The sequence below is a fragment of the Bidens hawaiensis genome, unplaced genomic scaffold, assembly GCF_021521415.1.
Source record: "Bidens hawaiensis isolate Kalapana, Puna unplaced genomic scaffold, B.hawaiensis_p1.1 tig00025007_1, whole genome shotgun sequence".
NCBI lineage: Eukaryota > Viridiplantae > Streptophyta > Magnoliopsida > Asterales > Asteraceae > Bidens > Bidens hawaiensis.
The window spans coordinates 13103-85191 of NW_027493973.1; the positions used below are offsets into that span (position 1 = coordinate 13103).

At 37.4% G+C, this 72089-nt stretch overlaps 4 protein-coding genes and 4 pseudogenes across 5 annotated transcripts; 4 read left to right on the forward strand and 4 right to left on the reverse strand.

Moving 5' to 3' along the window:
- Positions 1–3310: 3310 nt before the first annotated feature.
- LOC143570543 (large ribosomal subunit protein uL24z pseudogene) lies at positions 3311–3871 on the forward strand (annotated as a pseudogene).
- Positions 3872–5902: 2031 nt separating this feature from the next.
- On the reverse strand, positions 5903–8752 carry LOC143570556 (2-hydroxyacyl-CoA lyase-like). Its single transcript, XM_077056183.1, has 2 exons — positions 7362–8752; positions 5903–6252 (listed from the first exon to the last, which is right to left on the reverse strand). The coding sequence occupies exons 1-2, from the start codon at positions 8742–8744 to the stop codon at positions 5938–5940; spliced, it is 1698 nt and encodes a 565-aa protein (XP_076912298.1). The 5' UTR covers positions 8745–8752; the 3' UTR covers positions 5903–5937.
- A 4447-nt stretch (positions 8753–13199) lies between these two features.
- LOC143570544 (uncharacterized) lies at positions 13200–13490 on the reverse strand. Its single transcript, XM_077056172.1, has one exon. It carries the CDS (start codon positions 13451–13453, stop codon positions 13226–13228), a length of 228 nt encoding a protein of 75 aa, XP_076912287.1. The 5' UTR covers positions 13454–13490; the 3' UTR covers positions 13200–13225.
- A 4735-nt stretch (positions 13491–18225) lies between these two features.
- Positions 18226–24149, forward strand: LOC143570557 (disease resistance protein RGA2-like; annotated as a pseudogene). The gene is made up of 3 exons (XR_013141951.1): positions 18226–18430; positions 20461–23160; positions 23897–24149. The product of XR_013141951.1 is annotated as a disease resistance protein RGA2-like (transcript).
- Positions 24150–24844: 695 nt separating this feature from the next.
- On the reverse strand, positions 24845–36134 carry LOC143570558 (protease Do-like 7). The gene is made up of 22 exons (XM_077056184.1): positions 35922–36134; positions 35214–35284; positions 32826–32960; positions 32240–32298; positions 31506–31542; positions 31110–31235; positions 30936–31025; positions 30759–30824; positions 30607–30663; positions 30446–30511; positions 30259–30366; positions 29480–29560; positions 29362–29411; positions 29116–29281; positions 27868–28383; positions 27686–27791; positions 27380–27550; positions 27220–27299; positions 25873–26316; positions 25635–25792; positions 25108–25219; positions 24845–25027 (listed from the first exon to the last, which is right to left on the reverse strand). The coding sequence occupies exons 1-22, from the start codon at positions 36130–36132 to the stop codon at positions 24866–24868; spliced, it is 3072 nt and encodes a 1023-aa protein (XP_076912299.1). The 5' UTR covers positions 36133–36134; the 3' UTR covers positions 24845–24865.
- A 1692-nt stretch (positions 36135–37826) lies between these two features.
- Positions 37827–40835, forward strand: LOC143570560 (putative aquaporin NIP4-2). The gene is made up of 6 exons (XM_077056185.1): positions 37827–37922; positions 38237–38461; positions 38656–38702; positions 39862–40012; positions 40213–40274; positions 40637–40835. The coding sequence occupies exons 1-6, from the start codon at positions 37827–37829 to the stop codon at positions 40833–40835; spliced, it is 780 nt and encodes a 259-aa protein (XP_076912300.1).
- Positions 40836–43429: 2594 nt separating this feature from the next.
- On the reverse strand, positions 43430–45004 carry LOC143570545 (anthocyanidin 3-O-glucosyltransferase 5-like; annotated as a pseudogene).
- Positions 45005–67128: 22124 nt separating this feature from the next.
- On the forward strand, positions 67129–68643 carry LOC143570546 (anthocyanidin 3-O-glucosyltransferase 5-like; annotated as a pseudogene).
- The last annotated feature ends 3446 nt before the right edge of the window (positions 68644–72089 follow it).

A 72089-nucleotide genomic window follows, 5' to 3' on the forward strand; every position in this document is an offset into this window, starting at 1 on the left:
ATTCAAAAAAGATTCAAAAGTAAGCGGGAAAACACCCCTTACCTTGGCAAACAAATAACCGTCAGACGGATGCGGGTACAGTGTTAAGGCAAAACCCTTCACATACCTAGCACCCGCAGGGAATTGAAGCCAAGAATACCTTGGCAACCAAGTAACCATAAGCCGGGTGCGGGTACAGTGTTAAGGCAAAACCCTTCACAAACCTAGCACCCGCAGGGAATTGAAGCCAAGAATACCTTGGCAACCAAGTAACCATAAGCCGGGTGCGGGTACAGTGTTAAGGCAAAACCCTTCACAAACCTAGCACCCGCAGGGAATTGAAGCCAAGAATACCTTGGCAACCAAGTAACCATAAGCCGGGTGCGGGTACAGTGTAAAGGCAAAACCCTTCACAAACCTAGCACCCGCAGGGAATTGAAGCCAAGAATACCTTGGAAGTAAAGTAACCGTAAGACGAGCGCGGGTAGTGTTAAGGCAAAACCCTTCACATACCTAGCGCCCCGCAGAAAATTGAAACCAAGAAGGATCTTCTGGGCAATGCTTGCGGATAGAGGAGTAACATCCCCGCATAATGGGAACGTCGAGAATTATGTTGTTTGAAACTCCGTGATGGAATTGGTGGTCTTAGCATAATTGATCACTATGTTGAAAACCACCAAGACCCCATGGAGACTATATACAAGTAAGACTCAACGCTCCTGACTCGCGAGAAGGTTACATACCTACCCGTATCATACCCAAAGATCAAGCAAAAAAATCGGGAATTTTTGCAAGTGACATTAGGAAACCCGCGGGAAGAATCCCCACGGAGAACCTTAAAACTAAAGACCTTTTCAAAACCCCTTGCTTAAAGTCCAAAAGTTCACATCACTTTATTGAACATTCATGAGAAGAACATTGGACTGGGGGGACTTGAAGAGGTAGGTCCCAGCAGAGCCCAGTTGGTCCCGCAAGACTCACCTGGAACAGGGACGTCTGCGCAAAGGCCATCTGCTCCCGCAGGACCCACCATGCTCAGAGAACCTTACGCGCAGTACGCAAGCTGTACAAGCAGGGAAAGCCTCCCAATGGTGAAGTACCCCGCCTGTTCCCGCAGTTGCGGATACAAGCCATCAGGGAAGGCTACCCGCAGACAGCATGGCTACACGCACAAGACAATAGACACTTCAGTAGTCACATGAAGGAATGAGCAAGGCGGGAACAATCCCGCCAAAGTGAGCCAGTCCGTATGATTCTGAAAGATCTGTACTATACCTACCAAGGTATGGATAGGACAGACAATCTGACCAGAACAGCCCATGAGCCAATCACAGGGTGACAGCTCACCGACAACAGTACGAGGAGGAGCACCCTCTAGTACTGTTTGTCACTATTAGCCGCTGCCTACTCACCAACCCTTACTGCGGGGCGTGCGCAGCCTACAGTTGGTGGAATAGTGTTACTGTTTGCCGTAACCTATTCACCAACCAGCATGGCCGGCGTATAATCCACAGTAGGTGGGACGTGCATGATCTACAGTTGATGGAATAGTGCAGCCGACTTTGTTACTGTTGGCCGCAACCTATCCACCAACCAGTATGGCCTGTGCACAGTCCACTGTTGGTAGAACAGGAATACTATTCAGCCGGCTGTACCTTCTAGGAAACCTACCTTCGGCTATAAATACTCCAACATCTTGGAATGGTAAGATCATCTGCTATCCAGTTATCTAGCAATCTCTTAATATACACTTATATTCAGAGCAATCTAGTCTGATTCTCATGCCGGAGGGTGGTCACAAGGAGGAACCCCCCCTTCTCAGTGACGAGCTTACGGTGTTTGTTTTGCAGGTCTCCTGAAGAACAGCCTTCTCAGTTAGATCTCATCCGTGGGAAACATTACTTAACCCCCAGATTATCTATAATCTGTCCAGGGTTCACTTAGTGTTTCTTCACGGTCTTATAGGTGTATATATATATTTTTTTCAATATAAGGTCTTGCGAGTTATGAATAACATAAACTGTGCATTCTGTCTTGTAGGTATCACTATGGCAGTATTCTGCTACTTGCAGTTTTTTGCACCACCATATCATTCAGAAGGTTGGGGGCCGTATGCGTTTTTTCGGGCTTTAGAGCCGTCGTGTGCAACCGCTCAAGGATCTGGGGCTCCCCCGACTCGTGAAAGTGTGGGTGGAATTGAGATTCAGCAACGTGGGACTGGAAGGGATGGCGAGTTGGCGATTGTGCGTTCGTATGAGGGTTCGGATATGTTGCTTGATGATATTGAAACGGGCAAGCGGTAGTCGTGTTAGAAGACTAGGTTGATCTGTTTATATTTTGGTGTATGAACATTACTTTTCGGATGTAAACTTGTAATCTGTATGTATGTAGATTGATTCTACCTATTAAGAATTGTATTTGTATTACTAAGTCGTGGTGTTAAATCCGCGGGTTGTGGAGGGCCGGAATACGGTCGGTTTTGGTGCGTTGGGTATTGGGTATACCAATCGAAAGAAAACTTAAAATATAAAGTTGTGATATGCCCAAACGAATATTATCACATCTGTTATTTTACTTTTAATAAATACAAAGAAATAATTGTTAACTCATTTTTCTTAATGAGTTAACGTTTAATTGTCTTTTCAAAAAAGCATTTAATTGTCTTTTCCAAACTCTGATAAAAAGAAAATTTTAATAACGAATTCTTGGCGTTTTAACTATTCTTTGAAAACATACCGATAAAAAAGAAATAAAATTTTAATAAATGATTAGAGGTACACGAAGTTACTCCTTTGTTAGGCGGAATGACGGATAGAATAAATGTGGCAAGGGTTAGGAACACAAAAATAGATGTTTGATGCCTTCAGTACAAGTGAAAACCGCAACCCCATTATAATTATAATCTTATATATTGAAGAAAGATGCAACGTGGATATTCTCTTGAAATGAAGGGGACACGAAGAATGAGTTGGATGAAGAAAGATGCAAAAGTAGGGCTAGAAGTGGTGGCATCCACCTTGTCCAATTTCAGTACCAATGGGTTGAGCGGGTTCTAGTTTGTGCGCCTTTAAATTTGAATTGTAATTCACGGAAAAAAAGTAAATTGAAGCGGGAAATGAAAGTGTAAAATATAGATACGAGGAATCGAGGATATGAAATCCATGGTTTGGTTCGGTTTTGGTTAAAATCAGTTAATCGTATTCACTTAACCATAACTGTCAGTATCGCCCGATTAACACGGGCTTTAAAGAAAAAACCAAAAGCCCATTTCCGTCAATTCACGCCAAACCCTAATCACTCTCATTCATTACCTATATAAAACCTTCATCATCTTCCTCATCGCCGTTCTCCAAACCCTAACAACCACCATGAAGTACAATCCACGAGTCACAAGCTCACGCCGCAAATGCCGTAAAGCACACTTCACCGCGCCGTCAAGCGTCCGTCGTGTACTGATGTCCGCGCCGCTCTCAACCGAGCTCCGTACCAAACACAACGTCCGGTCAGTACCCGTCCGTAAAGACGACGAGATACAGGTCGTCCGTGGGACCTACAAAGGCCGTGAAGGTAAAGTTGTCCAGGTGTACCGTCGGAAATGGGTGATTCATGTTGAACGGATCACTCGTGAGAAAGTCAACGGCCAGACGGTCAACGTTGGAATCAATCCGTCAAAGGTCGTTATCACCAAGCTGAAATTGGATAAGGATCGGAAGTCTTTGCTTGAACGGAAAGCTAACGGCCGTGCCGAAGATAAGTCCAAGGGTAAGTTTACGGAAGGTGACGTGGCAGCCGGTGCTGCTTCTCTACAGGAGATTGATTAGGTTTTGGTTTTCTGATAATTATTATTATTATTATTATTATTATTATTATTATTATTATTATTATTATTATTATTATTATGTTATGTTATTTGTTTTTGGGACTTACTGTTATGGATATTATAGATTTTTGTTTGCTTATTGCGATTAACTATAATTTATTTGTGAAATTTTGGTGATTAATTGTAGCTTGTTCAATATAGCTTTCACAACCATAATTTTGACCCCAGTTTATGGGTTTGTAAACGAGCCAAGCTCGCTCGTTATGATTTATGAGAGATCTAGCTTGGCTCGTTTCGTGTTATTTTTCTAAGGTTAGTTCGGCTCGTTTAGTATTTAATAATTAATTACTTAAGCTTTTAATTATTTTATTAACTTTAGAAAAAATCTTTTACATGGCCCAAGCTTGGTTTGAGGTGTAAACCAGCCAAAGCTTGGCGAAAAAACGAGTTGGGCTTGATAGCTAAACAAGCTTTATTTGAAGTTCTGGCTCGGCTAGAGATTGGAAAAGCTTGATCGTTCCGAGCTTGAGTAGCTCGTGAGCAGGTCAACTTGTTCGCCCTGTAGTCTGGATTCAAGAGCAGAATCTGTTTAGGCTTTTGAGTTTTAATTTTGGTCTAATTTGTTTGTAATGTTTGTTTTTAGAATCTGTTATGAAGGTTTGTTAAATTTTGCATTGTGTATACCCATTTTTAACGTTGGTTTTGATTCGAATCTGTTTTTTTTTCAGTTTGAATAACTTTTGAACACTTTACAAACTTTACAAGCGGCAATTATTTGGATGGTTACATTAAAGTAACCTAGACGAATGTATGTTGACGTATACACTAAGTCAATCTTTATTCAAGCTCCGTTTGTTAACAAACCGAGCTAGAGCATTGGTTGGTGTATGCATGTAACATAGTAGTAACATACATGTGTGTAGGTTTCTTTAAAGTAATTGTTTAAATGGTTGCCAGTTTGTGCAGTCTTTGAAAGTTGGCCAAATTTAAAAACTGATTCAAATTAGAACCACTAATAAGTGTATCATGTGAAAAGGAGTTCTAGGTACAATGATCAAAGCAAGTTGACCCGAGGTATACAATGAGTCGTCTAAATTTTCCTTTCGGTTTTTGCACGGTTTGGTTTGCGTAGTAACCAAGTGTGGATTTAAATGTATTGCTCATTATGAGTTTTTAGCTGGTTTGTTTAGTTTCGAGTTGAGATTGGTTTAGCTCGGTTTCCTTGAAGCTAACACAACTAATATATTATGATATTGTTGCGTTATTATACAGTTGACAAATTCTAAGATACAACTGCTGATTAGGCAAACTCTCTCTCACACATGCTCTAAAATCTACATTTAACATAATGGGGCATGAATCCTCATCATTTGGATGATACACCATTGGGGAATTTGCAGGTGTTGAGATTGGCCAGGTTACTTGATACTTATTGTCAAGTCTATATACAACTTCATCTCAATCCGTTTAAAACATGTCATCTCATTAAGATACTTAACCGTTGTTTCGCTTAGAAAAGTTGGTCAAATGCGTTATTAAACTCGTCATGATATCAAGTATCAACTTGACACTACTCATGTTTCCTTAGAATACAATTGCTGAAATGTCTTGTATGCATGGTATAATCATTGTTTATTGTTCGTTGGTGAGTTACACCGCCATGACACTACCATAACAATCCATTAACTCCAACCCGGTTTTGCAAGGCTTGGTTGTGTTTTTCTCATAAACTAAAATGATGAGTAAATGCAGAATCAAATTCAATGGTTATAAATTATTGAAAATTCAATGGTTAGAAATTAACATGTGACTGTAACTGATCTAAAATAATCAGAAATCTTGAATTTAAAGCTTTGTAATGCCAAATGCAACGATAAGGAGTATTTGAGTTAATCCCAACAGTTAAAATAAGATAATCAACCCATAAAACTTACCGATAACAAATTAAGTTTATCACTTTAATAAGCTATTCAACACTTTAACACAACTTCTTCAACATACACGTATTCATTCGGTCTAATACAAGAATCTGCTCTCTATAAAACTTCAAACTCACAATATTACAAGATCTCCCATCAACAGTTCCGACTTTTTTTTTATATATATAAAAACACATTATGATGTCTAAGCCACATACCTTAATTCTTGTGTTGCATCCGACCGCTTTCTGCACCAGCAAACGGATCAATTGTGACATTAATAACAGCAGGCTTTCTTGCAGAAAAAGATTCGGTTAGAGCGGATTTGAGCTCATCAGGAGTCCCGACAAGATAACCTTTTCCACCAAAAGCTTCAATTAGAAGATGATATGCTGCACCGGGGACAAATGAAGTCGGTGCTGGATCATCTTTGTAGGGCCCCGTGATGTCTTCGGGGTTTCTTCTGTCAGCACCGTATACACCACCATTGTTGAACACTATCACCACCACGGGCAACTGATAACGAACCAATGTCTGCAAATGTATGAAATTTCTACAGATTTAGTTACAAATGGATCAATGTATGCTATAGATTCTGCTTAACGCCACCTAAATCGTTTTATTTAAAATAATAATAATAATAATAATAACAAAAAAACTATTAGTGGATGGTCCCCCTGCGGTATCGCCATATTGCAACTTTAGTCCCCAAGTTTAAAAATTACTAAGTTTAGACTAACTTTTGGCCAAAACATAATGCCAACGGTCCTTGAAATGGATAAAGGTTAACATTTTTAGTTAAGTACGTGTGAGTAACCGATATACCCTTAACGTTAAAAAAATATACTAGTTTGCTAAATTTTAAACGGATTTAATTATTCAAAAGTTATCAAAAAACCATATGGATTACTTCGTTGCAAGATTAGATCTCTTAACTTCTAAAACACAACAATGAAGACCTGATTTTATTTTATTTTTTAAGAAAGTCTTTATTTTATTAAATCCTTTTAACTTTATAAAAACGAAAATGAAAGGTCCCTTCTTTTGAATATATGATCAAGTTGAAACTTTATACAACGTACTAATTTGCTAAATTTTAAAAGGATTCAGTCATCCAAAAACAAATTCTAAGGATTTATATGTGATCTCAGCTAAAGTCCCTATGGTTTTTTCAACTTGCCCCGTTTCTGATAATAGGGTTCCGAGGTCGAGCTCGAACGATCAAGTAAAATTGTTTTAACGAGTTGAAAAGCCAAGCTCGAGCTCATACCTACTTAACTTTACCTATTTAAATCGTTTTATGCATATTGATATATAAAAGACAAATAACATACACATAATACAAAACTTAGAAAGTATAGAATTCATAACATTATATGAATCAATATTATTATATTTTTTATGAGATTGAGAGGCAGAATCAAAATGTTATATGCATTATTTTTATTTATTTTCAGTATTTTTATATGTTATTATTATTATTATTGCTATTATATTAAAGTTCAGCCCGCTAGTTGTAACTAAATGGTTACAGGTCAACACATGTACACAACCCGTGCTTAAAACAGCATGTTTCAACCCGCCCATTTTGACACCTCCACAAAACATTTATGATTACTTAAAAAGAAATAATGAAAACCAACCTCGACTTCCATGGCGCTAAACCCAAACCCAGAGTCACCTTCAACCGCAACCACAAGCCGATCAGGTGAAGCCACAGCCACAGCAATACAATAACCCAACCCAACCCCCATCGTCCCCCACGTCCCTGCATCCAACCGAGTCCTGGGCTCGGTTTGAACCAAAACCGACCGACACACATCCATAGTATTAGCCCCTTCCGACACCAGTATCGGTGCCGGACTACCCAACCCAATAATCGCATCCCTAATAATCCTCATCGGTGTCAAGAAATTAAAAGGCACAACATCCTTCGCCAACTGAGCCTCCATTCTCGACACATTCTCCTTCACCTTACTCGTTATCGCCTCGATCCACGGATGCGACCGCCCCAAACAAAACGGGTCGTCCTTAATCTCCTTATTCAACACGTTAACAACCCTTTTCACATCCCCAACTAACCCTACATACGGCTTCCGAAGCTCAATCTCACCTTCATCAATATCAATTATCACAAACTTCACGTCTTTCGACCACTTCGGTGGCTCCCCAAAATGCAGCAGCCAGTTCAACCGCGCACCAATAACTACCGCAACGTCACATTTCCCAATCGCGAGCGACCTCGCCGCAGTCGCCGCCAGCTCATGCGTATCCGGCAACAACCCCTTCCCCATCGGCGTCGGCAAAAACGGGATCCCAGTCCTTTCCACCAACATTTTAATCTCATCCTCCGCCCGAGCTAACCCCGCCCCTTTCCCAAACACAATCAACGGCCTCTCGGCTTTCCTAATAACCGATATTGCCTTAGCTATCTCATCATTTGTCACATTCTTAACTGTTTCTAATTTTCTATTACTTTCGGCTTCGTTTAACAACCTATTCGCTTCGGATTCGGGTAACGACTGATGAAGCACATCCGCGGGTATATCTAAATAACACCCGCCGGGCCGACCCGACCCGGCGAGATCAACAACACCAAAAACCGAACTGGGTATTTCTCTAATATCCTTAACCTTAACCGAGAACTTAACGAAAGGCTTTACCGCAGCGATTTGATCGAGTTCTTGGAAATCGCCTCGACCGGCATCGAACTGGTTGCAGGAGCCGGAGATCATGACTAAGGGCCAGGCGTTGGCGGAGGCGTTGGAGAGACCGGCGAGGCCGTGGACGGCGCCGGGGCCGGAGACGGTGAGTAGGACGGCGGGACGGGAGGTGAGGTAGCCGAAGGCGGAGGCGGCGTAACCGGCGGATTGTTCGTTGTGGAAGGCGATGAAGCGGACGCCTGAGGCGACGGAGCAGGTGGCTAAGGAGGTGACGGGGATGCCGACGACGCCGAACATGTGGGTAACGCCGGCGAGGGTTAGGGCTTTGGCGACAAGGAGGTTGCAGTCGATTTGTTCAGCCATGAGTGTGTGTGTGTAGTGATTTGGGTTGAATATGACAATATTAGCAATAGAGGATTTGAGTTTGGTCATACGAGTTTGTCAGTTCGAATTCCGAGTCTATCTGGGTTTTAGTTCCATCGTGTGTTATTGTGACACAATGACTGTCAAGTGCACCGGCATGGTTTCCTGGTAAACACCCAAGCCAAACTTTGAAGCCAACGTAGGCCCGGTTATGACAACATAGTCTGATCAAAGTTGGACAACAGAACTTTTCAAATAGAAGAGTGCGATGGCATAACACACAAGAAAGCAAAAAAGTTAAATACAACATACTCTCGAAAGTTCCAAAGTTTACATGCATGTTAATTCACTTCTAACTCGCTTACACTATTTACTATAATTCTCATAATTTATTTATCATCGAAGAACCTCTCACTGATTCTTACATCAAAGACTAAATGCATGGAGCGCTCCCATGCGACGAGACTAACATTATTTTGCTCTTAGCCTATTGCATACCAACCAAGTCCAGTTGAACTGAAGATCCTCCAAAGTATCATAATTTGTCTTAGTCGTAGTTTATGTTCATTTTGTGACATTTGTTTATGTTAGTAAACCTTTCGTTAATAATTTCAACGAACAAATATACATGCACAAGTTCGCTTTCTTAACTAATAAACATTAACAAAATACTCCATTCGTTTAAGTGTTCGTGTTTGTTCATTTGTTAAGATGAAGTTAAAACAAATGAACAAACACGAACAAGTGCTAACTCATTCTAGAGACCGGAATCAGAATAAAGCCAGGATCAAAAGAGGTATGATTCGTCTTGCTTGTCCTCAAAGCGTGTTATGCATACTATCCCTATTACTAAATGAACTTTAATTTATTAAAAATCTAAATTCTCTTTCGACTACACAACCCCTAAACTCATTTTTCCACGCACATTAACCACCCAAACATAACAATTTTTTTTATCTTAAATAAATATATTGATTTTTTATTCTACAAAAGTTACTATATATATATATATATATATATATATATTATAGGAAACCTAACTGCTAAACTTCAACCTTTTGTATTTTTAGCCCTTCAACTTTTAAGTTATATTAAATTAGCTCTCTTAAAGTTATAAACTTTTTTAATTTGTTTCTCAATTGTTTAACTTTGTTTAATCTTGCCCCCCCCCCCCCCCCCACCCCTAAAGTATTAAAGTTTTAATATATTTTTTTAATTTGTTATTATATATGTATATTTAAGTTATTGATCTTTTTTGATGACCATCATACGAAGTTTTTATTAGATATGTTAGTATATCGTTATGACATGTTTATTTCATCAATGCCGCGCCATAAAAACGAAGATATTTCACAATATTGTATATAAGTTTCGTTGAAAACGAAATTGTGTTCGGAATATAATTTTTTTTTATAGTAAGCTATATAGTAAGTGTAGTTCTACGCTGATATTGTAATGAGCCGACTGATACAAACCATTTTTTTCATACTTAAATAAATATTTTTTTTCGAAGTGAGTGATTATGATATGTTTGTATATTTGCATTTAAAAACTCGATCCTGTTACCGAGTTCCTCGTGCAACGCGCGAAGAGAACGCACTAGTAAATATTATAAGTAAAAGGTTTATATCAAAGCTAATAAATTACTTATTTTAATCATAAAAAATTATGTACTTTAATAAAAATGTGTAAAGAACAAGAAACACCCCTAATCCTCTAGTTTATCCGAAAACTTTGGATGGAGCTTAATGTAATAAATGAAAATAGCAAAATGACCAAACCACGTTATTAGAGATTGATATTTTGTGTGTTTGTTTATTCTTATTATTTTTGGTTTTCTAATAGCATATTAAGTTTGTTTTAACACGTGCATGTATTTATTTCAAGTAAAATGCAAACACAAACATGTATGATAAATCATACTCACAAATCTCCATTAGTTATCATAAAAGAACAAAGAACAAAGCTTGATAACCAGACATGTCACTGTTGCAAAACAAAAACAAAAGCAAACCAAGAAATTTGTAAAAGTTTCTTGGTGTAAAAACGTACTTTTTATTTAATCATCGGTTGTACATTTACTTGTTAGTGATACAAGACAAGATCCTTAAATAGGAACAAGGTTTCATACACGCGCGTTGCTGCGAGCGGCGTTTGTTTGTGGTACAATGCGGCCGTTTGTTTTTGTGTGCAGGCAGTCGTTAATTAAAAGCGGTCAAACTACAAAATGTGAATAGTGTTTGACGATAAACAAACGGATGAAGGTGACGAACTAACCTATGCGAGGTCAATAACCGAAGCATGTATACACATAGAATTGTGAAGTTACCTATGCATTGCAGACCTCTTCCTTTGTATATTGCCCAACAAATAAATCAAATCACAAAACAAACTTTTAGTAGAACACCTAAATGTATAAAATGAAAAAGAAAAGGATGTTTGTCAAAAACCAAAAGATAAGATTGTATAAATAGCAAAAAACACCATGGCATACTCTATAGCCTAATGCTAAAGATGACAGTTGACTTGATGCTATACATGTTATGAAGTCTAGTGCTGCTACATGCAAAACTTAAAAAATGGAAATTGATCACACAAAACACACATTTAAACACCCTCTGTCTCTATTTTCAAAGCTTGACTTATAAGTTAGAGTCAACTCCACTACATTTTAACTACAAAATTGATATGAAAGGAGTGTAAACTTGCTGTTTTGAAATAAAGGTCAATGCTAACTTGGTAAATATACCTGGAGAAATATGGCGATCATATTCAGTTATGACAGCCTATTTAAGGCTTTGCAAATACAAAGAGTTGAACAATACAAAGCTTTGACAATACACATCTTAGATGAGAGTTCCCCATCATCATCGATTAATCTACCAGAAAACTTCTAAACGATTAACACGAAACCGTAGGTAAACAACATATAAAAATCTTTGCTCGTAACGGTCTCAAATTAGCCATCATTGACAACATATAACGAAAATAAGCAGAAGCCATTGCCCTAAACAAATCCATAACTATCGTAAGCGTCGTCAAATGACCGCCGGCAACAGAAAACCTCCGCTGCCAGAAAACAAATCAGGTCTAGCCCAGCCGCTACCATATGTATTGCCCTACGATCGCCGGCAGTGGCACCGGAAAACACTAACATACAGATACGAAAGACATCACAACCACAGGTAACAACCAGCGATGACATCAAACGGTGGTTATGGAAAGCGATGGTAGTTTGGGTAGAGGTGGTGCGATAATCAAACGTTTGACACCTTTTCTAGTGTCAACCAACTCAAATGAAGGTGAAAGGTGGAGTTGTAAACACGTGTGTAACAAATCAGTGCAGTAACATATTGGACTATAGGCATAAAGTTTGATACGTTGATGAATAGTAGAAACTGAGTGTGAAGGAGAAAATGATTTTTAATATATATATATATATAATGGCTCTTAAATAGGAATGTAGACCACAAACGCCCTCTTAGGTTTAGGGTTCGAGTTAATTTGAGTTTTGGTTAAAACAACCCTTAAACGCCCTCTTAGGTTTAGGGTTTCGAGTTAATTTGAGTTTTGGTTAAAACAACCCTTATCCTAGCAAGGAACTAGAAGGTAGACCATTAAGTTAAATGTGTATTGAAACAATCGGTTCCTTTTATTACCAATATTGTATGCTTTTAACTCTTAAATGGCCTATTCAAAACTCAATAGGCTTTGTTTTTGGTTGCTTTGATACTTTAAAAGGCCACTCATCGTAATACTAGTTTTATCTGGGAAAGCTTAATATTATAACATTAACGACAAAAACCCGTTGGTGATTTAAAAGACGGAACATTAAATATATATATGAATCAAGAAGCTCTCATGTCTATGGCCGACGCTAGGATTTATATAAATGGAATTCTTAGTTTACCTAAGTTTATTAAGGGCGCTGAACAAATTTGGTTTAAATCAAACTTCCATGATAATTCCAACTCTTAGAAGTTGGGTTTTTATTAGAAGTTAGTATGTTTTAAGAGTCTAATATGAAAGGTAGAGATTTTTTGTTTGCTTTTAAAAATAAATTAATAGAGCAAATTATTATCATTATTTGAACCAATTAGTTTTGATATTTTTTGACATGACTTGTCATGATCGGTCTATTTTTCACTCCCACTAAAAGAAAATTATTGGTTCCACCACAGCTGATAATAATAATAATATTTTGCAACATAATTAGATAAGTACAAAAAAGAACAAAGAACAAAGGAAATTAAGATGCATAGCAATCATCATGATGACCATACTCACGAATCTCCATTAGTTATCACAAACAACAAAGATATAACCATACAACAACATGCATGCCACTAGTTTGTAAAATAAAATAAACAAAAACAAAGCAAACCAAGAAATTTGTATAAAAGTTTCTTGGTGTACGTAACAACTTTTATTTAAAGTTTAAACATCGGTTAATTATACATTTAAGTTTTGAGACAAGATCCTTAAATAGGAATGGCTCTATTAACCTTGGGGTAGACGACAGTGGCCGGGTGAGCCATAATACGTCGGCCTTTCATATGCCGAAAACAATACACCAACGCTCCCACCGGCCACTCCACCACCGCAGCCGCGGCAAAGGCCAAGAAGCCCACCGTTGGGCCCACCACCTTGCACCGGCATGGGTTGCTCTTTGTTCCACACTGTATACATATTGGGAATCCAATTGCCATCTTGTTGATCAGTTTGTTTGTTTGTAGAATATGATGAGTTTGGTGGTAGGTTTAACTGTTTAAGGTTCTTATAGGGTTGTTTTTGTAATTTTAAAATGGCTTAGTATGGCAAGTGAGTGCCACGTGGTGTGGTGACGGGCGTGGGTGTGTATACGTGGCGGAAGGTTAGTGACGGTGTTGCGGGATTCGTGGATGTGTGATTAATTCGAATGTGGTGCTTCTTTACTAGTCGGTGTTACATTTTTTTAACAAGAAAAACGAATAAAACCTAACAAAATTCAATCTCATACGTTTGTGATCACAATCAACGGTTAGTTACGTAATGTTACGGATCAAGTATTTGAAGACCTCGTGCTTAATTTGTGTTGAAACTTGAAACGTTTGAGTTTGTTGGCTCGTCCCGGACTTCGTCGGCCACAGCCTCGGCGGGAAAGGAGGCATACATGCCTAGTCGTGCTTACACAACAAACGTATCGCTAGCCGCGAGCTGTTGACGCTCGCCTGATGAGTCCAAGGTTGGATGAAACCATCAGACCCTGATCATAAGCGGACCGATTGTCGATCCTTCAGGCGCCACAGGGAGTCTGAGGAGTAATTATGTTGTCCAAAAGCTTATTGTGATAAAACCAGATTGAAATTAGATTCCAGCGTGAGACTTTTCACGCACCATCCCAGATTTTCATTTCTCTTCAATATTAGTTAAGCTAAATCTCATTACTGCTAGTTGGTGTTTGATGGAGGCGAGGGTTGTTTTGGCACTTATTTGATCCTTTTACTATTTTTAGTTTTTCTATATTTTTTAATTAAGTAAACTCACTTAAGTTCTAATTTAACTACTCATAAATCTATACAAATTTATACATGATTGGTCATACATAAATGTCTATAATTCTATGATTTCAAAACTTATAATATTAGTAAATGATATCCAACGGGAATATATTGCGAAGGAAGTTGAATGTTTACTTTAGAGCTTATTAAGACACTTGAAAGGCTGTAATCACACTAAATATCATTTATTTATTGTCTTAAAATAATGACAAAATGGTAAAAGACGTCATTTATGTTTGTACGGTTTTTCAATAGTCGTCCTTTAGCAAACTTAATAACAGAAAACATCCTTTATGTATAAAAAACGTTGCACAATTCGTCCTTTTCACTAACGAGGGTTAGTTTTTCTCGTTAAATCCAGTCATTTGCATCTCATGTGGGGGCAATTTAGTCTTTTTACCCTTTCAAGGGTTATTTGTGTAATTTACTTAAAAGTTTGGTCTTTAAATAAATAAAAGTTTTTATCTTTTTAACCCTTATCTTCTTCCCCAAATAATCATAACCCACCATTAACATCACAACCAAACACCACCACCCATCATCATCATCCCTTATAAAGTTTGGTCCTTTATAAGGAGTGGTGGTTGGATGGGATGATGATCACCATTGGTGGTGATGTTTGGTTGTGGTGTTAATGGTGGGTTATGATTATTTGGGGAAGAAGATGAGGGTTAAAAAGATAAAAACTTTTATTTATTTAAAGACCAAACTTTTAAGTAAATTACACAAATAACCCTTGAAAGGGTAAAAAGACTAAATTGCCCCCACATGAGATGCACATGACTGGATTTAACGAGAAAAACTAACCCTCGTAGTGAAAAGGACGAACTGTGGAACGTTTTTTGTACATAAAGGATGTTTTCTGTTATTAAGTTTGCTAAATGACGACTATTGAAAAACCGTGCAAACATAAAGGACGTCTTTTCCATTTTGTCTAAAATAATTTATGATGCTAAGACTATGTGTAGTGGAGAGACTATAAAATGGGGTGTTTTTGACACGTGATAAAAATGGACGATATGTAGCCCTAGGAGGCGGTGTTGTAGCCCCAAAACCGCCACTCCCATCAATAATTGATAGCCACGTCGTCATCTCTCTTCACCAAGCAGGCGAGATATACTACCCCTCCCCCCCCCCCATATCGCCCATTTTGTCGCCCGGGGGCGGTGTTCGCGCCTCTTTTCGCCTCTTATCGCCCAAATTTGTAGCCCACTACACATGATCTAAGGTGTTGACATATTTGGAAACTAAGCCAGTTCTAACCCAAGCCTAGACCCAGAAGAACGAAGTTTTGATCTCAAGCTAGCTCATGGCTAGTCATTTCGGTTTATTTCAATTAAAATTAATATTTACCGGTTAATACTATGGTGGCCTTAAGTAAACTCATGAAACTTATTATATGCTTTTTTTAAATGGTATTGTCATATTGGATTAACCTTATATGAATAACTTACAAATATTAAAATTTGGTGTGATTTTCAAAGTCAAAAGAGAAATATTATGTTATGTTTGTTTTTGCTTATATTGTCATAAGCTCTTAAAAACTGTTTGTTTTTTTTTTAATTATGAAAACTGCTTTTATGGTTTTAAAAAATAAGTTTTTTTCACTATCTTCACACTTCTTAACATCATACCAAGTACCAACACTTAATGTCCAACACCACTACCACCCACCGTCCGCCACCACCACCACCATCCACCGTCCGCCGCCACCACCACCACTCATCGTTTGCCGCCACCACCACCCACCGTCCGCCACCACCACCGTCAACCACTCACCACCACCACCGTTAACCACCCACCACCGCCCATCACCACCACCACCCCCGTCAGCCACAACCACTGTCCATCACCATCACCACCCCCGTCTGCCACAACCACCGTCCATCACCACCACCACCCCTGTCGGCCACAACCACCGTCCACCACCACCCCCGTCGGCCACAACCACCGTCCACCACCACCCCCGTCGGCCACAACCACCGTCCACCACCACCACCCGCCACAACCATCCACCACCACCATAGTCCACCACCCACCACCACCGTTCATCACCACCACCACCCATTGTCGGCCACCATCACCGTCCACCACCCACCACCACAACCGTCCATCACCACCACCCACCGTTCTCCGCCTACCACAATCGTCTACCACCACCCATTTCCATATCCATAGTTCGTACACCACTACCATTTATTTTAGTAGTCTACAAATGTTAAATGACTTTTGTCAACTGTAATATATATGATAGATAACTAATATTCAGCTTATGCAGACGATATCCAGTTTATAAAACAACAGTATTATATTTTCAGATTGCAGACTTTCAGACCACATCTTCAGTTGCAAACATTAAATCAGATGAAATCAGATTGCAGACAATTTTTGTCTTCAAAAACAACAACACTTTACATTGACTAGGAAAACAAGTTGCATCAGATCGGATCAACTCCTTTAGACAATGCGATATACATTATATTACTTAATTTCACGTTGCATCACGCTATCTATTTTATCCAGTTTCACTTCTCCACTTCGCCTCACCCTAAAGAAATTATTTTACCCCCTCCTCTTTACCTCTATATATTTAATATAAAATTGATTCTTAAGTTATTATGACTTGTGAGTTTGTGTGGAGAATTTTAAAACCCAATATCATTTTAACACACATTGTATCTAACGCCTCTTAAACTATCCACTATCACCAATGTTTTCAGACCCGACCCGGATGTCGATTCGGACGCCTTACCGGGTCAAAGGTTGGACCGGTGTTTGACCCGGATGACGTTATAAATAATTTAAATATATATTTACATATATATAATTCTTATACAAATATATAAAAATAATAATAACAAATAATAATAATAATAATAATAATAGCAAACTTTAATGTTTATCTATGTTTTATAAATTGTTTTTCAAATATATATAATATATGTTTGATCAATGGAGACATCAACGAAGCTTGGTTGGTTGGCTCATGGGTAATTATTAAAGTTTCTATCTCCGAAATGTCCCAAGTTCGATACCCGGCATGCACATTTCATTTTGAATTTAATGGAAAAATTGGTTTTACCGGTCCGGGCCGACCGTCCACTCGCAAAACCGGCTAGGTTTTCAAAACGGCTCAAATACACTGACCCGACCCGGTATAGGGATCGGTCCGACCGACCGGGTTTCAAAACACCGACTATCACAGCCTAACAATTTAATAAAAAAATAATTTTTCTCTCTTTCATATACACTACCTGACCCAATCCTGATTTTCACTCACATTCTTAGCAGCTCAACCTAACTTTTTTATTAAATAAAAATGCTTCATTTTTATAAAGTTTATATCAAAATGTTCAAAGCCTTTTTTATAGTTAAAAGTTATAGTTTATACGAAAAAAATCAAGTTGTATATAATAGTTTAGTTGCAAACTTAGGTTGCCGGAACAATCTAGGTCGAAATCGGTTATGGATAAAAAAGAATTTCTAATTTTTTTTAATTTAAAATTTTTGTTTTTGTTTTTTAACTTTTTATGTCACCTTACAACCAGTTGTAATGATAGTGAGTGGTGTTAACCCGTAAAGATAATGGTATGTAATTCGCTAACCATTGACAATTCAATTTTATCGACTATGATGTATATCATTATTGAAACAGGCTTTAAGGAAATGAGGGACCACAAACCTTTTTTTATAGATTATAATAACTTAAATAAGTGTATGACTACATTTCCAGGAACCGTCAATCCATCTGGCAAACCGACCAAGCCGGTAACCAGTACCCACTTCCCAAACACAAAACTCAATTGCTAGCTAGCTGTACCTCAAACTCAAACTCAAACTCAAACTCAAACTCAAACAAACACTTTCTTTCTTTCTTTCTTTCTTTCTTTCCATGTTCCATCCAAACTCAACTGAAAGTCAACAATAATAATAATAATAATAATAATAATAATAAGCATGGGAGATCCAATCGTGTCTTCTGTAATAAACCTGGTGATGGAATGATCCACTTCTTTAGCCGGACAAGACTTCGCTGTCCTGTGGGGCCTCAAGTCAGACCTTCGTTCACTCCGCACCATCTTCTCTCAGATCCAGTCCGTACTCGCGGACGCCGAAGTCAAACAACGCAACAACACTGCCTTACAGGTACATCTGCCTCCCTGTTTTCCTCTTCATAACATTTTATTACTAGATTCACAATAAACATATAAAACCCAACACTTCAAACAAACAAACAAACAAAACCAAACCTGGGAAATATCGGATGTGTTTTTTGGGCTAAAACCCAACTGAAAACCAAAGTTTCGGTTTTGGGTTTTTGGTTTTCTTGTTTAATTCGGTTTTTTCGTTTTGCTAATCTAGCTAGTAGTTTTCGGTCAACAGAAATTTGACACATGATATTTTAGAATTGGGGCTAATTTTTTATTTTTTTTAAATACTGTAATAATTAATAATTATACTTTTTTCTTTCAACTAATTAATTAAAAAAATTTAACAAACAAAAATTTTAAACTTTGAACTTTGGATAAGTGTCGGTTTTACATGTTTTATTTGTCGGTTAAACTATTTTTTTAACTTTGTTTTCGTATTTCTTATAGTTGGTTTTACAATGATCGAAAATTTTATCATGATTTAAAAATATCCGGTCATCACATGTTTTTATATCCATGTTTCGACGTTTGCACCTTTAAAATATGTTTTTTTCTTACAAATTCATTCTTACGAATTTATGTTTGTGCCACCGATACTAACAATATTTGCACTGGTTCACAACTACAACGTTCCGGTTTTTTGGTTTCATATATGATAATTTGTTGTATTTTGGCATTGAAGGGTTTATTTATTTTCTTTAGTTTCAATGTTGTAACCTGATACAATATGAATTCGCGTCAACTCGCAACGCGTTCGTGGTTTAACATTTTTATGTATGTTCTTTTCGGTTCAATGGTCCCGTCGTGAAGCACGGGCCTAAATCCTAGCTGTACATTTAGTGGGTGCCAAAAAAGGTTAACCTAGAATGGGTCTGGTCAAACTAAAACAAGTCAACCCAATATAGGTCGGGTCAAACCAAAATGGGTGGGTAAAAGGTTACATTATTAAATAAACCATGTATAGAAATTTAAGCAACAAATTTCATTAAACATAATAAACAAAATACATATTACACTTGACCTTTATGTAATTTTATCATTTGAAAACAGTCAATTGTAGCCTCATTCATAACACAAAGTGCCTTTTTTTTTCATCATTTAAATAGTGTAGAATTATTAAAAATTAAAAATGATACTTTGAATAAATTTGTATTTCGGTCTAATTATTATAATAGTCATGTTATACACTAAATTAGCTAAAATTTTTAGAAACCTAGAACCCAAATCATTGTTCTTCAAATGACAACAAAAGTTCCATGCCTTTTGAATCTCGAATAACACGTAAACAATCAAATCAAAACGAAACTAACATAAATCAAAATAAAAAAATGTAAGCAATTGATGAGCGTATCTCGTATTTCAAAATAAAAGCAAGAAACCAAAATCACAAAAAAAATCTGAACGGCATATGCCTGATCGGATGTGAAAACCCATTCATCTCTCGCTACCGTATAACTTGCAGATTCCAAAATTTTAATTTATGATGTAGTTAGACAATTAAGCAATTTGGGTGGGTGCCTACGCTCCCCCTAGCCCAACACTGGATCCACCCCTGATTTTGACATAGAATCATTGAATATTAAGAGATAATAAAAGATAAATTTAAAATGATTTAATCTCATTAAAATTGACAAAACATAACCGATTGACGTTGAAAATAAAACAAATATCTAAGTTTATATAACATAAACAATTCAACGGAAAAGTAATTCAACAAAACACATAACCAAATCAAACCAATATTTCAATTTTTATAAAAATCAAAACTGAACCATCGGTTTTTTTGGTTCGGTTTTTTCACAAAAACACAGAACCAAACCAAAACCTATATTTCGGTTTTTTATAAAATCAAAACTGAACCATTGGTTTCTAATTTGGTTTGGTTTTCTCAGTTTCAAGTCAGTTTTTTCGGTTTCGTGCACACCCTACCTCGAATTAAACATATATAAACAAGAATTCGGATCTGTTTATTTCGGTTTCAGTTTCCGTTCGGATTTTGGTTTTTCTAAACACCCCTGGTTACAGGATTGGCTGAGGAAGCTCCGAGCTGCATCGTTCGAAGTCGAGAACGTTCTCGAAGAAGTCTCAACGGAAGCGTTACTCCGACGCCTTCACGTCGAACGCGGCATAAAAAACAATGTAAGTACGTTCTTCGCCGCTAGTAATCCGCTTCAGTTTCGTGTGCGTATGGTTCGGAAAGTTAAACAGATTAAGGAATTATTAGATGCTATTGCTTCGGAGAGGATTCATTTCGAATTAGAAGAACGTAGTGTTAGTGATTACGAAGCCGTTAACGAAATCGAACCTTGAACAGGTAGGTTGTTAACCGGTTCGAATCGAGGTTTTGAGATTGTAGGAAGAGATTATGAGAAGGATTTGATAATTGAACAGATTTGTAGTCCACATGAATTTGTGAATGTGTATGTTGTATATGGTGTTGGAGGATTAGGTAAAACTACATTATGTGAATCGGTTTACAAGGATTCGAGAGTAGATAAGATGTTCGAGTTGAAGATTTGGTTACACGTGTCGAGTCGGTTTAGCGTAGTGAGTCTGCTTAGGGAAATTTTGAACTCGATTGACGGCGATGAAAGTTTTGAGCACGTGGAAGTCGAACGGTTGCGAGAATTGGTGCGGGAGAGGTTAGAAAGAAAGAGGTTTCTTTTGGTTTTGGATGGTGTTGACGGTGAGAGTACGAGTGAATGGAGTGGATTTTTGAAAGGGTTGAAGTGCGAGAGAGGCGGTGTTGTTATTGTCACGACTCGAAGTGTGGAGGTTGCTGATGTTATGGCTACACGTCGTGAATATGTGCATTCGTTGAGTAGGTTGTCGGAGCATGATTCGTGTGTGTTATTCGATCGGTATGCGTTTGATGTACGAAAGGAGGGGGGTAGCGTAGAGTTTGAGACGATTGGGAAGGAGATCATGAGGAAATGTGACGGTTTGCCTTTATCGGTGAAGGTGATAGGGGGCTTAATGTGTCAAAAAAGTTGCGGAAGCGAGTGGTTATCAGTTTTGCAAAGTGAAGTTTGGGAGTTGACTAATGAAGGAAGTCAAATCCTACCATCTTTAAAGTTAAGTTATGATAACTTACCTGCACACATGCGACAATGTTTTGCTTTATATTCCATATTCCCGAAAGGCCATGAAATGGATAAACAGTTGTTGATAGAGCTTTGGGTGGCTTACGGTTTTGTTCCATCACGAGGCGATGCTGACCTGTACGATTTAGGCGAAGAGATTTTTAATTCTTTGGTTTGGAGGTCGTTTTTGCAAGATGTTAAAGAATGCATGTTTAACGGTTTGACCACGTGTAAAATGCACGATGAAATGCACGCGCTCGCACAGTCGGTTATGAAATACGAATGTTCAAGTATAATGTCAGGTGAGATCCTTAAATTCCCAGAAGAGGTTCTTCATTTATCTTCTAACGACATATTATATTTCTCAAACGAGGTTATGTCGAAAGCGAAATCGTTACGGTCGTTAATAACTTTCGGAGGGTTTTCAGGAGTCGCCACACCGGATCACATATTTGAGCAGAGGTATCTTAGAGTTTTGCATTTGGGATCAAGTTCCGATATGCTAACCGATTTACCAGAATCGGTTGGAAATTTAAAGTTTCTTCGGTATCTTAACGTCTCACGGTCGAAAATAGCTGCATTACCTAACTCCATCGTTCAACTCCAAAATCTACAAACGTTGAAACTCTCCTTTTGTGAGAATCTTTGTGAGTTACCCAAGGGTATAAGGTACATGAGAAACCTTCGACATTTGAATATACACGGGTGTTGTTCTCTTGATCGTATGCCACCTGGCATGGGACAGCTACGTCACCTACGCAGACTCAGCACGTTTCTCGTGGGCCCGGGGCAGGGGGTCCAGATAAGCGAGCTGCAAGAACTGAATCTTTTAGGAGGCGAGTTTAGCATAAAGGGACTTAAAAATGTAACCAAATCGTCTCAAGCCGAAGGTGCTAATCTAAATATGAAACCGAACATAAATTGTTTAAATCTATCATTTGGCTGTAACAATAACAACAAAGACGAGTTACCAGATGCCGACTCAGCAGAGGTTTTGGAGGCTCTTCAACCTCACACAAACTTAAAAACGCTAACAATAACCGACTACCAAGGCTCGCGTTTCCCAAAATGGATCGCGAGTTTGGTTAATCTTGTTAGTATAACATTTGAAAATTGCAAAAAATGTGAAAATTTGCATTCGGTTGGTAAACTACCCTTGCTTAAGGTTCTTGAACTTAAACGAATGGGCGGTCTTAAACATATAGACGAAGACTTATTTCCTTGTTTAGAGAAGCTAGTAGTTAACGACTGCCCGAATTTGATTAAACTGCCCTATTTTCCAAAACTGAAGTCGTTAAGTGTTATAGGCGGTAACGAGAAGGTTTTTAGATCAATGAGGAAGCTTACAAGTATTAGTGTTTTGGAAATTAAGGGTTTTAAAGAGATTAAGTGTCTTCCGGATGACACGATTAGCAATCTGACAGTTTTGGAGGAGTTGTGTATCCGGGGTTGCCCGAATCTGCGGTGGTTACCAGACGGGTTAAAAGGTCTTGCAGCGTTAAAGTCTCTGGTTATTGAGGATTGTGAGTTGGTGAAGGCGAGTTGTGAGAAAGAGGTTGGTGTGGATTGGTTAAACATTGCTCATATTGCTTATATTAAGATTGATGATGAAGTGGTGCAGCTTTTGGATACATGAATTCAGGTACTTGTTTAATAATATTTTGTTGAAAATTGAAATTAATATGTATTACATATTTATATTTCAATTTTCAAGCTAACAATTTTAATAGGTAGAGTACTTGGTTTTGACTTTTTAAGTCTTAGTTGTAGAGGCTCAAAAATTTCTAGTTTTTGTCATATGTTTGATTTTGTAATTCAACAATATATATGAACGGTTTCTAACATACATACATATATATATCTATGGTTTAGATCAAATACAAATGAAATTAACGTGCTAAACGTGAGAATCAAGTAGAGTAATTTTTACTCGACTTTATATATAATTACTCTACTTGATTCTCACGTTTAGCACGTTAATTTCATTTGTACGTTAACTTTCCCTTATATATATATGTGTGTGTGTGTTCAATTCCATTTATCGTTCTACTAAAGTAACTCAAAATGGAGCAATCATGAAACTTGGTTGCTGTGTTGTGACTTATTTTTTCTCATATATATGTTACTTTATTGCATTTGATACAAAAAATCACTAAAAAGTTATCAAGTTTCATAAATGCTTTTCATGAATCCAAAAAACGCATCTCGTTTAGAAAAAAAGGTTACTTTCTACCAAGCTCAAAACACCCAAAACGCAGATTTTGCAACTCAATGAGTTGGTATCATCTAACCAATTCAGATTCACATGAACACAGTTTCTAGTTTGATCGGATTTCAGATCAAATCTGTTTCAACTAAGATCCAAATTTTGTATGCAGATACGAACATCGGATTTTCCGATATCCACACAAAGATTGTTGCAGACCTGCAGCAATGCGGAGATGAAGCATGAAATGTTGAATCATGGTGGGTGCTGCAATATCTAAACATATAGCCAATATAGTTTTACAGGTTTATACCAACTGTAACACAACACAGGGCTGGCCCGTAAGTGTTATAAAATATGTTTTGAGCTTCGGGTCCTCAAATTTTTGATGCCTTAATTTATTTTTATTTATATGTATGTAATATATACACATTTATTTCATAATACCAAAATTGAATCCTGTCGAACTGGTACGACGTTCTGTCTTTATATCCGAGGTCTGGTTTCCAGATTCTGACTTTTATGCCTCATGTTAAATTTTTTCCATAATTACGAAACTATAATTTAACTAAAAAAATCTGTTAAAATTTTTGGAATATTTTATTACACCAAGTTTATATAAATTAACACAATTTGATTTATTTGAACAAATTTTAGACAAATAACTATTATAATTACTTGTGTTATTACAGAAAATTTATAAAATATATCAAAGTGAGAATATCTAGATAAAAATGAGTTATGATTATGAAATTTTAACAACTTTAATTTTTTAATAGCTTCATGTCCCCAAAATAATTGAGCCGCCTTGCCCGCCAATGGTATGACATCCATGGTAAATTCGTAAATTAAAAAATTTAGTCCAAACTTCATAAACACATATTGGATATCGCATAACTTATACCAGCTCAAAATCTAATACAAAATAATCTTGTTTAGGGCATGTTTGAGATTGAGTTTGAAAATGCTTATTGGCTTTTGTAAAACCTTTTTGTAACCTTCTCAAAAAGCTAAAATACAAAAGCTTTTTATGATTGCCAAACACATTATAACTTATTGGCTTTTTGAAAACACCAATAAGCATTTTTCAAACTCAATCCCAAGTATGCTTTTAGTTCTGTACGTGTGTACCCTCTCCAACTCACAACGATTTAATCGTTTTCTGTTGCCACATTGCGGTGTCGGGATCAAACCTCAGTTCCCAGGTAGGCCAATAATGCAAATCTTGTTTCAATGTTAACACGCGTGGCTTCCCATTGAGGTACACGGTTTTTAAACGAACGAATTCCCCGTTTTCTATTTCCTGTTTACACAATGAAATGTGAATTAACTATTTTATTATAGATGAAAACATTTGGGCGTACTGGGAATAATGCAATTTACCTTTGTTACATTAACAAAGGCGACCAAATCGGGAGTTGGTTTCCCGTTAACTTCTACAATCCATTGGAGAGCGTATAAACCGTATCTATGCACTGGACTCCCATGAGACCACCTGTAAATATTTCCCAAAAAGACTTGTTTATATATAAGCGGTTCAAAAGTAGGGGTGACAATCCCTGACAAGACATAAAAAACGAAAAAACCAAGAAAATCCGTTCCAAAAAGCGAATGGTTTTTAAAATCACAAAAACTGGATTCAGCTTTTGGTTCGGTTCGAGCCCAAAGCCGACTCATGCACACCCCTAAATCCCTAGTAAAACTGTTTCCGAGTTAGAATTGATGTCTTTGACATGAATATATGGTCATTTATTAAATGAATAAATAATTCATTTTATAGATGACTTAACATTCAAAAATATATGGTTGTGTTCGGGTTCAACAATACAATATTACAACCGACCAACCTGACATGATTACCGCCCGTAGTCAAAACTGCCATATATACAAGAAAACAAACAGATACATACCGAGTCACATAAACACCATGACCTTCATCAGGCAAAAACCCGAGAGCCCGCACCGCAGGGTGCGGATCCTGCAAAAAACACCCACACCAATTAATGACACGTGTCGTCCCATTTCCATCTCTCACGTCAGTCCCCACAATAACATCAATCTCAACCCCCTGAAAAACCGCAAAACAAACAACCATAAGTCAACATCTCTTAAACACAAAAGTCAAACAACCACATCGTATTTACTTACCTGGCGAAATACGGTCAACTCAAGCTTCCCTTTGACATCATCACACGCATCCAAGTCTCGACACGCGTCTTCAACATCACGAAAACACGTAACCGGCTTTTTGTTAATAGCCAACACCATATCACCTTGTGTTAACAGGTTTTCAGCCTTTGACCCGGCTAAACAACCTTTGACCCGTAACACTTGGCGTCTGATCGGGTCTTGTTTGACCAGAACTTGGATCCAGTGGTCACTGAGTCCAAAACTTCTGGCCTTTGAAAGTAAAGTGGGATAAAGTTCAACTTCCAATATCCTAACTAGAGGCATTGGTCTTTTAATGCCATTTATTAAAAGAGGTTGACCTTTTGCACCAGATATTATCTTTTCAAGTATTTGCGTAATTGTGTATATAGGGATGCCCCTAACAAACTGATGATCTTCAGATGAGCTACCCGAATATTTCAGCTGCATATAAGGAATATTATCAGCTCGGTTCTTATGAATGAAAAAGTAGGGGTGTGCATAAAACAGAGAAAAATTAACTGAAATAATCAAATCCAAACGAAAACACAGTTTGGTTTTATGTTTTTGTAAAAACCGAAATTTCAGCTCTGTTTCAGTTTTGCATGTAATAAACACCGAAAAAACCTTACCAAACCAATTGATGAATTTTAATAAACGTTTAATAGACAGCGTTACCCAAATGTTTTAGCCCAAACTTATAATAATCAATTAATTATTAATTACAAAAGGATTTAGTACTAAAGTTTTAGATCCAAATCATTTGTTTCCAATCTTTTTTAGACCAAATTTTTTATTTTTTTTGGACCAAAATTTTCAAGCCCAATGGTAGAACTAGAAAACTGAATAAATCAAACGGTTTTCAAATACTAAATACCAAATTTTCAGTTTTGGGTTCGGTTTGAGTCCAAAACCCGATCCAAACCAGCCCATGCACACCCCTATGAAAAAGTCAAAGAGTAATTGGTTAAAACCCGTTGAATCCAACCATTGGGCTTAAAAGTCAAAAGTAATCGGTTAGTTTGAGATTATCTCAAACCTTTTGTTCACGGTTCCCTGCGGTTTGAAACTTGGAAACGTTTAAATATTTATATTCATATATGTTCTTTTCACTTGAATATGTAATTATGTATATATATTATAGTTACGAACCATCTCTATCGTTATAAAAACTTTAATACAAACTAATGATTTTGAAGAAAATATAAAATCGGTTTTAACAGCCAAAACCGAACCACTCAACCCCGGCCGGTTTAGTGTGTCATTTCCGAAACTGTAGTTAGAGTTTCAAACTAGACCTTTAGTCAAATCCGGTCAAACTCGACCGAACACCCGTAGACTACATACCTGAGTTGAAAAGCTTCCCCATATGGCTTTAACCCTTCCTTGATCATCAGCTAACACCCCTGAAAAATTGCTCCCAAAATCTGCACACACACAGTCATAAATACCTACTTGTTTAAAATATATTAAAATAAATAAAGTGCATATATTTTAAAATATGTACCGGTATCTAGCTCAATTACTTCCATATTGGTCGCTCTGTACCGTGGGGAATCAGCCGAGCTAATATTTAAAGCAGCGTACGGGTTCGTAACCACCGATTTTCTAGATGTTGCTTGTAAACTCCTACTTAACCCCACTAAATAAACAGATTCACCACGTCTTAATGCAGGTTCTGACATTAAATGATCCCATTGATTAGCAGGATATCGGTGGGTCCCGTGAGTTTTCCACTAACAGAATCTCACAATCACAAAACAAATAAGAAATATAATAAAAATGATAATAATAAACATTCATAATAACCTACCGGGAAGAAGCTGAGCAGCGCGCACTGCAGAAGCCCCTGCAGACCCGAGTGCAGACGGGTCATATGCAACAAGCGCATAGTTGTGAACCGGATGAAGAAACACGACCTAAAAATCAGGACACAAGTCAACTAAGGTTAACTAAATTAGGCTTGAACAAGACCAAAAGAAAGTCAAAGTCAACCTCGCCAGGAATTTCAACCGGATACGCTGCAAATGAAAGCAAAATATCCGATGCTGATATGGCAACAGTGTTCTTATCAATCGCAACCAACCCCATGTTTTCAGAATGATGTATGATCACCCCAGTTCCAAAAAAATGCTGTGAGTGGACCCCATCAAGCATACATGATGACGGTACGAAAACCTCAAACATGACAAGTGTCGGCTCTATTTCATGCTCAGAGACCGACCCGTGTGGGTCCCACAAAACTGCATCCTCCTGAGATCTTGGATCTTCATAAGTGTCAACTTTTGGTTCATTTTCACTTACTTTCTGTTTTTTTGTTCCACACTCGGATTCATCATGATCGTGAGGTTCAGTTTCTGTACTTGTTTCCATATTGATAACACCATTAACCAATTGTTTACCAACAACTGGCAGAGCGGGTTTTCTTATCCAGAGACCAGAATTGTCATCACGCGTGTAAATCTCGGGGGCAGCATACCATTCGTGTCGGTCCATAGTAACTAGAACAGACTGCAGACAAATAAAAGCCACAAGATACAAATCCGTCACATTTTTTAGAGTTAGGGTGTGTATGGTTGATTTTGGAGTCAAAATGAACCAAAAACATAAAATTCATTTTTTGTTAAAAAACCGATCGTTTTCAGTTTTTAATTTGGGTTCAGATTTTACAGTTTGGCATTTGGGCCTAAATTGTTTATAATTATATGATTACTAAACATTTGGGCTAAAATAACATTGTTATTAAATTCTTATAAATTACTTAAAAATTCAAAAGTAAAAAGAAAATCTATAAATTTGGTTCGATTAGGTTCGTCTTAAATTACATGCAAAGAGAAACCAAACCGACAATTTGGTTTCGGTTTTTTTAGTTTTAGCACTTGGGTTGAAACTTGTTGGGCCGAAGAAAAACATTGGCCAATGATTTGGCCTGAATCTTTGTTAAATAATAAGTAATTGATTATTATACATTTGGGCTAAATTACTTGAGTGACACTATTTATTAGGTTCTTAAGAATAACTTAAAACTCAAAATGAAAATACACAAATTTGGTTCGGTTTATTTTTTTTTCGGTTTTAATTACACACAAAACTGAACCGAACCGAACCAAAAGTTCAGTAACTGCCAGTTTGGGTTCACTATATCCAGTTACAGATCAGTTTGTTTTTTCGGTTTTATGCACACCCCTATAACACATATAAATATAATGATGATAAAATATAATACTGCATAGATAATATTACCTTCCTCCTATGACGATCAGTGTAGCTTATATATTCCAATGGAACCCTAGATCCTCTAGAAAGTGTAGATAGAACCCTGATGAAGTCTTCAAGGTGTGAAATCTCTTCACCTGCAAACTTCTTTATAATTGCATGCTTTGGAACTCCAGCTCTATAAAACATATAACTGTAGACACAGAAATTAAAGCTGTTTAGATAAGATATTTCTAGAAATTCAGCTTTAGCAAAACTAGTACGAGAATCTACCCGGGTTCGGCGACATAAACAAGACCACATTGAAAGCGGAAATTCCTCGCCTGTTTTAAAACAAAACCGGATTAAAGATAATAAAACGATAAACAAATTTAAAGATAATCAGACTAACCTGTTGATAGGAAAGAGGGTGTATCACTGCACCACTGACTTCCAAGAAGTGGTTTGGAGTTATTGAGTGTAAGTCCTGAACCTGATAAAAGCATACGGGTTTGAAAATAATTAAGGACGTTTACACAAGCCGAGCTCGAGCTTGCCTCATTTAACACATGAGAGCTAGAGCTCAGCTTGTTTCAAGATCTATTTCTAAATCTCAAGCTTAGCTCGTGAGTATTTTTTCAAGCTTGAGCTCAGCTTGTTTAGAGCTTTGTTTCTAAAATTCGAGCTTGGCTTGTGATAAGTTTCAAGCTTGAGCTCAGCTCGTTTCTATTTTATTAATATTCTTTTATAATTATTTTAATATGCATTTATAACTATAACTTCTATATATAACATAATAATAAATAAAAATTATAAACATATTGGGCTCATTTAGGCTCGAGAGCCAGCTCAAGCTTGATAAGTGAAGCTATGGTTCATTGACTAAAGAAGCTTTAGCTAGCCGTTCTCGAGTAGCTCACGAGCAGCTTGGCTTGTTACACCACTAAAAGTCTAAAACTAATAATGATATCGATATCAACATGAAATCCAAAAAACCTTCAAGGGGTGACGCATATGTAAGTGTTTTGAATCCCTCTAGCAGAAGTCAAATCCAACTTCCACTGGTTTTCTGCTTTCAACCCCCTTGAAGGTCACCCGGTCCCGTTGGTTGGTGGGCCCCTTGAGTTTACTGGCAACTGGTTCTCATGGTTACCAAAATCATCATAGAATCACAAATATCAAGTAGCTTACCGTCAATTGAACAGTAAAAGATTTGCCACCTCTTTCGAGTTCTAACTCAACATTTTGACCAACATTGTCATCAAGTAGAGACTCCATATTCAGAAACTGGGTAATTACCTAAAAAACAAGTCAAGTTGTAAATTTGACCTTAAATATGTTAACATGCATCTAAAGTATGTTTTATAGCAGAAAACACCTCTTTGTTCATGCGAACAAGCACATCACCTGGCTCTAACTGTTTATGAGCGGGCCCATCTGGCACCTTCAAAATGACCATAATAATGTCATCAGCTACAAACATACTTATCAATGCGTGTTACAACCTAGTAATTTATTATTATAAGTTAAAAAACTTACTACAGAATCAACTACAAGCATTCCAGTTTCGCTTAAGGGAGACGCATGGCGCACCAACTAATTAAATCAATAACTCAACTAAGACCTCATAAAAAATATAAAAATACAAAAATAATAATAATAATAATAACAACAACAAATAAAGTGTGAACCTGCTCTGTATCACTTTGTAAACCAAGGCGACGAGTCTCATCAAATCCTTTGTGAAGAAATGTTGTCTATATCAGACATCATGCAACATTATACATAAATAGATCACAGTTATAAAAAACTGAAAATAAAAATTATTTAAAAATAATGCATGTAGAAAAATTATACAACCCGCAAACCTGAAGTGTACCACGAAGGATTGTAACAGCCTCCCATTTATCTTGAAAGGAATCTCTTCCCTTCTGCAAGAAATGCAAAGCCCTAACCACCTGTAACGTCACACAAAGACTTCTTTTAAAACTTGACATGTTGCTTTGAAATATAATATATGAAATAATATATATTATATTTACTCGTCCTAAAGGTAAGAAAAATGCTGAAGCACTTGAAGACTTGCTGCCAGCATTCAAGGCAACTGCTTGTCCTTGCCAATCAATAACTGAGGAACCACTTGAACCACCTTTAGTGCCCGAAGCCGCCTGTTATAAGCACAGATATGATATAAAAACAAATAAGTTAACTTTATTTTAATAAACTTGAGTTGCAATAATCAATTTGATACACAGAAATGAAAATAAACAAAAAAAAAAACAACTTTGTTTCTAGAAACTTGAGTTGCAACTTGCAACAATCAGATTTGAAAAATGTTTCACGAAAAGGAATCTTTTATGGATCATGTAATGAAGAAATAGAATGGGAAAATAAGAATAGAAAAAAAGAATATTGTAATATAAACAATGTTGCTTAACCTGCATGTAAAATGTATTGAAATCATTGTAGCCATCCCTGCAACATGCAAAAGACTTCATTAATAGTAGCAAAATGATCATCTATATTCGAGCAAAAGTTTTCTTTCCAAATACAGTTGAATGTAAACCGTATCCTTTCAAAGAAATTTAGATACATAGATAATATAACCGGCACATATTGCGATACTTTAATTAAGAAAGAATCTTTTGTTATCTTAGCAATATCTTGTTATCGGTGCAAAGAATAGATTAGGGCAAGTCTTGTTCTTGGTATAAATATTAATGGTCTTCGTTGTATTTTATAAGCGACGTACGACGAATTATAAGCAATAATCATTATTCTTACAAGTTTTTTTGCTTGATTAACTTTTATTCCATTGCTAAACATTACTTTGATTAGTCAAGAATGATCTGATCCTGACAGTGACAATGCTTATTTCTTGTTTTGTTTTTAAGTGTACATGAAAAGATTTTTGACCTCACTCAATCCTCCCACTACAAAGTTATAAAATTTCTGACTTAAAATTCTATGTTTCCATAACCAAATGGAATGCATAAATATACCAATAAATGGTTGTGATCATTAAAATAAAAGACAAAAAATGGATAGTTGCATAATCACTAAACATGTAATCTAGACCTCAACAACGGGAGCTTAATAGGTAACTTAACCAATACAAACACAATTTTTGAGTCACAAACAATTATTAAAAAAAATACAGTGAAGTACATACTTTTTATAATGCGGGGCATCTCTATCCAAACGAGCAAGGGTGCCAGACAAAATAGAGACCTACAAATTCAGGCCAAAAGTAAACAACAGTGTACATCATCATCATCATCATCGTACTCAGTATATCCCACCAATAGCAATGCTATGGTAGGGTCTGAGGAGGGTAAGATGTAGACAGCCTTACCTCTATCCCATAGGGATAGAGAGGCTGCTTCCGGTGAGACCCCCGGCTCGATAGTAGTTTTGCATCAAGCCTTGGACATAAGGCACATAGCACTCAATCATCGGGACACCGGCTGATTGGTGCATGTGCCCTTGTCTTTCGGCTATCAACGCCACCACATGATGCATGATTAACCTTCCGCCACTTTTAACGTTATTTTCACGAGATTAGTAAAATAACGTCAAAATTAGTGCAATTTTACTTTTGCCCACCCGAGGGTTCACACATATATACATTATATGCGCGCACCGCAAGCAGGGCGTAAACAACAGTGTACATGAAGGATATTAAACATAATTTTTTTACTTTTATCAATTTCCAATAGTAAATAATATTGTAATTGTAAATGAAGAATATTGAATACCTTCTCTCCGCTATCATTACCAACAACTCTAATTTCCAGGCCAACACAAGCAGCATCTGGAGCAAGAGGAATCTCCTCATAGCTCAAAAACTGTATTGCAGCAGGATCATAACGAAAGAATCCAAAATCATGAACCTAAAAATTCAACAATGCAACACTTAAGAACATTATTGTAAGTGTTAAGAAAAATTTAAGCAATTGTTAGAAGAAATGAGAAACTTGTCAATATGGGAACATGTTAACCCGAGGATCATTAATGGATCGATTAGACGTCGATATGCTACATTGAATATGTTAATTGTCTGTGTAATGAAAATTGGTATATTTACCATAACTCCAATCGAAAAATTGAGTTAACAAAGCATTTAGTTGACTAAGTATGAAGTTGGCAAAGGTAATAGCTTTTATTTTATAATTAAACCCATAATTTAGGCAAAGAATTTGAAAAAGAAGTTCACGAAGCAAATTTGTTTTTATTATCCAAATTGATAAAAAAGTAAGTTGCTTTAATGTTCCAAGACGTGTGCAATCGATTGAGTAATTAAGAATAGGTCAAGTAACAAGTATTTGATGAAATGAGAACATAATACGCAGATACATGCACACACATATATTAATGGAATATGTTATTACGTGAAAGGCGTCAATAGTGAAATTTATGCAACGATTTGGTCATTCACCTGAAAGGAAGTGAATGTTAATTTCATTGTTAAGGAACTTTGATAAATGGAAATTCACTTTACCATAGCATATGATGGTGTATGTACTGAAATACAAAGCTGTGATCAATAAATATCTAATCTCTATAATTTGGCAGTTTAACATAGCCTACTCAAATTTATGATCAAATCTATCTAGTGAACCTGTGGTATTCTTGTCAATCAATCAATCAATCAATCATACCCAGTAAAATCCCACCGACAGCAAAGCTATAGGTAGGGTCTGGGGAGGGTGGGATGTAGGCACACCGTACCTCTATCCAAAGGAATAAAGAGGTGGCTTCCAGAGAGACCCTCGGCTCTAAGTACATGTGTATGAAGCAAAATAAAGGAAATCAAAGTTTAACCGTTATATAAAAACTACTACTAATTATAATAATATTAATAATAAGGTCACAGTTTAACAGCAATATAAAAGCTAATAATAATAATAATAATAATAATAATATATGTAAGGGAAATACCATTATGGTATGTGACCTAAATAAGTTAAGTCTAAGCCCTAAGTTATTCAATTCTCTCTAAAAATCCTTAACTTTAATTCTACTTCACGAATTCCTATCCTCAACCATGTCCTCGGAGAGGTTTAGGTCTATCAAATCATGCCTAATCCTCTCATCCCAAGTCAATTTAGGTCGTCCTCTACCCCTTCTCCCCTCTATAGTAATGTTTTCTACGGATCTAACAGGATTCGTCGTCTGTCTTCTCTTTACATGTCCAAACCATCTCAATCTCCACTCTCTTATCTTGTCTGCTATGTTCGCCACCCCTAATCTCTCGCGAAACACAACGTTTCTTATTCGGTCTAGCCTTGTGTGCCCACACATCCAACGTAGCATTCTCATTTCTGCTACCTCCATCTTCCGCACTTGTGCCTTCTTGATGGCCCAACAATCTGTTCCATATAGCATTGCAGGTCTAACTGCCACCCTATAGAATTTTCCCTTTAGTTTAGTCGGGAAACTCTTGTCGCACAATATACCTGTGGCTGCCTTCCATCTACACCATCCTACCTGAACTCGGTGGGTCACATCACTGTCTAATTCCCCATCGCTCTGAACAAATGATCCTAAATACTTAAACTTCGTTACCTGCGGGACCACCTGCCCTTCAATTGTGATCTGTGCGTCTTCATTGTCGTTTATCCCACCAAAATCACAGTGGAGGTACTCCGTCTTAGATCGGCTAATCTTTAAACCTTTTGTCTCTAAGGTTGTTCGCCACTCCTCAAGCCTCATGTTTAGATCTTGTTTTTTCTCAGCAAGTAACACAATATCGTCTGCGAACATAATGTGGTATTCTTGTATCCAACATAATTTATGAGACCAATTGTGCTTCATTTTAGTTAAAAACACCACTTTGAACACCTTCTGCTACAGTATCACTTTCCCTTTGATACGATAAAACGTAAAACATTTGAGTGTTTCTTTATGCACATTGTAGTATTATACACATCAAAAGCATACTAAAAACAAGCATAGAGTAGAAACTACAAACCATTCGATCACTGCCCAAGATACATGATACATATTATTAATTCTAACATAAGATACCACTGAAACAAGATATGTGGATTCTATGTAGCACTAGAAAGCACTCACATAACAAATTCAAAATAAAACCTTTAAACATTCAAAAACAATAAACACTGATCCATTAACCAACTTACCGGATCTCTGTATATCGGATGAACCGGAATCTCTTCACGATTCACAAACATAGCTTCCGCCACTACAGGACCTACAAACAGATGCATAATCAATCAACACATAGTTACAACTTAAAATAATCAACTTCCACACATGGCTGTAAAATCGCGCCTAGGCGCCGATTAATCACAGGTCAGTACCCCCACCGACTAGTCACCAATTAATCGCTATTTGGTAAAATCGGTCAAAATTGAAAATTTTATATATAACATACAGATTAATTCAATTAATCTTGATTAATCCTATTTATCGCTAGTCCCTACCCCATAGCACCTAGCAAGTTCTACTTCTACAATGCTGCTTCCACATCAAACTTATACTGCAATGTCACACTATAAATATTAATATATCATAAATTACTTTAACCACTAGTTCATCTAATACAATTGCACAGATTAATTATTATTATTATCAATTGCCACATCAAACTTTTGCAATGTCTCTCTACAAATATTAATACTTTTGCCCTAATTTTCACAAACTAAATAAATGAATAATAATAATAATAATCAATTTCCACATCAAACTTTTACAATGTCACTCTACAATTGAAACATTATCAATATTAATTACTTTAACCACCAGTTCATCTAATACTTTTGCCCTAATTTTCACAAACTAAATAAATGAATAATGATAATAATAATAATAATAATGATAACAACAACCTGGTTTAACAACATGACGATTGGTTAATATAATTCCACGTGTCTTATCAACAACAAAGCCTGTAGCGTAGCTTGAACCGGCGGATTCGGTATCGAATGCACGGCAGGCGGTGGTCCGGAGCACCACCACCGCCGGAACCACCTTCTGCAACGCCTTCCGCCAGTCCTCAGCGGTGGCTAGGTTATCCTTGAACGGAGGATCGATTTCCATAGACTCGTGAGTTATTTTCCGACGGTTGCCGGAGTTGGAGAGTGAAGAGGTTTTAGAGAGAGTTGACAGCGAGATACACTCGTGCAGTAGTTTTAACTAGTTGAGACTTATAACCAATGATAATATTACACGTGGCGTGTTGTGACTGTGAAGATTTAGACCGAATGATGGTCTTTGTTTATTGGGCTTTAGGCCCACAGGTTGAATGGCCTGAAGTCATAAAACAAAACGATTGTGACGGGTAGAAAGTAGAGGTGTACAAAACCAGTTTTAAATTCAAACCGAACCGGTTTAGTCAACGGCTGGACAAAAACGGTTTGACTCAAACCGGTTCAGTTTATAAACTAGTTTAGGAGTAAGATAGGCCGACCTGGTCACGTCGGTTCGGTCCGGTTTATAAACCGGTTTAACTGGTTTTCCTCATACCGGTTCGGTTTTAAAACCGGTTTGGTAGATCTTAAGGGAAACCGGTCCTGAAACTGACGGTCTGGGTGAATCCGGTTTTGAACCCAAACCGGTTTTTTTTGTACAACTCTAGTAGAAAGAAGGTCAATGATGGTCTTTATTTAATCAGTTACTTTAAATTTTGGTGAAAGTAAATAGAGTCAAAGAAAGTCAAACATAAAAATTCAAAAACTGGTTAGTTTTTAATTTTTGAGGGAATATGTTTAATACACGAGGGTTGAATTTTGATATATTACACAACAACACAAGGTTGAAAATGCAAGGGTATAAGGGTATTTTTACTGGTTTTTAATGTTGGGACTAATGGTTGGGTCCAATTCCAAATAAGAGCTAACCACCGGGGTGTATCTGTAAAAAAGAACACTACATGGTGTAATCCTGAAAAATGATGTTGAGTTTTGCACTTAACTCTACTTAAAGCTTCAATTAACACGTTTGATTTTCTATACCGAATGACATATGGAAATGAATTCTTAGTTACAATATGTTCCAACTTAAGACTTCAACATCTTTTTGTCAAAATTGTATCAACTTAAGACTTCAAAATGTTTTATACTTTGTTTTCTTTTTTATTTGATTTTTATTTGAATTGTCAACTAACTTTAAATTTACAAGGATTTTAACCCATATTACTTTTGTGGTGGTACAATGCTATATATATCATATGGGTCGACATTTATTAGTTCATACAAGAGCATTTGTGCCGAAACAGTTACTCCCCCGCTAGAGTCATGGTGAGTTGGCGACATGGCATGGTGAGGCTAACGACTTCTTTCAACGTGCAAGAGTATGATCCATGTTTTCATCCAAAAGGCACCCTCAAATAGTACGAAAGCCGATCCATGTCCTTATAAATAAATATACACATCACTTTTGCTAATCCGTATCAAACTTAAACCTAAACCCGTGTCAAATATATGTTTTTAAGCAGTGTCAATGACATGTAGAATAAACCGAGATATACATAACAAAGTAAAACAATAAACCAAAACAAACTTTTAGTTTTAGTTATAGTATAAGCTTTCAAAATTTTGATATAAGGAAAGAAAAACAAACCAATTCATTATCATCATCCACCTGTGATTCTTCCCCTTTATATAAGCATCATCAGTCATCAAAAAACATATAATAAGCACATTTTACACATTACACCACCTTGCAACACACAGTAAACTCTAGATCCTGATCTTAGTTTCTTCATTTGCGAAAACTATTTCCACTGACCAATGATGAACGACGGTACAGATTCACAACTTTCAGCCATGGAAAAAGGCAATATTACATTGAGTATGTCAACAAATCATAAAGTCCATTTAGCTCAAAAGGTATATTAGTAATTAGTATGAATGCAATTTTTATTTGAATGTGATTATACATAATTAAGAAAATGATATACAAATTATAACGTACTGGTTGATACTATTTCATACCGACAATGTGAACAAACTTTCATTTATATTGTTTTTAAACAACGAGATTGCCTTTTGCTAAGAAAATGAAACTTAAGAGTGTCATGTCACACTGACAATATAAATTATTATGAGTTAGCAAACAATAGGCCATGGGGTCAAAGTTAGTATTATTAAAATCCAATTTTGATTAATTAATTGTGGGATTCATATTTCATTGTGGTGTACAGTTCTTAGCAGAACTCATTGGCACATATTGTATTATCTTTGCGGGTCGTGGATCGGTGGTAGTTAACGTCCTCTATGGCCACACTGTAACTTTTCCGGGAGTCTGTGTTACGTGGGCCTTAATAGTTATGGCTATGATATACACTCTAGGCCATGTCTCCGGGGCGCACTTTAACCCTGCTGTTACCATTACCTTGGCTCTTTTGGGATTGTGTCCATTTAAAGAGGTACATAAGTTATGTTAAACGTTTTGGACTAATATTTTATGTAGTTGATGAAGTTTTATATATTGTGCTGAATAAACATAAATCTTATTTAAAAAAAAAGTACTTAATTAGACCTGAAACCCGAACCTATTTTAACCAGCCTGACCTGCTTGTCAACTTTTTAAATCTGAATACCGTCTCTATACGCAACGCAGGTGCCTTTTTATATAGTGTCACAAATGTTGGGATCAATCCTTGTCAGGTCCCACTCGTGAGGGTCGATTCGGCTCGGATCTTTAATCAATCATGTCATAACTCACACAAAATTAATCGTGTTGACAAGAGAGTTAATGACGGGTTACTATATTTAGAAAGATGACCGTTTGTTAAAGGCGGAATCAATAACAAACATACGGTTGCAATGAATATTCAAGGACAAAAGACACACACCGGATTCACTCAAAAGATTTCCATTTATATAATGTTAATCATACAAAGGATAATCGATTTAGGGTTTTCTAGTGTCTTTCTCTCGTCTCTTTGGCGGCGTGCCCTAAATATTCTATTTATAGGCCTGCCAACCTAAGACAGCTGTCATTCTTTCTAGAAACCCTATCCGATAATACATATTCAAAAATAAAACTAAGTGTAAAACAAGTCTTCCGGGTAGGCTTTTTCATTAAACTTCAGTCTCCGAGTACGCAGTGTACTCGGCCTTCCTTCAGACTTGGTAAAACAGAAATGTACTCGGAATCAGTTTCCGGGTAGACTTTACTTAAAGAATATTTTACCAAGTAAAATATTCACCGAGTAGACTTCAATCTTCTTGAACTTATCAAACTTTGCCCGACAAATCCTTACGAGCAACCTTGTTCTTCTATGATCCTGTTCGGCTCATTGTCAGTTGAACAACTTATTGATAAGGCGTACTCGGGAGTACATACCTTACTTGAGCAGAACCTTACTCGAAATAACTTAGAGATATTCTATTAACTCATCAAGTATACTCGGACCATAATTATTTAAGAATACCTTGCCCGGTCTTCCAATTACTTGGCTTCTTGGACTTGGTTGACCATACCTTACTCGGAAGAGTAAAATACTTGGTCTTGAAGAACAACCCTGCTTGACAAAGTGAACCTTGCTCGGATATGCCAAATCAATTATCCTTACTCGGGAAATCACTAAAAAGCATACCTTGCTCGGATATCCACTTAAGAAGACTATTTGAAGTAAACCTTGCCCGGAAGGCAAAATCTCGTACTTGGCTAAGTAAAAGCTTACTCGAAGGTCCAAGGTGTGCTCGGATTCAATACTTAGCAGTTTCTGAGAAAGTTGAGAAGATTCCAATCTTCCATATTCTTCGTTTAGGTCAAATCTCCTCATTTGGGTCAAATTCTTGACCCAACAATCCTTAGAAGCATAACATTAACTTTAGTTGTGAATGTGACTTCGGATGAGTTCTTTGGAACCATACCGTCGGGCTCATTCGGACAAGCATTTGTTGTTGAGGTTGTCATTACTTTTATCCTAATGTTTGTTATCTCGGGTGCTTCCATTGATAATCGAGCGGTATGTTAGTTAATTTGTATCGTTAAGTTTGGGATATTTTTAATTTATTATTATTATTATTATTATTATTATTATTATTATTATTTTGAAAACTCAGGATTATTGCTTTTTACTATAAAACGATTACAATAAAGTGGCAGGCAAACGGGCAACAAGCTGCGCCGCAACCCCCCTTTTGAATAGCAAAGCCAATATTGCAGACAAGAAACCATGCAGGGATTATTGTTGGAATGACGATTATGTTAAATGTCTTTGTGGCAGGGTAATTCTTTAATTATTGATTTGTTTTTTTAAAATTAGTATAAACCATGTGTGTTGGAAGGATGCGAATTCAATCGGTATCGATTAAGTTCGTTATAGTAATTACTATAATAAACTCAAAGGATAAATCAGTAAACTCCAAGAATATTAGTGGCATCCCTATAACTTATTATAAAAAAACATGTGAAAAAAAACGTATAGTCAGTTAGTAAAACTCGCGTGGTGTGATTGATGACTAAGTGAGAGACAAATTATCTTTAAATATTCAAAGGTCATTGGTTTAATTCTCATCAACCACAAAAAAAAGAATTGTCTTTCAAGAAAGGCCGGTTATATATTAAATGGAAAATAATTATTTTGCAGGCCGGTTACTGGAGCATCAATGAATCCAGCAAGAACTCTTGGACCAGCCATTGTGTTGGGGAAGTACACCGGAATTTGGGTTTATATCTTTGGTCCAATCACTGGAGCGGTGGCTGGAGCATTTGTTTATAGGTTGTTGATGCCAACTGACAAATCTTTCCGTGATATTGTGAAAAGAAGTTGGTCATCATCATTCTAAAGATAAAATTTTTACAGTTTATCATATCTTTTATTAATTTTTCTAGATGTTGGTCTTGTTATATTATATTTTAAAGTTGTTTCGAGTTCTTGATATGGCGTCGTTTTTATATTTGCGGTTTTGATGCCTTAGATCGATGTTTGGCTTCTTGAGCGTAATTTTTAAGGGTGTACGTGGAACTAATACGAAATTACGGGTGTTGTTTTAGTCTAATTAATTTCGGATGGTTTTCATCGGACTAGTGAACATGTTTGGCTAAATATACCTCTTTAACCTATTTGTGTAATCTTTAATTCTTTAATATGTGTTTGTGCAATAGTTTAAATTATTTTTGTATTATTTGTACTAAACATTATATGTTTAAGAAAAGTATCATACTTTTAACAAATTTGTTTTGAAAAATTAAAATAATGACAAAATTGTAAATTTCAAGTATTAATGTGCAAAAGGAACTTAACATTTTTTTTTCAGGTTAACATATGTGTCGTATATGGGTTCACGTGTGTGACATGATTTTCAAGTATGTATAAATTTTTTGTGTTTGAGTACCGTATACAATTTTTGAATTTGTGTTGTCTTTAACTCGCAAACTAGGAAACACAATTAGACCTGGAAAATGGGCGAGTCACGAGTTTGGATTACGGGGTTGGGTCATTATAAGTTCTAAGAAAAATGACTACAGTCAAAACATGTTTTAAGCAAAATGAATATGATTAATACTAGTCATTTTTTTAAAGTATCCATCTGGTTATGATCAAAAGTAGTTTGGGCTACATGTAATTCGATTAAATTAGTTGTTTGAGAAAAAATAAAAAATAAAAAGTATCCACCCACACCACCCTTAGTTAAAACAAATCGCTTTGAAAAAAGGTATCCACCCCACACCCTTACTTACGGTTAAAATAAGTCATTTTATATTAAATAAAAAGGGAAAAAGAAAAGATAAAAAGTAAACGCCCGTGCCCACGCCACTCTTGTGGTGACTACTTTGGAAAGGCGAAAATAAACCGGTGGCGACGAAGGTGAAATAGCGACGGTGGTGGTAATGGATTATCGGCGATGTTGGAGTGTCGATCTCAATGGCAGCAGCGAGTGCGGCAGGTGGGTGAATACAAATAATGGTCATGAGTGATGCAAACCATTTAGACCTTTTTTTAAGTTAAAAAGTTTTATGATCCGATGACTTGTTTAAGCTGACATGTTTTAACTCGTTGATTAATGTAATGTGACCCAAACAGACCCATATACAAATCAGATTTACGCAAATAAACCCATTATATAAACGATGGGGCATAATTACCACCTATAAACACAATGAGTTTAAGGTACCTTAATAATTACAATATTCAATTACGGTGTAAGCTAAAGATGACAATGAAACTTGAACCCGATGGGAAAACCCGTAACCCGACATAATTGAGACAGATAATCCCGGATCCATTAGTGCTTAGGATGGGTTTGGGATTAGTTTTAATAATTCGTCGGTTTGGGATTTGTAATATACCCGATAACATTTGTAAAAACAATCACAACCACAATCACAACTTCAGCAACCAAGTCCAACTCCTCCTAATGAATAAGTCTTAATAGTTGCCAACAACCAGTATGCAAACGCATAATCGTAAGGATAGAAGAGTATTACAACGCCAGCTCACCTCAAGTTGAAAGAAATGCTCACAATCTTAGAAGTAATTGGCATTGGCATTTGATTAATTAGAAGCTTAATATATTTAATGACTATTCATTGACACCAGCCATATGAATTCATACCAACGACACGGACATGAAGCTTTGTGTAACGAGATCATGGACATATACAACATGCCTAGACGAGATTAGTTTTGGTTTTATACCCTCAGTTTGTTGTTTTAAATTATGTAGCATTGTACGTTCTAATTTCATTTGCTATTTCAGGTTTTATCGATCTATGTATTTTTTTCAATCGATTGCAAGTTTACTTATTTATTTTTCTTTTTGTTTAATTAATTATTTTATTTAATTATTAAACTATTTTTAAATAAAAAGAATATATATTTGATACGTAAAAATTTTAAAAGTAACGGTGATATGAAAATAATAAATTGCTTGTGAGAAAGATGACTATGATAGTGTTAAGGGGTAAATGAGTGTCGTAGATAGTCTTAGAATAGATAACGTTTTGTATACTTGCATAATAATGTCACTTTAAACTATGTAATCATTGATTGTGTAGTTTATTAAATTTCAAGTTTTTTTAAATGTGGAATAAAATTCAATTCTCAATGAATTTATTAATTCCCATCATGTAATTTGTATATTTTATTTTACATATTTTTATATAATATTAGGTTAGTTCTTAAACACTAAAATTTTAATTTTTTTTACGTTGCGTCGTATGGTTGCGTCTTATGATTGTATGGAAAAAAATTATAAAAGTTCTCAAATAAAGGACGAGGTGTGAAATCAGACTCGGTTTGACAATTTGATGAAAAACATAAAGAAAACATTGTAATTTTTTAAAAGATATATTAAAGATACACGTAAAGATAACACATACACAATACGAAGATATTAACATATAAAAACGATACAAGGTAATTAATATGGTAGCTTTTTTTTAACACTACTAGATCTTAATTTCGCAACATGTGATAAACTCCAACATTGATCTATACGGAGATCCATTAACCATTAATGCTTGATTACCACTTTCCCTTAATGATTTCACTTTCTTCCTCATTGTAGTTCCTTCTTCACCCTTCATCAAACTTTTCACCATCTTCTCTATCTCCTCCCTTCCTACGTCTTTTTCGGCCGGCAACACCTCAGCCGGACCGCCTAGCTTTTCCACCAAAAGGGCGGCGTTTAGTCTCTGCTCTACGTACAATGGCCATGCAATCATCGGTACCCCACCTCTAATGCTCTCATAAATCGAGTTTAACCCACAGTGTGTCAAAAACCCACCAATGGACTTATGGTTCAATATTGTCACTTGTGGCCCCCATAATGGGACAATTAAACCCTGGTTCTGGGTCCGGTCCAAAAACCCTTTTGGAAGGAACTCTAGGCATCCATCTGGACCGGACCCAGAGGTAAAGAACGTACCGTCCTTGACAATACCAGTTGGTGGACGTATTATCCACACAAATCTTTCTCCACTCAACTCCAAACCCCAAGCCAACTCGGTTATCTGGTCAGCCGAAAGTGTCCCTCCTCTCCCAAATGATACGAAAAGCACGGATTCCAACGGTTGCATGTCAAGCCACTCGATTACTTTATTTCCCTCTGAACCAAGCGGATCTACCTCTCTACTCAACGGTCCAATATCATAAACCGGAACCTTCACAACAGATCGCAAAATAGCGTTGTTCCTTAACGCATCAAGTGATGTTTGGTCCAGATCTTCCCATGTATTTATCAAAATCCCATCGGATAAAGTCGTGAAATCGACCCCCATCCGAACATACTCATGGTATTGTCGGGTGTTCCGGTCTAGCATCGGTCGGGCACATCTTTACACCTAATCGGTACACACCGGGAATCCTAAGTGGTTCGGTCTGGTCAACGTATTGACCTTTGACCACTTTATCAAGAACTTGTAAATAAATAGTTAGAGCGGTAAAATGTGTATTGTATGGGACATATACATACTTTTGCATGTGAAACTCATCGGCTATAGGAAGTGATTCACTAGAGAATAAGTCAACGATGAGGACGTGTGGGACCGGGCTTATGGCGGAGAGGGTTGACCGAATATTATTTCGGGCTGCCCGCATCATGATTGCTAGTTGGGTGACAATATTGTCGTTTGGGTGGAGTGAGTTGGAGATGTCTGGTAATGGGATTTTGATTAAGTTGATGTGGAAGGAGTCGGTGTAGGAGTCGAAGAGTTGTGATTCGACGGGTGATGTCTGGGGGGTGATGTCTGGGATGGTGACATGGAGGTGATGATGGGTGGCGAGACGATTGGCAAGTAATAGTACGGGTACTAGATGACCCATACCGGGGCTTGAGATTATTGCTACGTGAAGCTTTTTTTGATCCATGTAAGTAGCAAAAGGTATTAACTAAGAAGTGATGATTGATTGTTCATGAATTAATGTACCTCTATATATAAGCTCTCGTGATTTTGAAAATGGGAGTATGTTAATTTCTAATTGGTGGTCTAAAAAGTGGATCATTTGTACCTATACTACAAAGCTAATAATTTCATAAATAAGGTAAAATTATATATTTTAGTTTTTAATTGGTAGAGGGTCATAGAAATAATATGTGGGAACTAAAACTCAGTCAAACATATGTATGGAAGTATGGAACTAGATTGAGACCGGTGTATATATGCGTAATGGATGAAAAAAATAGTACTCCACTTAATAATTATATATAATATAATCAATAATAAACTGATCATATATTGTTAGAAAACAATCGTTGTACAGTATACACTAATAAGTTGCAATATTTGTTGTTATGGTTAGTGGTACATTACCGGTTTCAGTTAAAGATAGTATATAAACAGTGACGGAATCAGATGTTTCAAATCAGAGGGTTCAATTGTTTTTCTTAACTAGTATGCATGACTATTTTTTATAACATTCAATGTATAAAAACGAGTTATTTTAAAGACTTCTTTTTAGTTTTTTTACCAAAATAATTTTAATAGACATTTTAATAAAAACAAATTGTATCATAATTGTATGTTTTTTAAAGTAAAACATTAGAGTCAAGTGTCATTTTTATACATGCGGTTTATTCAATTACGCAACTTTAATACCTCCTTTTGAATTTATTGCAAATGGCTACTTAAGTTTTAAAAACTTACAGCTTTACTTTTCTCTAACTCAGTCTATATTTTCTAATAAATCAAGGGAACTCTGGTAATTTAGTTATTTTCTTAATGTTTTACTTTTCTTTTAAACATATTCTCCCTTTATATCCATAAAACCCTGATAAATTCCCAAATCATAACAACAATCCAAACCATAAATCTCCAAATCAAGTCCTTTATCCTTCGTCGATCCTCGCCCGAAAAACGCACCTTTCATTTGCCAGAATAACGCACACAACCACTGTCGTACCAACCACTTACATCCACCATCTTCACCCACCGCCATCATCTCCATCAGCAGCACATCTACGTCATCTCCATTACCAAAAAAAAAAAGCTAAATTACTAAAATTCACTCAAACATCCAATAATAATAATAATCTAATCAAGCTTGCCAATTCGGCTAGGTTCTTGACTAGCTCATCGATCTTACCTAATTGAGAGACGTGTTAATTCAGTAGATTTAGAAGCTGTATTGGATCATAGGTATCATCTAAATCGGTGGTGATAATATAGGAAATATCGAAGATTCATAATGTGTAAATGAAAAATAACTTGCCTTTGATATCCATGGATGATGGAGTGAGCTAGATTCAGTTGATGGAAACCATGAAGATTATTTTTATTGGGTTTTTAAGTCAATTAAAGAATTTAGGGTTTTATGGTATAAAAGGGAAATGTGTTTAAAAGAAATGAAAATAATTAAATTACCAAACTATCATTGACTAAACAAAAAAAAACGGAGTTAGAGAAAAGTACTAGAATTAAAAGTTTTAGAAAACTAAAGTAGTCATTTACAATAAATTTAAAAATGGTACTAAAGTTACGTAAATAAACAGATCATATGTTTGAAAATAACATTTAACTCTTAATTATTAAAATTACTAAATTAAATTAATAAAAGATTACGTATATATTATAATAAATAGAAAATTCTAAATACTCTATTTATAATCAACTTATCAACTCGTCTATTTAAAATTTGTTTTAATCATTTCATCATGCATACATCGTTGAAGTTTTTGCAATAAGCTTTCTTGTTTTAAGTTTATTAGGCTTTTTTTCAAAATAGTAATTTTAAAAAACATCTTCACGTCATCTTCTACCTTTCTTAACTCCATGTAGTTACTTTCCACCACCTCCGTCATATTCACCCGAAAAGATCTAACTTTTTTCCCCACTTTTATCAGCTTGCTATAACCATTCTATCTATATGGATTTGAAGGGTCCATCCACAATAAAACTAACTTAGTCGGATATTGGTACTACTAAAAGTGTTGGTTACTAGAGGGTCATCGGAAGGTTACCGGGACCTTCCGATGACCCTCGGACCCTCCTGTAGTTTGCCGATGCATATAAACAATTAAAATAAATTAAAAATGATGAACATAAAGATAATATAATATAAACAACAAAATTATGATATATTATTAATGAGTTGTACATTTTATATTACGATTACAAAAGTAAACACTATTGTAAAAAGAATTTTGTATACCATATTTAATAATGTTGTATCGGTTAGTCTATCTTGTTTATCTAAAACTTGAAAATACTATGATTTAATAATCAAATATCCGTGATCAGTGCACTAGTTGAATGGCCGGGTGCCACCTAGGTAGTTGTCGAAGCACGAAATGAATCTAACCTGATCCATGACGATGTTTCCACGGATTTTCGAGATGAACGAACCACGTCTTGATCTTCTTCTTCTTCTGCTTGAGACCTGCAATGGTTTTTGGGGGTGTGGAGGTGACTGCTAAGATATCCTGAAGATTTCTTGTTCACAGACACAAAAAGTGGTGGTGGCTCTTATTGAGCATGACCCCTAATAAGGAGGTGGAGACCTCCTTATATAGAGAGTCTCATGGCCACCATCATGGTACCCTAATGGGCCTAGCCCAATTAGGGTTACCTCCACAAAACCCCCTCAGTCCAATAACATTGTATTAGTCCATGTAATAAAATAAGCCAAACATAATAGATTTAGGGTCGTAGAACCGGGTTTTAGTACCATACCCCTACAAGCCCCCCAAGTCCAGTGTTGCTCCTGGGCGCGCAAGCGTCTAGGTGGAGCGCTGGACTTTATAAGGTGTGAGGCGGTTTTTTCCCTTTTCTTTGGCCTTGTCTTTATTGTCTGAGTTTTGGGAGGTTTTTCCCATGATGGTGACAAGCTGTAAAAATAATGAAGCCTGCGCGTGAGGCGGCTTACGAGCTATAATAATAGAGCCTGCGCGAGTTGCGGCTTACGAGCTGTAATAATAATGAAGCTTGCGCGTGAGGCGACTTGCGAGCTATGAGAATAATAATGCCTGCGCGCGAGAGGCGACTTACGAGCTAAGAATAATAAAGCCTGCGCGCGAGAGGCGTCTTACGAGCTGAGAATGATATAGCCTGCGCGTGAGGCGCCTTACGAGCTATGAGAATAGTAAAGCCTGCGCGTGAGAGGCGTCTTATGAGCTTTGAGAATAATAATTAAGCTGGCGCGCGGGGCGACTTACGAGCTGAGAATAATAAAGCCTGCGCGCGAGGGGCGTCTTACGAGCTAAGAATAATAATTAAGCTGGCACGCGGGGCGACTTACGAGCTGAGAATAATAAAGCCTGCGCGCGAGGGGCGTCTTACGAGCTAAGAATAATAAAGCTTTCGCGCGAGAGGCGTCTTATGAGCTTTGAGAATAATAATTGAGCTGGCGCGTGAGGCGGCTTACGAGCTGTGAGAATAATAACAGCTTGCGCGCGAGGCGTCTTATGAGCTGTGTGAATAATAAAGCCTGCGCGTGAGGCGACTTACGGGGTGTAAGAATAATAACAGCTTGCGCGCGAGGCGTCTTATGAGCTGTGTGAATAAAAAAGCCTGCGCGTGAGGCGACTTACGGGCTGTAAGAATAACAGCTTGCGCGCGAGGCGTCTTATGAGCTGTGTGAATAATAAAGCCTGCGCGTGAGGCGACTTACGGGCTGTAAGAATAATAACAGCTTGCGCGCGAGGCGTCTTATGAGCTGTGTGAATAAAGAAGCCTGCGCGTGAGGCGACTTACGGGTTGTAAGAATAATAACAGCTTGCGCGCGAGGCGTCTTATGAGCTGTATGAATAATAAAGCTTGCGCGCGAGGCGTCTTACGAGCTATAAGAATAATAACAGCTTGCGCGCGAGGCGTCTTATGAGCTGTATGAATAATAAAGCTTGCGCGCGAGGCGACTTACGAGCTGTAGCATAATAAAGCCTGCGCGTGAGGCGTCTTACGAGCTAAGAATAATAAAGCCTGCGCGCGAGAGGCGACTTACGAGCTAAGAATAATAAAGCGTGCGCGCGAGAGGCGACTTACGAGCTAAGAATAATATAGCTTGCGCGCGAGAGGCGTCTTATGAGCTTTGAGAATAATAATTGAGCTGGCGCGTGAGGCGGCTTACGAGCTGTATTATGTCCCGTGCCAGGCGCAGATGTTGCATGCGCGTGCGCGTAGACTTTGGTATGTGCTATGCGCCACGCGCAGATGTTGCATGCGCGTGCGTGTAGACAGCGATATGTGTGAGCATGTGATGCGTAAGCATGTGTAATATGCGTGAGCATATGTGATGCGTGAGCATATGTGATGCGTGAGCATGTGGTATGAGGATTCCCAACCTTGAAGTTTGGCGCGAAGCCATATGGGATATTATGAGGATTCCCAACCTTGAAGTTTGGCGCGTAGCCATATGGGATATTATGAGGATTCCCAACCTTGAAGTTTGGCGCGAAGCCATATGGGATATTATGAGGATTCCCAACCTTGAAGTTTGGCGCGTAGCCATATGGGATATTTTGAGGATTCCCAACCTTGAAGTTTGGCGCGTAGCCATATGGGATATTATGAGGATTCCCAACCTTGAAGTTTGGCGCGAAGCCATATGGGATATTATGAGGATTCCCAACCTTGAAGTTTGGCGCGAAGCCATATGGGATATTATGAGGATTCCCAACCTTGAAGTTTGGCGCGAAGCCATATGGGATATTATGAGGATTCTCAACCTTGAAGTTTGGCGTGTAGCCATGTGGGATATTATGAGGATTCCCAACCTTTGAAGTTTGGCGCGTGGCCTGATGCGCGCATGTACGGCGATGGAGTGGTGACTCGTGAGTGCGCGTGCATGGCTGAGGTCTCTTGCGCCAAACCCAGATGGTGGTTTCCGCGGCAGCATATGCACGGCTGCGGAGTGAGAATCCGCGGGGGCGCGTACATGGCGGCGGAAATCTGGTAATTTCTGGATCTGCAATTTTAGAGTCAGACCTGCAACTTTGGACCTAAAATCCAGGTCTGTAATCTAGACCTAGATCTGTAAATCAGATCTGGACAGATCTGAAGCTCGGAGCAGATTTAAAACCATCACAGATCCGGAGACCTGATCATTTGAATCAGGCCGTTTCTTCTTGCCCAGATCTTGAAGCCTCTTTTTAGATCTATGGATCTTTTTGAGCTTTAATAGAACAAGCCTTGAAGCTTTTTTCTGTAAACTTCCAGATCTGGGTTTTTCCTGGGAGAGATCCGACAGCCGAGATGAAGATCGAAGGGCAGTTCGTTGCCGTCCCACGGATGGCGCCAATGTCGAAGCACGAAATGAATCTAACCTGATCCATGACGATGTTTCCACGGATTTTCGAGATGAACGAACCACGTATTGATCTTCTTCTTCTTCTGCTTAAGACCTGCAATGGTTTTTGGGGGTGTGGAGGTGACTGCTAAGATATCCTGAGGATTTCTTGTTCATAGACACAAAAAGTGGTGGTGGCTCTTATTGAGCATGACCCCTAATAAGGAGGTGGAGACCTCCTTATATAGAGAGTCTCATGGCCACCATCATGGTACCCTAATGGGCCTAGCCCAATTAGGGTTACCTCCACAAAACCCCCTCAGCCCAATAACATTGTATTAGTCCATGTAATAAAATAAGCCAAACATAATAGATTTAGGGTCGTAGAACCGGGTTTTAGAACCATACCCCTACAGTAGTTAATCGGATTGAAATTATTATATGCAAGATTTGGATCTGTATTTATGTATATAGTTATATACACATCTATATGAATATGATACTCGAAAATAATTCAAATTCAAACATTTAATATTTAACATAACAAATCAAGTACATAAAAACTTCTATTCAAGTCATCTAAGGAAAAAAGTGTATTTAGGCCAATTTTGTTGGCCTGGATTTCACTAAAAAGTTTATGGACATATGTGTCGAGTTGGACGATTTAGTATAAGTTAGGCAATATGGACCGATTTTATTCGACTATAACCAATTTTGATCGACGCCAAGTTAAGTGATTCAGACCGATGTTATCTGATTTTTACCAACCTAGGCCGATTTTGACTGAGTAGCGCTTAGAGCCTCTTATAGCGCCTAGGTGCCGATTAATCAGCCACCTAGAGCGATTTTTGCAACGCTATTTGTGATGTTTATTGGTATAACTTTTAAAAACTTTTGTAAAAAAAGTCTCAATAAATTTAAATATTCCAGAAATAGTTATTGTAATACAATTTAAATATTTATTAGTTATTTCTACCCTTTAAGTTAGTATTTTATAGTCAGTAATTAACAAATAAATAATTTTCGAGATTTGGTTAGTTAAATTGTGTGGATTAATTTATGTTTTTTAATCCTGAACTTTAATAGCGTTATCATACAAAATTTTGAAGTTTAATAAGGTTATTTTTTTTCTTTATATTTTTTCACACATTTAATTCATTTTTAGTGCTTTTTTGTTACTTATTAAAATTAAAGCTAGCTTTTAACTTTAGACATGTTTATTTAACCGTGTGGCTTACTTATTTTTATCGTAGTTTAGGTTAAAGCCTACATATTTTATATTAACCCATCGATATACCATGTTACAAATGCACCATCGTCAGGTAGCACAACCATCACACATTAGTGAACTATCTTACTATATTATTAAAGCAATACAAGGTTTTCACATGTCATTCAACTAGAATGTCCATATAGGTTTCCAACTCATCAATTTTTCATTTATATAAATTCAACATGTTAATTTGAACATTAATTTTAAAGATTAACTTCTAAGTTGAAGTTGAAGAAGATTTCAAAATAAATTGTTATAATCATCATTTATTGAGTAATAAAGACAATTGATTCATTCTTATTTTTTAAAATTTTGAGACTTTGTTATTTATTTTGTTTATTTTTTTTGGATTTTGAAAAATTATTTATGAACGTTTGGATTGGATATATGGATATTTGGATTGAAATGGTGGTTTAAGTCACAAGGTTTGGATTATATTTTTGCTTTATTAAACGCACGGTTTAATAAAAATTATAAGTATATCTCATTGTTATAACATCTACATGTTTACGTTTCATAATTTACAACATATGACTTCAGTAGATGATGCAGTTTTAATTAATATGTTTTTTTTGTTTCATGGTATAAGTTAGAAATATGTGACATAACTTAGAATTAAGTTTTAAATTGTTATTTTTCTGTATTTGTTTTTTATGTTGGATTCTTTTAATTAGAATAACAATGTGATACTTTAAAATAATCATAATGTTAGATTATCTAACGTTTACAATTCATTAAAATGTATATAACACGCGTGCGCACACACACACACATATATATATATGAAGTTTTATATATTTTCTGTCCGTGGACCGTGTGTAACACGGGATTTAACCTAGTAAAATATAAAAATATCTTATCTGTGCAATTATAACGAGTAACCTACCGTTTCAAAGTGAATTAGTTCAAATGGGCTTAAAAGGCCAATTATATAGTCATTTTCAATCTGGCCAACTTCTCTATAGACCAATTAGTCAGAAAAAAGTAATAAAAATTTGATTTACCTATTTCAACTCTCGATTGTTCATCCATAATACCATTATTCAACATTTGGTCATTCGGTATGTAATATTGTTCAAACCTCATTTGTCGGTATCATTAAGAGATAATGGTCACTTATGTGTCTCTCCCACGACAACCCTCAACATCGTGTCATTGCCAACCTATTATAGTTTTTGGTGTAAATTTACATTTTAGACATCTATTTTGATAATTTTCCCCTGATTTTTTGTTTAATCAAACTTATAGATTATGCCATGTGATATAAGTAGGCTAAGCAAGCTAAGTGTTGGTGAAACCTATTGGCATGAAAAATCATGAGAGTAAGATGAGTCTTACCTTCTGATCAATCAGAAGCTCACACGTGGCACAATACAACCTACAAATGCAACTTTGCCTATAAGAAAAACGATATAAGTAAAGAGAAGACTACAAAGCCGTTATGAACTTTTTGGCCTTCAAGACAGGCTGTCAAGGAAATGCATTTGTATGCTAAGCTTAGCCTACATGTGCACATGTTAAATCCTGCTTAGTGACATGGGTGGGTTAACTTACATTTTATCAATTTTTATTTCCAAAAACTGTTAGTTAAGGCTTAGTCTACTTGGCATGTATGTTGAGTTCTAATTGGCTAAAAGTTTATATCTAATTCGATAATTTTCCCTTGAATTTTTGTTTAATCAAACGTATGGGTGTTCAAATTCGGATATCCGATATGAAAACTTAGGATAATGAATTTCAATATCCGAATTATAAAAAAATTACTAATTATTTGATAACTTTTAAAAAGGTATTTCGGATATCGTAATTATCTGAATTCTTTGAAAATTATCCGAGATATCTGAAAATTAATATTCAAAATTCTTCTAAATAATTCAAAATATTCAAAAATTTATCTAAAATATCCAAAACTATATGAAATTTGTAATAAGTATTCATTATATAATAATATTTAAAAAAACATGTCAGATGCTCAAAATTTTTCAAAAATCACTATATGACTATGAAATTTCGGATATTCGAGATTCGAATAATTCAGATACGGATTCTAAAAGAAAACTTTAACACGGATAAGTTAATGGGCTCATACTTGTTGTCCTTGCATTGTGTCACTTTATTACTTGTCGTGTGCGCTAGGGATGTATGGTCAAAGTCTCGCAACATTATTCAAAAACTATCTGAAATATCTGAAAGTTGTAACAAATATTCATTATATATATCATTTTGAAAAAAAAAGACATTTAAGATATTTGAATGTTCTAAAATTTCATAATCACTATCTGAATCTGAATTTAAAAATTTAGATATCTGAGATTCGGATACGGATTTAGAATTTTTTAAACACCCCAAAATTAAAACCTTAACGTGGATAGGTTAATGGGCCATTAGTTGTCTTTTTTGCATGGTAGCATATTAGACCAAGCGTAGTGGGGCTTTATGCCCGGCGTTTTTGGGCTATAACGCCGGGGGCACACCGCTGCCCCCCCCCCCCCAGCGTTTTGGGGTAAATTTTTTTTAGCGTTTTGTGTATAACGTTGGTGGAAGACACAAAAAATTAAAAAAATAAATAAATAAATAACAAAATTATGGTTTTATGGAGGCTTTATGACCACACCCTATTTTTGTAAAAAGTCATAACTCTGACTGGGCGCCATGTGACGCATAACGCCTAGAGGTGAGGCTTTATGAGTACACATTGTCTTATATTACTAGCCACTTATGCAACAGGGATGTATCATGTATGATAAACGTCTCACGAAAACGTAAATATCTCTACAAATACAAATGTTTTCATTTTCAATCATTCAAAGAGTAGTAGATCAAAAAATATCTCCAAACATTACAAAAGTTTTCATTTTCTATAATTCGAAGAACAGTATCTCAAAACAAAGTACACGACACGAATGTCAATTATATTGTGGAAATTTAGTTACATTAAAGGGACCAATATATATGTATGTACAATGTTTTCATTTTCAATAATTCAAAAACAGTAGATCAAAAAATATCTCAAAAAATACAAAAGTTTCATTATCTATAATTCGAAGAACAGTATCTCAAAACAAATTACACGACACGAAAGCCAATTAGATTGTGGAAATTTAGTTACATTAAAGGGAACAAAATATGTAACATCTTTGAGAAAACCATCCGTAACATCAGTGTTTTTTTTACACATGTAATATATGTTGTTACATTTAATACAAAACATCAGAAAAAAAAATTTGTTTTGCTATTATCTTACATTTTTTTTTACTTTTAAAACATATTTTTTAGAAGAGAAAAATGTTAACTTTAATTTTACATGTTTTATTAAATTTAATTATGGATCACAAGATTTAAACTTTTATTAAAAATATGTGGTTGAGAATGAGTTTCTAGAGTTTTCACAACTCAAATGAGTTTTTATTTTATCCTAACCTTATATATATGTTTATGTATGTATGTATGCATGCATGTATTTATGCATGTGTTTATGCATGTATGTGTGTATGTAAAAGTTCATTTGAAAACCATTTGAGTCGTCAAAACTTTGAGAACCACACAAAAAGTATATAAAAAAACAATTTAATATTTTCTTCATAAGTATTATATGTAACTATATATTTTTTTTTCAAGAGTCGACAATTGAAACATGTGTAACGAGCATTTACGGTATACCACATATACGTAACATAAATGCATGTAAAATATGCAACATGCGATAATGATAATTTTTTCGATTTAAAAAAACTCACTCGACATTTTGTTTTATAATTTTTTTTTTGACGAAAATACTCCTAAAAGCGTATAGAAGCTTTTCCATTTTTTTAAACATGTTTTTTTATAGTTCTCAAATTTCTTACGACTTATATGAGTTCATAATATATATATATATAAAATATTACAAATTACAAACTAAAAAAGATCAAATTAAAATGCATAAATAGAAAAAATAAAAATACTACTCGTCATTGAAATACGCTAGAATTTCAAGATAATCTATAAAATTCGAAAATGAAAATAACATAGATAAACTATTACGATAATAACATGTTGCCATGAGTTGAGATATGTTTTCTAATCTAAAGTGTCAAATGTGAAAGTAATAAAATAATGTTATGAAAAGAAAAAATACATAGTATAACTAGTTTTTATCCTCGTATTACAGGGTTGTTTTATATTATTTGTTTGTAATATTTATTTATTTTTTGAATTATTTATTTTTTATTATATGAAAGTTAATAATATATTTATGGTTTGATGATAAATTGTTTCACAAACAAATTAGATGTTATAACCCAGTTTAAAAGCTATATGGGTTTGACGAGACCAAAACCCGTTTATTTTTTTACTATAAAATTGGTTTTTTAATTATAAATCATATATATCTTTTTTTTAAATAAATCAGATATTAATTTTTAGTATATCCCTACTTTATAGAGTTTTTATATCAAATATTTTGTGACATTAATTTTTAATTTAATGAGATGTTATAACCCGTTTAAGAAATATTTGGGTTTGATAAGACTTATACCTGTTAATTCGGGTCAAATGCATGAGAAACCTTCATTTTAAAATCAAACAAATCTAATGACTCTAAAAAAAGGGGGAGCGACCACATCACGATACATAGGATTTTTATGAATTCGTTTATATATATTATATATTAATTAAAAGTATATGTGAAAATGACAAGAATCATAAATAAATAATAAGATAATGTAAAGTAATAAAATTTTACCGGGTCTAACCCCTCGTGGGAAACATCTATCTAACCCCCAGGTTACCCGTAATCTGCCCGGGGTCCGGTTGGTGTTTCTTCAGTTTCTTAATCTGTTTTGAAGAGGATAGTGCTTTGGGAATTTAACAATCACTATGATTGAACTCCCCATATCCCCAAATCAACGGTATTAATGAATACGCCATGTGTGTAACTTAATGCTGTTTAGAGATATTTTTCGTCACATCATGATTACCTTTTTTAGTAAAAAAAACTTGTATAATGGATAATATCCATTTAATAATTACCACTTCAAAACATATGTGGCTTTATTTTGCAGGTTATCAGAAGAACCATCTTTACCGGGTCTAACCCCTCGTGGGAAACATCTATCTAACCCCCAGGTTACCCGTAATCTGCCCGGGGTCCGGTTGGTGTTTCTTCATTGGCGCCATCCGTGCATAAAAGCTAGAACTTCATTTCTTTTCAGTTTTTTCAAAACTTCTGGAAAGATGGTTAAAGAAACTCCGGTAACCACAACCCCAGCTACTGGGGGGAATACCGGCTACACAGTCTTTACAAACACTACCCCGGTTACCCAAGCCGGGGCAAGTGAAGTAAATTTTACGAACACTACCCCAGTTACCAAAGCTGGGGCAAGTGCAGTAAATAATCACTCACTGGGATTCACCGATACCCAGTTAGAGAAACGAACAAGACTCCCCCGCCAAACACTCGATGAAGTTAAGGCATGGGCGGAGGCACGTCAGAGGGAATTCCAAGCTGAGTTGGACGAACGCTTGCGTTCCGTCCAACAGGCTGACAAATTCGAAGAATACTTGGACGATGACTCGGAGGAATCCGACACCGACGCGAACCCTCGCCATAGGGCAAAAGGGAAGCGTAAGGAAACGGACTCCCAACCGAGAAGGCGTTTTGGAGAAGCCTTCGATCCAAAAAACACAGGTGGAAGTCCACGTGACTTCTCCAAAACATTCAGACCAACTGTTGCAAATGCGGGAACGTCCAAATTTGCAAGGGACATTGCAGAAGCAATCGCCCCAAAAAGTGCCAAACAAATGTCCAACATAGGCACATATGATGGTATATCTGATCCGGATGATCATTTGAACAGATTCATAGCGGGGGCAACCGTCAGCAATTGGACGGAACCTACGTGGTGTTACATGTTCCAAATGACGCTTGTTGGGCCAGCTAGAGCGTGGTTCGATCGTCTACCGGTCAACCACATCTACGACTGGGCAGACTTCCAATAGAAGTTTAGCCAACACTTCAGCCAACAACGAAAGTATACCGAGGAGCAATGGACAATCCTCAAATGCATTCGAGAGGAAGATGAATCTTTGCCAGACTTCATCACTCGCTTCAACTCAAAGAAGCTAAGTCTGGGTAACATTAGCGAAGATCTTGTTCGCGCTACTTTTATTCAGGGCGCGAACGACCCAGAGCTCATCCGCACCTTAACGGGTAAAGATGGCATGCCATCCACATGGGATGCCATCATGACAGCAGCAAAACGCTTTGCGGAAACGGAGAAGCAACTGGGTAGAGATCTCCCACAGAGCACAAACCTCTACACCCAGAAAACAAGAGAAGACAACGTCCTTACCGCCCGATTAAACAAAAAGCGGAAGCTAGGCATTTGGCAGTCAAGGGTAAACTTTGACACCTCATCCGGCTTGCAACATCGGTTAGGCGGAAGAGATAACGTACAGTCAAACCAGAACTCCAGATGGACGCCGCTCACCAAAAGCGTCACCGAGATATTCGCCACTAAGGAGCTCCCATTGCCAAAGGCTCCAATAATCCGACATCGTCACAATGCTGATCGGAGCAAATACTGTGACTTTCACAGGACAAAAGGCCACAACACTGAAGAATGCATAGACGTAAAAGACATGGTCGAAGCATTTGTCAGAGATGGGACGCTCGCGCACCTCGTGGCGCAATGAACGCTGAGCAGGCTGATGCGTGTAGAACCCCAGCTGGGGAAAACACGAATAAAATTACAGCTTCAATGTGGAGACTACATGCTGCGTAAAGAACGAGATCCCGAACCAGGTGCATATTGGCTCGATGGCACTCCCATCCCAACAACATGGAAGGGAGCTCAATTACACAGTTTGCATGTAGATCAATTCCAAATTTGTAAAGAAAAGGCCCAGAGCCACTTCTAATGGAAATGATTCTCCTTAGAACATCGACGCTGATGATTTTACATTTATACTTTATGAACTTCAAACACGGATATGCCGGTTTTCACCGCATAATTACGTGGAAAGTCGTTGCGTGGGGAAGGCGGCAAAACCCGCATAAACCCAAAAAAAAAAAAAAAAAAAAAAAAAAAAAAACGGCAAACCTTCACGCAGGTCAGTTGAAGGGGAAAAGTTCAGTCATCCTACTAAATGAAAGTGCCGGTTTATCCGCATGAATCATGATAGAAGAAACTGAACACTAACCTATTAACAACCGTGCGTCGAACGGTTAATTTATTCAACACGGATATGCCGGTTTTCACCGCATAATTACGTGGAAAGTCGTTGCGTGAGGAAGGCGGCAAAACCCGCATAAACCCAAAAAACGGCAAACCTTCACGCAGGTCAGTTGAAGGGGAAAAGTTCAGTCATCCTACTAAATGAAAGTGCCGGTCTATCCGCATGAATCATGAGAGGAAACTGAACACTAACCTATTGACAACCGCGCGTCGAACGGTTAACTTATTCAAAACAGAATTTCTAACAAAAGGATGAGGAAAACCTACACGCAGGTCAGATATAGGTAAAGTTTAGCCATCCTACTAAGTGCAAGTGACGGTCCTACCCGCACAATCACGAAAGAGGAAGCAAAACTTCAACCTATTATCTACCACGTTCAAAGGTTAACTTATCCTAAACACTTAGAAATTTCAAAAAAGATGAGGAAAACCTCCACGCAGGTCAGATGTAGGTAAAGTTTAGCCATCCTACTAAGTGCAAGTGACGGTCCAACCCGCACAATCACGAAAGAGGAAGCAAAACTTCAACCTATTATCTACCACGTTCAAAGGTTAACTTATTCTACACTTGGAAAATTGCTAATTTAAACTAAAGTATGCAAGTCATATAACGTTTATAAAGTAAGGAATCCAGAGAAAGTAGCGGTCTTACCCGCACAAAGATTTATATTTCACAATGATTCATTACAAGAATGGCCGGGTAACTACCCGCCTACAAGAAAATAAATCTATACAAGCTAAATCTATCCTAGCAGTGAGAAGGGATCTTCAGGATCAGGCTTCAGGGCCACTTCCACTTGGACCCGCACCATCAGTAGAACGTGGTGGTTCAAGGAAAGCTAGCCCATCATCATCAGCAGCAACTTGGTTCACCTTCTCCACCACCGGATGCGGGAAGGCGGCATACTGATTCACTGCTTGGTCGTAAACAGCTTCAGTATCAACATTATACAAAGGGAAGTTGGAAGGCGGGATGCCTTTCTCAACAAACCCTAGACCAAGCAGGAAGCCGGCCTTTTCCCCATCCACATGAGAAGCGTTGAGGGCTGCGCTCATAGCATCATCATAAGACGTCTCTAAGAAGACCCGATGCACAACCTACAAGAAAATATACAAGTGTCAAAACCTTTTTACAAAGAAAAGCGTAAAGAAATGAAAAGCATACCTGAGACAACGCTTCTCGAAGAAGCCATTCCTTGGCAACCAGAGCTTCTTGGAGGGCAGCTTGAGCTTCGTTACGGGCGCGTTCGGCTTCACTCTTGTTAAGGTTGGCAAGCAACACTTCTTTAGCCGCAGCCTCTTCGACGCCCTTTAGCTTCCGCTCAGTGTGGTCAAGCACCCCCCTCTGGTCCAAGATCTCTTGGAGCTTTTTGGCGTCTTCCATCGCCAAGGCATCATGAGCCTGCTGGAGAGCCTCTAATTTGGCTTTAAGCTCTTCATTCTCCACGCGTAGAGGCTCAGCAACAGCTTCAGCCCTGGTGGCCCTCTCGGTTGCGTTCCTTGCAGTTTCCTTAGCCAGCCGAAGCTGTTCGTTAACAGCTTGGGCAGCCTTGGAACGGGCCTCGAGCCGGGCCTGAACTTCAACCTCGAGGGCCTTGAAGGCCTTCTCCTTTTCCGCAGCAGCTGCGGTAAGCTTTACGTTCTCCTCCCGGACAGCCCGCGCCCGAGCTACTTCTTGAAGACGAGCTGCTTTTAACTTGTCGTTTTCACGACAAAGCAGCTCGACGCGCGGCTGCATCCGGGCCAGGAGAACTCGAAGCTCATTGGTTAGCCTACCCTCCTGGTAGCTAGCCATGGCTTCCCCCAACGCACCACTGGGAGCAGCGTGACGAGCCCACTCCACGCACTCCACAGGGGTGCGAAGGGTTGTTCCTCGGCGAATGTTCCATCGTGGAACATACACTTCATTGGAATCCGACACTGCAAAAAACATAAAGCAGTTAGGAAAAGATGATAAAAATATATAAAATGGGCCAAAAGAACCCTACGCACCTGTAGGGTCAATAACAGGCCGATAGCCGCCAAACCCATCACCTGAACCCAACGGAAATCCATCCAAGAAGTCAGGCAGATGGGAAGGAGGCAGAAGTTGGCGATAAGCCCCATGCATACCTGAAGGTTCGGCCGTCGTTGCCGATGACGGAGGAGGCATGGTAGCAGCCGCCACGGTCGCCGCCGCGGAATCCGCAGCAAAAGTAACCGCCGGCTCAGTGAAAGATGCGGTAAAAATGGCACTGACAGCCGGCGGTGACGTCATCACAGCTGGAACAGTCGGCTCAACGGAGTGAGCAACTGAACCAGTGGAAGCAGGCGCAGGCGCAGCCGCCTGGGTCGTCGCCTCAGGTAGGCTGACCGGGCCTACCGTCATTGGCGGGGGGGTACTCCTCTGCGCTCCACCCTGGAATGCGTCAACATCCACGCCTGCACAAAGAAGATAAGTGTTAATGATATTAAGCTATGAAGTTAAAAATAAAGGAAGTTTGTACTTACGGGTTTTCTTGAGCCTAAATGTACGGACAGGCGGGGATGAACCCGATGGAGCCGGCCTCTTCACGCCGCTCACCATTGTCATCCTGGACTCTCCGGTGACAGTTGTCACAGCCTCCGGAATGGTGGTCTTATCACCATCGGGATTCCCCGCCACCTCTTCGCTCTCGGTCTCCGAATCAGACCGAGGCACCGGATCGGCAGTGGAGGCCACCTTCTCCTTCCCCTTCCCGCCGGCAGCCTTCTTCTTCCGCACCAACGGAGGACCATCTGCGGATTCCTCATCAGAACATACGATTAGAGGAATTCCAGCAGAGGTTTCAACATTGAGGGGTCGAGGGTCGAATAGCGCCTTACCTGGCCGCCTGGCGCTAAGGATCTCGTGGCCTAGCGGGTAGACCTCCACGAACCGATCCGCCGTTTGTTCTAGGATGGGCAACTCGTTCTCGTCTAGAGCGCGAGTACCCATCCGAGCGGGACCGTCAGCCTCCCGCGGGTACATGAGCGACTGCAAGTCGTTCCCCTCTGAAATAAACAGGAAAGAAGTTAGAAGAAATTCTAAATTAACAAAAGGAAACAGAGCATACCGTAAGGAACAGAGTTCGAATCGTATTCAAGGACGATTGAGATCTTTTGCGCATCCGCATCCTTCCACACCCGGCTCATCCCCAACATCACCATCCCGGACTCCGCAAACCGGTAAACCGGAGATTGGACTCGGGATATCTTCGAAAACCATTCCGCCTCCTGATAGTTGGAGGCGTGAAGGCTGGGAAATGCTTGCCCATTCTTGAATTTCATGGCAAGGGGGATGGCGCGAGCGGAAATGTAGAAGAACTCCCGCTTCCACGAGCGAAGACTGCGCTCGGTTGCGCAAATCTTCAAACCCTTAATCCGGGTTATCAGGGTATACCACCCCTGGATGCACCTCCAAGTATAGAAGGTCATCAGGCGGTCGACATATGGCTCAATGCCTAGAATCCGGCACACCCACTAGTAGTGGCGAATCTTCGCAATCGCCATCGGGTGCACCTCGGTCAGGTGCACACCGTGCCTCTCCAGGACACAGTAAACAAACTTTGTCAATGGGAACCTAAGATTCCCATAGACAAAGAATGCAGTATAAACCCCGATCTTGCCTCTGGGGGCATCATACACCGTCTGGTGGGGTTCAGGAAACTCAGGCTCGAGAGACTCGAGCATGAACTTCCTAACAATGTACTGATACAGATCGACAGGCAGAGCACACTGGCACTCGCCAGCAGTACTCTTGTCATCGGCTGTAGATTCGAGATCACGTGAAGACATCTTGCAGATGAAAGAAGAAAACGATTTCAAGGGAATGCTCGACTGAAAAGATGAGTATTCGCCGGAAATCGTTTTGAAGATGAAGAGAAGAGTGAAAGTGTGGATTACAAAGAACCCTCTCCCCCTTTATATACTAATCGCAATTAATGCGATGAATTTAATGCGGAAGAGAGAGAAATCGAAGGTGCAATGAAACTATGACACGTGGCAAAAAGCAAGCTGGCAACAGCTGTTGAAAGGACGCGTACCATTAATTTCGCGGCCAAGCGCCCGAAAAATCGCGCCCACGCGCCTGAAAAAGCGTCTGGAATGACCATGTACTGTCACGTCACCATAACTTCCTGCACGTCCTGACACAGTCAGAAGAAACCGTCGCACGACGTTTCAGAGGTTTGGACTGTTCTTATCCTTTCACCAACTCTTCGAATTTCAAAAAAAATCAAAAAGATTCAAAAGTAAGCGGGAAAAGACCCCTTACCTTGGCAACCAAGTAACCAAAAGACGGGTGCGGGTACAGTGTAAAGGCAAAACCCTTCACATACCTAGCACCCGCAGGGAATTGAAGCCAAGAATACCTCGGCAACCAAGTAACTATAAGACGGGTGCGGGTACAGTGTTAAGGCAAAACCCTTCACATACCTAGCACCCGCAGGGAATTGACGCCAGGAATACCTTGGAAGTAAAGTAACCGTAAGACGAGCGCGGGTACAGTGTTAAGGCAAAACCCTTCACATACCTAGCACTCCGCAGGGAATTGAAACCAAGAAGGATCTTCTGGGCAATGCTTGCAGAAACGGAAATAACATCCCCGCATAGCGGGAACGTCGAGAACTACATTGTTTGAAGCTCCAGGATGGAATTGGTGGTTTTAACATAATTGATCACTATGTTCAAAACTACCAAAACCTCATGGAGAATCCACACAAGTGGGACTCAACGCTCCTGACTTGCGAGGAGGTTACAGACCTACCCGCATCATACCCAAAGATCAAGCAGGAAAGTCGGGAATTTCTGCAAGTGACAAGGACTTCCGCGGGAAGAATCCCCATGGAAAACCTTAAAACTAAACCCTTTTCAAAACCCTTTGCTTAAGTCCAAAAGTTCACCTCACTTTATTAAACATTCATGAGAAGAACATTGGACTGGGGGGACTTGAAGAGGTAGGTCCCAGCAGAGCCCAGTTGGACCCGCAAGACTCACCTTGAAGAGGGACGTCTGCTCAGAAACCAACTGGATCCGCAGGACCCACCATGCTCAGAGACGTGACGTCCTTACGCGCAGTACGCAAGCTGTTCCCGCAGGAAATGCCTCCCAATGGTGAAGGACTCTGCCTGTTCCCGCAGCTGCGGATACAAACCATCAGGGAAGGCCACCCGCGCAGCAAGGCTACACGCACAAGGCACTTAGCTCTCAATCACTCAGTGTCACCTGAAGGAATGAGCAAAGCCGGGAACAATCCCGCACAAAGGCGGGAGGGGGAATACTCCCGCCCAAAAGCCAGTCCGTACGATACGGGAAGATCTTCTGTACTGTACCTGACGAGGTATGGGCAAAAGATCTGACTAAAGATACGACAGCTTATTGACAACAGTATGGCGAGCAGCATGCTCCTGTACTGTATGTCACTATTAGCCGCAGCCTACTCACCAACTCCTGTCATACCACGTGCATAGCCGGCAGTTGGTGGAAAAGGAATAGTACACAGCAGGCCTGGTCACTGTCAGCCGCTGCCTACCCACCAACTAACAGCAGGGCACGTGCGTAGGCCACAGTTGGTGGAACAGGAATACTATTCAGCCGGCCACACCTCCTTGGAAACCTACCTTCGGCTATAAATACCCCAAATGGTATGATCATCTCATCTTATCACATTATCATCATATTATACCTGATATCTGCTCTAGCAATCTCTTAATATACATTTATATTTAAAGAGCAATCTAGTCTGATTCTCACGCCGGAGGGTGGTCACAAGGAGGAACCCCCCCCCCCTTCTCAGTGACAAGCTCACGGTGTCTGTTTTGCAGGTTATCAGAATAACCATCTTTACCGGGTCTAACCCCTCGTGGGAAACATCTATCTAACTCCCAGGTTACCCGTAATCTGCCCGGGGTCCGGTTGGTGTTTCTTCAGTTTCCTAATCTGTTTTGAAGAGGATAGTGCTTTGGGAATTTAACAATCACTATGATTGAACTCCCCATATCCCCAAATCAACGGTATTAATGAATACGCCATGTGTGTAACTTAATGCTGTTTAGAGATATTTTTCGTCACATCATGATTACCTTTTTTAGTAAAAAAAACTTGTATAATGGATAATATCCATTTAATAATTACCACTTCAAAACATATGTGGCTTTATTATAGAAACGTCCGTGTCCTTATAACTCCCCATAATACCAAGGAGGATGGTGTATGGGGCTTTATCCGCTCTACAATGTCCCTATAATATCCCATCACGCATCTCCTTAAAAGATTGAAAATAACAAGTTGGTACTTGCTAGCTAGCTTTGCTTCTTTTGTCTCCAAAATAATATCTTTCAATCTAAGAATTGCACCGACTTTTTTCTATTTATTTTGGACCTCCTTCGATGGCAGCTTCACTTTTAATCCAATAGGCTTCTATCTAATTAATTTCAGCCCATAATATTTAACAACTTTATTTTCATTATCATGTATTGAGACTTCATTGAGTTCCTAGCCCAAATAAATATGTACTTGAGTTTAATAAACAAAAGAATATGTTATTTCGGTGACACCATCCACCTTTTCAAATAAATCTCAAGATTTTTCCTTTGTACGTTATACAAAACTATAAAAAAAAGTTTTAATCTAATATGTTTTATAATAATATCAATGTATTTAATAATAACTAATATGCATTTAATTATATAAATGCATATTAAAAGATGGATACAAATAGTTACATAAAATAAACCGGCTATATTGTTATTGAGTAAAATTACTCATTTAACTCGTTTTCACCTGAAATCTTTAAGATCCAAACATTAATTTATTAAGACTTAGAAATAATATTTAATAAAACTTAAGCTTATTAATTCGAAAATTGGTATGGTGAATGTTGGAGGGTTGATAGATTAACCAAGTTGTCAAATTAAATGTAACATGTCACTCATTCTCTTAAGATCGGATTAGAGTGGTTGGTTGGACAGAAAATCGGTTCACTGGGGTTATTTGAATCGTTAGTCGGATCGAATGTCAAATCCTATTAATTTTTCATATGTTATTTAATTATTTCCTTACCTTTCGAGTTTTATGTTTCATTCATTATGCTATTTTACTAAATTAAAATCCATTCCTAGGTTAGAAAGTCCTAATAAAGGGGAAAAAAAAAAGCAAAATTACATACCACGTATAAGGGTGTTCTTCGGGTTTGTTTTTTGGATTTCGGGTTTTTTGGGTTGGGTTCTTCGGGTTTCAAAGTTTTAAATCTTGACCGAAACCCAACTCGAATCTCTCACGGGTTTTTCGGGTTCGGTTAATCGGGTTTCGAGTATCCTAGAAATAAAACAAAAAAAATTTAGAAACTACAATACTAAAATTAAAACAACATATTATGCTTTACTCGTAAGCAAATAATAAAATAATGAACCAACATAACTTGATAAAACAATCCAAAAGCTAATATTAATATATACAAACCTTTTTTTAGACGGGAGCCTTAATTTTAGAGGGCCTCAAGCTAGGTTTTTGGTTGGGTTATATGGTCCATTGGTTCGTCTGGCCCTCATCTCTTGTCATATCATTTTCTTATGTTAACATCGCTGAACCTTAATTAATATTGAATCCTAAACAAATGGCATGGCACGTTTCATGACTCAAGGATGCTTGAAGTAATTTGTTTGTTTTTATTTTTATAGTTTTGTATCATTTGTATTTGGTTTTGTGGTACACTCTTTATGTTTTGTAAAAGCTCTTGATGCAAAATATCAAACTACTGCTACTACTAGAAGCTATGTGGCTGTGGCTACTACTGTTACTACTGCTACTTCCCGCGGCTACTACAACAATAAAGTTTGTTTATTTGGAGTTTTGTCACGTAAGTTTCAAATATTTCTCTTTTTACCCCTTAAATCTATTTACAACTTTGATTTATTAGTCTTTTGTCATAAAAGTTTCACATATCTAATTTTTAGTCTCTCAACCTTAATTTCATATATTTACGTTTTGGTTGCACAACTTTGGTAATGAAACTTTTGTCATAAAACTTTTACATAACAAATCGAACCAATATCAACCAACTTTCCAGTTCTCCCGCGTTTCCGTCACAACACTTAGTAGCCTTTGAACATGCTATGCATTAAATCCGCTTTGTTGCAATCACGGATAGATAATTATTGTCATTGTTATTATTATCATTGTTATCAATATATCAAATCAACTCCTAGCTTCCACACAATAAATCACATTGCCCCACCCATAATCAAAGAGAACCAATCACCACAGAAATAATTGATTTCATTTACTCTTATGCACATATATACAAATGATCTGATCATGTGAAAACGTTGCCTTTGATTTCACCACCCATCAGAAATTATTATATATATATTCCCATTTTCAAGATTGTTCTAGCTTATATATCAACTCATACACACTTGCTCTTTCATACCAATTACATGGATCAAAATAACAACAACAACAACAATAATAATAATAATAATAATAATAATAATAATAAGCTTCATGTAGCAATAATCTCTATCCCTGGAATGGGCCATTTACTACCCGTATTATTACTCGGTAATCGTCTAGCCACCCATCAACACCTCCACGTCACCATCCTCGCGGTCTCCACCCAAACATCACCCGTCGAATCACAACTCTTCAACTCCCACACTGACTCTACCCGCATCAACTTAATCAAAATCCCGTCACCAGACATCTCTAACCTACTCCAACCCGATGACACCGTGGACGTGGTCACACAACTCGCAATCATGATGCGGGAAGCGAGAACTAGCATTCGGTCGGCCATATCCGCTATGCGCCCGCGTCCACACGTTCTCGTCGCCGACTTATTCTCTAGTGAATCACTTCCTATAGCAAATGAGTTTCACATGCAAAAATATGTATATGTCCCTTGCAATGCACGTTTTGTGGCATTAACTATGTATTTACCTATTCTTGATAAAGAGGTCAAAGGTCAATACGTTGACCAGACCGAACCGCTTAAGATTCCCGGGTGTGTACCGGTTCAGGTTAAAGATGTGCCTGACCCGATGCTGGACCGGAACAACCGACAATATCATGAGTATGTTAAAATGGGAGTTAACTTCACAAGCTTAAGTGATGGGGTTTTGGTAAACACATGGAGGGATCTTGATCAGACAACTATCTACGCGTTAAAGTATGGCGAAGCCTTGCGAGCCGTTGTGAAGGTTCCGGTTTATGATATTGGACCGTTGGCTAGAGAGGCAGATCCGCCCGGTTTAGAGGGAAGTAATCGAGTGGCTTGACATGCAGCCGTTGGAATCCGTGCTTTTCGTATCATTTGGGAGTGGAGGGACGCCTTCGGCTAAGCAAATAACCGAGTTGGCTTGGGGTTTGGAGTTGAGCGGGCAAAGATTTGTGTGGGTGATACGTCCACCAGCTGGCAGTGTGAAGGACGGTACGTGCTTCACTGCAGGGTCGGGTCCAGATGGACCACCAGACTTCCTTCCAGAAAGTTTTCTGGACCGGACTCAGGACCGGGGTTTAATTGTCCCTTTATGGGCCCCACAAGTGAGAATATTGAACCACAAATCCGTTGGTGGGTTTTTGACACATTGTGGGTTGAATTCGGTATACGAGAGTATTAGAGGTGGGGTGCCTATGATTGCATGGCCGTTGTACTCAGAGCAGAGACTAAATGCTACCCTATTGACTAATGAGCTGGGGGTTGCAGTTAGGCCTGCGGTGTGTCCAGCCGAGAAAGAAGGGGAGAGAGATGAGATAGAGAAGATGGTTAGGAGTTTGATGGAAGGTGAAGAAGGAAAGAAGATGAGAAAGAGTGTGAAATTATTAAGGGAAAGTGGTAATCAAGCATTGATGATTAATGGTTCCATCATATAAATCAATGTGTGAGTTTATCACTCGTTGTCAATTGAAGATGATCTAGTAGTTTTCGATATTAATTATCTTGTGACGATTTAAATAATATCTTCTTGTAGAGTGTGTGTGTGTGTACTTTCTTTAATATTATCTTTGCTATTCACATGGTAGTGATTAATATTTATTATCTGCATGTCATTTTAAATGAAGTGATTATTTATGTTTCCTGCTTTCCTTATGCGAATTTAGATGTTTACATTAATGTTGTAGAAGTAAACTATTTCTTTCATAGGAGAATTACATATATATATATATATATATATATATATATATATATATATATATATATCTTGTTGTTATAAAACCTAATTAGGCTATGCTAGTGGAGGGGCTACAAATTGGGGCGTTTTGCGTTGTGTGGCGCCCGTCAGCAAGGGTGAAAATTTGTTTTTGGGGTGTAATGGTGTAGGGGCTACAATAGTAATATAATAATATATACATATATGTATACTAGTAGGAGCCCGCGCGATGCGGCGGAAACAATTTGCAACAAGTAGGTCGGGTCGGTTCCTGGTACGTTTTTTATAATAAACCGAAACATGGTTTGTACCCGCAAGCCACGTAGAACCAGTTCTCGGTACACCAAATCAGGTCTGGTACCAGGGTTTTTTTTTCCTAACTTTACATCGAATTATGAAAGTTCCTAAAGTCATATTGCGAATGAATATACCACCATCTGAAACTTGATTTAATATTTCTAAACATTGGACTCTCTACAACCACCTTTTGTATTCAACGTTAAAATGCTTTCATATACAATCAACAATATACTATAGCTTATTGAAACAAAGTATTACATTTATCAAGACAAGCAAAAGAGCAACAAAAATTCAGTAACCTTTCATATATTTGTCCCACATTTTAAAGTTAGTGAGTGAATAATTATGTATATATTATACGTATATAATGCAAGCACAATATATTAAACCCACAAACAACTTTGTAACATGAAACCTAATAGCCTCCTTATCCTAATTAGCATCAAAAGACCTTAAAACCACAAGAAGCTGTTCAGAAAAATGATCATGAAACTTACTGATATGGTCAAACAAACAAACAAAGAAACATAAGTCAATAAAGCATAACCGAACCGAATCAACATGTAAAACAGGCTAAAACATAACTGATCGATTGCCATTCTATGCTTAACCGACAGCTCGGTTATGTTTACGGTTTTCTCCTAACCGACCCATGCATAAAAACAAAGAACAAAGATAAATATATATCTCAGAATCAACAAATGTTGTCTTGCCTGCTGTTCATCTTTGACCCATTATATTGTTTGGCATTCTAATTGTATGGCTTGTTTTGACACGAACCAATGCAACACTTTTCTTAAAACAACCTGTCTTGACTCGAACCAATCCGATATCTCTTTTAAATGGCCCGTTTTTACCGAAACCAAGCCGGGCTAAACTGAATAACTGAACCAAACCAATACGCGAAACCAAATTGCCGAAACCGACTTAAACGAAATCAAACGGTTATTATTATCGATTAACCTAAAGTTCGATTACAGTTACGATTTTGGGTAAAATCCGCTACTTTTGTTTTCCACTCCTCTTCTGTTTAATAAAATAATCATAACAAGACTGGAGAAACAAATTAAAAGATTATTGACACTTACAATATAATCTACTCTAACCGAATATGTTATCTAACGTTCTTTTCACTGATTGCAAAATACCTGCAACCGAAAGAAATAAACTTTTTGTTAGATTAAAACAAATAAACTTTCATAACAAACTATTACAAGTTCAAATTTGTAACTTCATAGTCAGCCACCTTGGATGTAAGCATAATTCGGGTCAACTGAATAGAAAGATAGCCCAGTTAACTAAAAAACAAAACTAAAAAATTGTATTTAATAAATATATTGTTCATAAAGATCTTTTAAAATGAGAAGGCTGACCTCGTATTTCGAGTGGTTAACCCATCTTGATAGGGAGCATCTACAATAAAGATTTGATAAAAAAAACATGAAAAAATTATAAATATAAAAGTATATGTATATACACACGTGACACACCCTTCCGAGCCAGAGCCCAAAACACAGTAAACGTGCTGAGCCCGAGCCAGAGTCATAAAAGTACCTAGCAGCCTTTGATGACAGCGAGTATGGAACTTTCATTTCCACTGTATAAGTCTTGTACAAAGTCAAAGTCTACTGCTGATATTTAAATGAAATAAATCTTTGAAAATAATTAAGCACAAAGTAACAAAACAAAACTTGCATACGAAAAGAATTTAGTAATCCCTCAAACACAAAGCTTACTCATCTAAGGCCTTAAAAATAAATATATAAAATCAAAATACATTTAACCAGCCTTATTACTTTTTAAAATTAAAAAAAATTATCATGTTGACCCGTATGCAACAAATCCGTGACACACCTATACCTAAATTACCCCTGGATTAAAATCTGACCCGATCAACAACAAATTTAACCCGAATCAAATTTATGAAACATTAACAAAAACTATGTCTACCTGCTGTTATTGTTTCTGACCAGTTTCTAACAACCCGAAATTATCCCAAACAAAACTTTTTGCAAAATTTAATGCGGAAATATCGTATCCATTTATGCACTTTACAAACTTAGACAAAGACCAATATTGAACCTGACAAAAACATTGACATTTGACCCGAGTGAATTGTTGACACAAATTTGAACCGTAATCAGAATTTTCCAAATTACCCAATATGCCCCTGATTTGTTATGACCTTTAGATTCTGAATTTTTCAAATACATTTTTCTTTTAAACACTCCGGACTGACAAACAAATCAAATTTATGCATGTGCTGATCACTTAACATTCCGAAACTACGCGTACCTTTGTTAAAAAACATGTAAACTTTAAATCAAATGTATGCATCTGCTGATCACTTAACTCCCAAACAGTACTACGTGTACCTTTAGATCCAAGCACTTTTTTACCATTTTTTACATATTTAACATATGTTCAGTATTTAAACTTAATATGTTATAGTTAAAACTTGTTAAATATATTTGTTACATATTTTAATATATGTTTAATATTTAAACTTAATATGTAAACTAATTTAAAAAAATTACATATTTAAAAATTTATTAAAAAATGTAAACTTATAAAATCTTATCTACAAATTTGTTACACATTTTAACAAGATGTAAATTTATTTAAATACATAAAAATCTTATCGACCCGGGTTGAACTGAACCAAACCAAACCGATGCCTTTTTAAAAAGCCCATTTTGACCTGAACCAAACAGACACCTTTTTAAAATGACCCGTTTGAACCTGAACAAAACTGATATCAAATTAAAATGTCCCGTTTTGACCTGAACTAAAGAGACCTTTTTAAAATGGCAACTTTTGACACGAACCAAACTGATACTTTTTAAAGCAACTTGTTTGACCATAACCAAATCAATACCTTTTTAAAATGCTTACCTTTCACATGAAGCGAACTGATACCTTCTTAAAACGCCCCCTTT

Excerpts from the sequence above, each read along its gene's own strand:
- LOC143570556 (XM_077056183.1), bottom strand. The coding sequence starts at position 8,744 with ATGGCTGAACAAATCGACTGCAACCTCCTTGTCGCCAAAGCCCTAACC. Across the intron at positions 6,253-7,361 it reads TTAGCGCCATGGAAGTCGAG|ACATTGGTTCGTTATCAGTT; the intron begins GTTGGTTTTCAT and ends ATACATTTGCAG.
- LOC143570560 (XM_077056185.1), top strand. The coding sequence starts at position 37,827 with ATGAACGACGGTACAGATTCACAACTTTCAGCCATGGAAAAAGGCAAT. Across the intron at positions 40,013-40,212 it reads CTTCCATTGATAATCGAGCG|ACAAGAAACCATGCAGGGAT; the intron begins GTATGTTAGTTA and ends CCAATATTGCAG. Across the intron at positions 40,275-40,636 it reads TTAAATGTCTTTGTGGCAGG|GCCGGTTACTGGAGCATCAA; the intron begins GTAATTCTTTAA and ends ATTATTTTGCAG.
- LOC143570558 (XM_077056184.1), bottom strand. The coding sequence starts at position 36,132 with ATGGAAATCGATCCTCCGTTCAAGGATAACCTAGCCACCGCTGAGGAC. Across the intron at positions 32,961-35,213 it reads ATCCGATATACAGAGATCCG|GTTCATGATTTTGGATTCTT; the intron begins GTAAGTTGGTTA and ends TTGAATTTTTAG. Across the intron at positions 27,792-27,867 it reads CGGTTGAAATTCCTGGCGAG|GTCGTGTTTCTTCATCCGGT; the intron begins GTTGACTTTGAC and ends CCTGATTTTTAG.
- LOC143570544 (XM_077056172.1), bottom strand. The coding sequence starts at position 13,453 with ATGGCAATTGGATTCCCAATATGTATACAGTGTGGAACAAAGAGCAAC.